At 41.4% G+C, this 72,089-nt stretch overlaps 2 protein-coding genes and 1 long non-coding RNA gene across 4 annotated transcripts; 1 reads left to right on the forward strand and 2 right to left on the reverse strand.

Moving 5' to 3' along the window:
- Positions 1–20,693: 20,693 nt before the first annotated feature.
- Positions 20,694–22,204, reverse strand: pou4f1 (POU class 4 homeobox 1). 2 transcript variants are annotated; one of them, XM_061814261.1, is made up of 3 exons: positions 22,073–22,204; positions 21,446–21,710; positions 20,694–21,382 (listed from the first exon to the last, which is right to left on the reverse strand). In XM_061814261.1, exons 1-3 carry the CDS (start codon positions 22,193–22,195, stop codon positions 20,694–20,696), a joined length of 1,077 nt encoding a protein of 358 aa, XP_061670245.1. In that variant the 5' UTR covers positions 22,196–22,204. The 2 variants fall into 2 exon arrangements, with proteins under 2 accessions (XP_061670245.1, XP_061670244.1); XM_061814260.1 differs by having other exon boundaries at positions 20,694–21,710.
- Positions 22,205–23,452: 1,248 nt separating this feature from the next.
- obi1 (ORC ubiquitin ligase 1) lies at positions 23,453–35,696 on the reverse strand. The gene is made up of 6 exons (XM_061815107.1): positions 35,228–35,696; positions 34,943–35,078; positions 32,285–32,376; positions 31,727–31,948; positions 31,531–31,619; positions 23,453–25,465 (listed from the first exon to the last, which is right to left on the reverse strand). The coding sequence occupies exons 1-6, from the start codon at positions 35,297–35,299 to the stop codon at positions 24,160–24,162; spliced, it is 1,917 nt and encodes a 638-aa protein (XP_061671091.1). The 5' UTR covers positions 35,300–35,696; the 3' UTR covers positions 23,453–24,159.
- LOC133498373 (uncharacterized) lies at positions 33,945–57,357 on the forward strand. The gene is made up of 4 exons (XR_009794292.1): positions 33,945–34,352; positions 40,886–41,011; positions 41,668–41,840; positions 57,123–57,357. It is a non-coding gene; the product is annotated as an uncharacterized LOC133498373 (long non-coding RNA).
- Positions 57,358–72,089: the final 14,732 nt, after the last annotated feature.

The raw sequence follows: 72,089 nt of genomic DNA on the forward strand, positions 1-72,089 counted from the left end.
CCTCTGGACATTGACTACCACGCAAAAACTACGGCAACCCCGCGAGGCCAAACTGTCTCTATATCATTTGCATTCCCTGCCATACCTAACTACAGCAACCCTACTGGGACAAAATTTCTCTGCACGACAGAAATCACATGTACAGTATGTCGTTATCAGGGTTCCGTGAGCCATATGCAACCACTAAACAAGCGACCTATGGCTTGCAAACCATAGGTTCCTGACCCCTGGTATACAGCATGGATTTTGTCATGTACTCTGGTTTCCTCCCACATTTCAAAAACATGCAAGGTAGGTTAATTCATCAATCATTGCCAACTATGGGCCTGTGAAGCCATTTGAGACTCCTTTGTGATTAAGGTCTATAAAAATGAACTTGACTTGGCGAATTGATGGCCTTGAATTGATTGCCCCTAGGTGTGAATGTGGATGGGTGTTTGTCTATATCTTATCCCTGTATATACAAGGGACAGAAAGTTGGTCAAAAAGAAACAAATGGCACCAAAAAGTAGAACTTCCAACTTAGTGAGGATAAAATGTGAGTCTATCGAACCATTCTCTTCAGTCATCTCTGCGAGACTTGCTCTTTTTATAGCAGGTCACTGGGAAACAAATCATTGTTGATCAATGACATCATTACAACGTTTGGTCTGGACTTTTTGTTATTAAATGAAATCTGGTTAAGAGAAAGTAGCTTTAATACCATTTTAAATGAGGCAACACCAGCAGAATTTAATTTTATGAACAAGTGTCGAACAGGGAAAAAAGGTGGTGCTATTGCTGTTATTTTTAAATCCTAATTTCAATTATTTCAAGAAACTATACTGGGTGATTTTAGCTCTTTTAAATATCTGTGTTTTTTAGTTAAGGGTGACCCAAAGGTTATCATTTTAATAATTTATAGACCTCCAAGATACAATGGAAAATTTATGGAGGATTTTTCAAAACTGTTGTCAGTTATTTGTACTGAGTACAATTATTTTATCATAACGGGGGACTATAACAATCATGTTGACAATAACATGGAAAAAACATCCAAAGAACTTTCTGCAATACTAGACACATTTGACCTCTCCCAACATATTAAGAGTCCAACTCACACTCAAGGTGACATCTTAGATCTGGTCTCTAAGGATGTTGAAATTATATTAATTGACATTAAGGATATGGCTATTTCTGACAATTTTTGTGTATTTTTTTTTAATTACAGATGCTTCCAGAATTTCAGACAACCTCTATCTCGATGAGAAAAAGGTACATAAATGAGAGTACTGCCACTAAATTTATGGAGAGTGTGGCTGTGCCACAGTCTGTGAATGCTGAGACAGTTCATGAACCTTTGGTCAATTTCACCTTAAAAATCGCAAATGCCATGAATGCTGTCGCTCCTGTTAAAACAAAGACCATTCTGAGGCGACCTAGAACACCATGGAGGAGCACAATGGTCAAGAGATCTAAATCGGAGTGTAGGAAAGCGGAATGCTCATCCATACTTTTATCTCAAGAAGACTTGACTACTGTAATGGTCTTCTGACTGGACTCCCAAAAAAAGAGTATTAAACAGCTCATTCGGAATGCTGCAGCTCGCGTTCTGACCAAAACAAAGCGGTCAGAGCATATAACTCCAATCCTAAAGTCCTTGCACTGGCTTCCAGTCAGTTTCAGAATAGATTATAAAGTTCTGATAGTGGTCTATAAATCATTAATGATTTAGGTCCTGAATACATGAAAGAAATGTTTACGGAATACAAACAAAAATACAAACTCAGTAGAGCTCTGAGATCGACTGACTCAGGTCAAATAGTGGTGCGCAGAGTCCAAAGCAAACATGGCGAAGCAGCATTTAGCTATTATGCTGCACACAAATGGAATAAGTTGCCAACAGAGGTGAGGTCAGCCCCAAGTGTGAATGTTCTTTTTTCTCATGCTTTTTAGAATATATCCACTTTTTGATCATATTACTTGTACTGTATGCGGTTTAACTCATATATATATATATATATATATATATATATATATATATATATATATATAATTTGTCATTTTAATTGTTTTTATCCCATTTTAAATGTTTTAGCTCTTTGTTTTCAAATGTCTTTAATCATGTAAAGCACATTGTGTTACCCCGTGTATGAAATGAGCTATACAAATAAATTTGCTTTGCTTTGCTTATATGTGCCCTGTGATTGGCTGGCGACCAGTTCAGGCTGCATCTCACCTCTCACCCAAAATCAACTGGAATAGGCACCACGGAAAATGGATGGCTGGATAATTTCACATATGAAAAACATAGATATTTTAACAATCAGATGAAACTGAAATTCTGGCAACCTGCTGACAAGCAAATTACAAATCTTTTAAGACAAAATATTCTCAAGTTGAAAAAAAAAATAGATATGATATCAAGTCCCTTTTAGCTATAATAAGCAAACATCAAGTGCATTAAGTAAATCTTCAAAATGGCGTTATAGCTGCAGCATCATATTTCATCTCTTAATCTTAAACTGAATCGAGCCCACGCAGTCCCCTGATGTTAATGTTTGTGCTTGTCTCTATTTCCCAGGCGCCCATCAATCAATAGAAAGTTGGAGAAGACCATTAATATGGCCTCATGATGACAAAATGCATTAGAGTTGGAAGATGCCACGTTTCATTACACACTACAGGGACCTCTAATTTCATTCCGGTCCACTTTGTGGGAAACGACAAAATGTTATTACGTTCAGCGGGTGTATCAAACATTACATAGCCACTATTTATTTTCTCCTTATTTGCTTGAGCCGTGCGGCGCATCTGCAGGTAATTCTTTTAAGGTTGGGAGAGACTCTGCATGTCATAAATCATCGTTTTCTCTTCCAATCTCCTGGGAATGCTGAAATCACCCAAGTTTAAATGGTTTCTCTTGCACCACCTCAACTTTATTCCACTAACGCAGCTAAACTTTCTCATCACAAATGTTTATTTAGTTTGTTTTGTTTGTTTTATTTGTCAAAGTTCAGACACATGACTTTGAACTTTTACTTCACACACTTTCTTCAAAGGTGGAAGCAGATGACTGTACAGCCCGACAAGGTCAAGTCTATTTACTGGTCGTCTTATTCATATTAGCTTTATTAAAATCGGGCAACAGATATTGCTGCTTTCAAAACCTATTTTGTGAAAATCCTTTAGTCTTTGGTTTCCCATCACACTGTGGTTTAAAAAGAGAAAAGGCTTATTCGAACGTGAATCATGATGGTCATAACAGATGTGTTTTGAGTTCTGTCTTATCCAGGAAGCACTGACTTAGTTGAATTTTGACAAATACCCAGGAAAGGCAGCCGTCAATTAAGCCCCAATTAAAAACAAGATAGCAATTTTATGGCCTTTCTTGAACTTTAAGGAGCATGTTAAAGTTGACAGGAGGATTGAGGAGGAGAATTGTCAAGCAGTGGCAGTGGGGAAAGTGGAAATTCTAATCAGAAATGTATTATATCTGGGTCTAGAGCCTCCTCAATGTCTATCAGATTGCTTTCCTAATCATTGCACAGCGGATGTTTGATCTCCATGATGAACAGATGATTAGTTTTTCATGAAACCATTCAAGCAAAACGCAGAGGCGAGACACTGTTGATTTAGCTGTTTGAGAGGCAGCCGCCCCCTCCCTCGTCTGCTACATGAAGCCTGAACGGGGGCCCACATGGGACTAGGGGTGGGTCATGAGGGTCAAGTCTATGGGTAATGGTATATCACCTGCCATATATTTAGGGTTTTGCAAATTCTTGCATCAATTATGAGCGCCGCTTTGCCCTGAAGCATTGAGGTCTGTTTGGAAAAAGGTCCACATTTTTTGCAGGGAAATGTCACCCTGCACGTGTCCCACAAGCAAGGCGCAAGTCTGGCAGGTGGTGAACCAACAAGATGAAAAAGCCATCAAAGTAAGAAACATCTCTTCAAGTAAAATCAATTATATTTGAGTACAATACAGGATTGGTATATCTACAATATTTGTCACTTGAGCTGATTTGACTGAAACATTTCATGTCTTTTGATAATTTGAGGAAATGACTGTCAACAAATTGCCCATACAGTTTCTGTTCTAGATATTTAACTTGTACCAACACGTTGAAGAGGCTTTGTCACTGTAATATCAATCATGAATGATAAGTTGAGTCACACTGTATGTTACGTCAGAAAGTGAAAATAAAAAATGATGAGCGGCGCTGAGAATTTCTAAATCAGCTCAGATCGTTCAAACTGTTCTGTTGTTCACAATGACAGAAAGCTCCATATGCCGCCATAATGGGACGCGCGGCCACAAAAAGAAGGTGAAACGGTTTGCTAGATCAGAACATGAAGAACCAAAGGCGGTGCGGGGGGGCTCTGCTCTTCAACATTAACTTTGTTCTGCTTGGTTAAAGTTAAGAGGGGGGGGTACCACAGTATCCTATTGTGTGAGCGCTATGTGAAACAAATTGAAAAATACATTTACAACTACTTACTGATCTAAACTGTTATATTGCTCCATTTAAGGGTACTTTGAAACCATCAACTACTACAATTTAGATGAAGAAATATAACAGCAACACCCAATGCTTTACTTATAAGTGGCGTTAGGGGTAAATGACGCATTTTTTACTTTTATTTTTTTCAACATTAGCCTTTCTTCTTATGTTACAGAGACATTATACAGTATAGTTTTACCCTGTGTTAACTCTTCCCACCATATGAGTCACTTTGAAATTTACTATAAATGGGAAATGAACCAAGTAGAAAACAAACTTCAGAAAACTCCATTTAATAATAATAATAATAATAATAATGGGCAGCACAATGGATCAGCTGGCAAAGCCTTAGCCTCAGAGTTCTGAGGTCTCGGTTGAATGGGAATGGGGAGAACATGCAAACTCCACACAGGCGCCACCGTGCTGCCACTTTCATACATTACTTTTATTCTTTATTTCATATTGTTTCATTTTTATTATTTTATTGTCTTATTTGCTGTTATATTGTCAACTTCAATTGAAACAATATCTGAATGTAGGTACAGTATAAATAGTTTTGAGTTGTGGTATTTTATCTTTACATTCACAACAGCTGGTGGTTTTCATCCCAACTGTTGTCGAGATGAGTAAAAAAAAAACTAACAAGCGCCTGTCAGTTCTCAGCCATCAGCCTCTTGACAGGCCACTGTTGTGGACTTTTCCTCTCATCTTTCCTCTTTCTCACCTCGCAGTCATTTGAGAGAGCGTTTCTGAATGTGTGTGCATTGTGCGTGTATGTGTGCATGCGCATGTGCAAGAAACTCAACATGAACTTGTCTCAGGTGAAGGCCTTGGATCACCCCGGCCTCCTCAGTCCAGACCTGACAGCGTAGCTGAACTAATCAATATCTTCTCGCAGTCAAAGGTGGGTTCTGCCAGGAGGCCGCAGGGGTGCACTAATTGATGGAAACTCACTGCCGGCTATCTTCGTGCCCCGCGGCGTTGGAAGACAGCAAGCTTGGGCCTTCCTCTGCAGTGGAAGGGGAAATAAAGGACAGCGAGGGCCGATGAAGATGAGCATTTTAATGTTTGACACTCTGCTTTGTTTACGTTAATGGCACGACAGAGATTTACATATTTGGGCCAGCTGTGTGGCACATCTTTGACTGTATTTGGTTTTGGAGTTTGCCGTTTTGTCATACATTTCCAGTAGTATTTTATTTGACAGACGGGAGTTGGATGGTAAACAAGCCAAATTCAATCCAAATAGCTGCAAAACAAATAGTTACAAAAAAATACTGTGCATCACCATATTGATTTCCGTTGGACTAGGCAGATTAAAACTCAAGCAAAAACTTTACATCATCATGTCATCCATGAACTCCACCCCATCAAGTTGTGCATGGGAGCTGGTGATTGTTTTGATATCCTGTGATATATTTGCAAGTCCTATTTTAGCTTGGTGAAAATGCAGTTCAACATTCACAAGACAATTATAGTTTCTTTTTTTTTTATCAAGAACATGTAATAATGGTTTCGCGCACAACCCAACCCTTTTAGGTATCTTGTGGATAAGTAAAAAAATGCATATATTTGCAGCAATGTATGTACGTGTAGGTACATCTGAATGAATTGGAATACTGTAATGTCAAAAGCTTACTTTACTCAGGTAGTTTACACTCATACCATAGGTTACACATTAAGAGTGACACATTAACACACCTGTAATGGGAAACCCAGCAGATGCTTTTATAAGAGGATGAAAACAGTAATAATGCTTTTGGTCAATTGGGATCCTTTTTAAAGTTGCATTGCAAATTTTGAAGTCCATAGGCAATCATATTATAGTTGCCTGTTTTAGTTCCTACAGCTCTCTCTAGCTTGTGATGGTGACTTAGTCGCCATGGTAGTCATGTGGTATGTGATTCATATGATTTTCCCTTTCTTATTGTCTTGAAAATTATAATTCAAGGAAGGCTGGAATAAACCATGTGCCACGTGAAATAAAATATGATTGGACACCGGGCCCAGTGACGTGCTTCTTGTTAAGAATATATTGTTATCGTGGAGTCTAAGTGTGCCATGATAATTGCCATCAATAATTGAGTGAGGGGAAATGGCAGAGAGCTGCGTTCAGGGTTTGGAAAATGTTCCTGAGAGAGGCTCAGATGGACAGTCTGGCCAGATCGCTAATTCGCCTCCATTTTAATGCAGCACTGAAAATTAGCTTTACGATTCCACTCGACTTGGATGGTAGCGCAAACAAACAGACCATGTGGCACTTTTTTATGTTTTAGAGTACATTGCATTGTTTGTACAATGCTTTAAAACTCTGAAAACCATGGTAACTGATTATATTGATGGAAAATGTTATGTGCATAATTCCAAGGATTTTTTTGTTGTTGTTGTTGTTTTTTGTTATCGACAGCTAAAAACATTGCAACATCTTGTCAAGGAACAGTGGGGTGTTTCTCTCTCTCCCGTTTGTGGTCTGTATACAGTATGCATTATGCTGACAGTCATCTTTTGAGAAATCTTGAGTCTGAGGTAACATTGATGCAGAAATAGCTGGGGGGCTTGAGCTTTTAGAACAGTGAGCTTGTCTCCAAAATAGGCCACAGATCTGTTGAAATTAAGACACAAAATCAGCGAAAGGCATGCTGCATTCAGTATTGGAGCAGAATTTTTTAAAGAGAAGCTTAGTAGGAGACTATACAGCAATTGACCCCATCCGCATCGCTGACCAATCAGAGGCCAGAGATCTGCATAAACCACGCCCCTTGTTGGCGTCCGCCGTTACATCAGACAAAGTTGCATGGTCCAGTATAGCTTTTGTTAGCGTTTTATCACGTATTTGGGTTCCTTAACAATAGATATGGTTAAGAGGTGTAGTCACGAACTTTGTAATACTGACGACAGGTATCCTGATAGGCTAGTTGGTGGAGTTCAATTCGTACCCTTTCCAAAACCAAAGACCGAGTACGAAAAATGTCTTCGATGAATCCAACCTTGTGGAAGATCGCATGATCAACTGAATCCATCTAAAATCAACCGGAACAGAAGACCAAGTACGAAAAATGTCTTCGATGGATGAAACTTTGTGGAAGACTGCATGATCAACTGAATCCATCTAAAATTTACCGGAACAGATATGTTTGTATGGAGGTAAGCCCTATTTTTGATTTTCAATACATGTCTCATATAATTGAATTAGCAGTTCTTCGCTTGCATAACATAGCTACGTGTGAATGATTGACACACTTGATCTGTGTTGAGCGATATTTAGCGATGATCGGACTGCACAAACATATTGATTTCTTGCTGGCTCGCGGCCGAAAGTTAACCAGACTGTGTTTGCATGAAGGTAAGCCCTATATTTGATTTTCAATACATGTTTCATATCAATGAATTAGCAGTTCTTCGCTTGCATAACATAGCTGCGTGTGAATGATTGACACACTTGATCTGTGTTGAGCGATATTTTGCGATGATCTGACTGCACAAACGTGTCTCTTTGTTGCCGGCTAGCGAGCTAAGCTAAACCGGACTATTTTTGCACGAAGGTATGCCCTATATTTGATTTTCAATACATGTCTCATATAAATGAATTAGCAGTTCTTTGCTTGCATAACATAGCTACGTGTGAATTATTGACACACTTGATCTGTGTTGAGCAATATTTTGCAAGGACCTGATTGCACAAACGTGTCTCTTTGTTGGCGGCTAGCGAGCTAAGCTAAACCGGACTAGCGAGTCCTAAAAGCCTTCGACGTGCACCGAGACACCAAGACTGAAGGAAGGATGTTTGAGGACACTAAAGTAGTGATTGTCGTACTCGGTCGGGACTTACTTAGGTTCGACACTAATTCAAGAATAATTATTGAGGGGGAGCGCATGACGTTACACAAAGAAAACGAGAGAAACAACTCGTAAATCAAGCCTCGCCTTCTTCTTTTCCTTCATACGGCGGTTCACAAACGGCTATACAGATACACATACAGATTCTGCACACAAGTGTGATAGGTAACACGAACATAGGAAACTGTCAATTCGTCTTTGGGTTATAATATATTATATTATGAGGCTTCTCGGTCTTCCTCTGACTCCGGAAAGTTCTCGCGCTAATATCAATGGTTCCTCCGTCGATATGCATGGAAATACCATTGAAATACCCCTCGTTGAAATACTTGAAGGCCTGCTGTCTGCTCTTCAACGATATTTTACAATATTCGGTAAGAATGCAAGTGAAAAATCAGCTGGTAAATCAGACAATTTCGTTCTCGTCTTTTCTTCCTGCGACGCCAATTTTGCTAATTGTTTGTCTGAGGTTAGCAAGCGTGGGGTGACGTAACTTCAGGAGGCGTGGTTAAGTGCCCTGTACGGAGGGGTCAATTGGTAGCGTAGTGGTTCACATGCCTGACTTTCCGGCAGTTGCCATGCCACATTTCAAGATCTTTGTGTCACTTGCTGTTTGATGGTGGATGATGTAATGAACGGATGGTCCTCAGTGGGTATCAAAATGTCTTCTTCAGTGGTGTGAGGTGTCCCACTACAACGTTCTGGGGGAAATGACTATGGAATTCACGTAGTCGTGAAATCATGACAGCGTACACAGACCCGAGATCATTTATTTATTTATTCGCTGTTCCAAGGCAGGGGCATGGTGGTTGACTGCTTTGCATACCGGCCTCACAGTTCTGTAGACCCGGGTTCAAATACCGGCGCCGCCAGTGTGGAGTTTGCATGTTTTTCCCGTGCCTGTGTGGGTTTCCTGCGGGTGCTCTTGTTTGCTCTCATATCCCAAAAATATGCATTAGTTGAGGACTCTAAATATTCTCTAGGTGCAAATGGTTGTTTGTTTCTATGTGCCCTGAGATTAGCTGGCAACCAGTACAGGGTGTAGATAGCTGGGATTGCCTCCAACCTGCCCGGAACCCTTGTGACGATACGCAGTACAGAAAATGGATGCATCGATGTACCAAGGCAAGCATAGTTTGTCTTCACCCCAGATGTATTTGGCCACCAGTGTCAACAATGTCACACTATCGACACAGAAACTCATGTATGTTTGCTTCAATCTTTAATAGGACCTGTTTCCTTGTCGTGTTGCACGTGAGGCCCTTCTTCATCCCTCAAAGATCCAGGTGTAAATATTTCATCAACCATGTGTCTGTTTCTTGTTCATGAACCGTCTCTATCCACCAAGGCCTGTTCTTACCACAGAGGGTTTCGCACTATTCATTGGACATTAGAAGAGAGCAAGCTGAGCAGCAGCGCTTGGCGCAAGGAGGAAGGGGAAGTGATCACCCTCCTTCATTAAAGGAGGCAGATACTGTATAAATCAAACTAATTATTGAGCCACTAAAGTATTGAACCCTTGGTGTGGAAATGAAATGATCAGAGGCAGGTCACAGCTCAATGAAGAGGAAGTTAATGAAAATATTAATTAGGTGATGATATACCGAGTATCTGTTCCTACCTCCCTCGCAGACGCTTCTTCCACCGCAGAGAGCATTTGTTTTAATTGCGTAATAATAAGATGGGTAGATCAGGCTGAGTCACTTGATTTGAGTGGGTAATTGACCAATAAAAGTCTATGATCGCCAATTATAATTACTTAACATCTGCTTGACTAACATAAAACATGACTCATACTCTTCTCATCATTACATTAGAAACCCTAACTTAAAAGTCAAATAACTTACTGAAGTGACTTAAATCCACATGACAGATTCAAGAAACAAGTTTCCTTACTGCCTCATAAATGCATCCGCAGTGTTGCATTACAATGCAAGTTGGAATTAAGGTCAATTCTTTACCTCTTTGATCGATACTCCGTTTTCATTCTTAATTCTTCGCTGCTTTTATCAGCTCCCGGTCGCCTCTCGCCCTCCCCTGCCTCTTCCCTCTTCGTCTTATTGGTCAATATACGATAACCATGTATGGATGGTGACTGTGTGAGGGTCTTGCTGGGTGAAAGACCCAAACAGATAAAATTGATAACAGTATGGATCACATGTCTGCTAAAATTTGCAGTTGCAAAATGTAATGATTACCTCTTTTTTGTTCTTAAACCCCGACAGAGCACGTTTTTTAGTGTTTGTTGATTCATTTAAATAAACCCCAATTACATTACAAACAATAGCACTCACCAGAATGGAGACTTCCAGCAGTCTCGATAAAAGCATTACTCATACTGCTACTATTGTTAATATTATTACAAATTAATTATTAATAGTAGTCGTATTAGTAGTAGTAGTAGTAGCATATTACCGTATCAATATTCCAATTCGGTGTGCTCTTCTTTGGCCCACCCCTCCACAAAGTATTGTAGACAATGGCTGACGGTTATTCTGCTCACATTCAAACAAACCACAATAGTCAGGAAGCAGACATGAGCCAAAGCCAAACATTAATGCCAAATAGTGTAAAATGTGTTCTTCCAACTTGGAGGCTAGTGTAAACAAGTACACAAGTACAAACAATACTTTTCTAAACTTTTGGTTGCTGCTAATATATTGAAGAAGGAGAAGAAGGAGAAGAAGAAGAAGAAGAAGAAGAAGAAGAAGAAGAAGTAGGAGAAGGAGAAGAAGTAGTAGAAGGAGAAGAAGTAGGAGAAGGAGAAGGAGAAGGAGAAGGAGAAGGAGAAGAAGAGGTGTACCTCTTTCTGACTCAATCTAATGTACTCACTTGGAGTACGTTAATCATTGATAAAAGTACCAGGGGACCTGGCACCTGGGACCTCCGTGTTGCATTTTGTGTGAACTGCAGTGTTCCTTTCTTTTCTTCTCTGTGCTGGCGCTGATGTCACTGAAACTATCCCGTGTGCATTTTTCCTTTTATCCTCGAGCTCTTTTGAAAAGGGGCTACAGCTCTCCTCGAAGTCGGGGGTGTCGCTATAGGTGTTATTGGCTAGGACACCACAGGGTGGAGTTTCCTTTGCGTTTTATGGCCAATTCCAGGAGCCATTTTTACTTTCCTGAACAAGAAAAAAATCATCAACAATGCCCACTGTGGAATAGTGCCTCCTCGAAAAAAAATTGAGCTAGCTGGGCAGATGATGCATTTAATTATTTTGCAAAATCGATCAAGAAAGCGATGGCAGAGGTGGTATGTGTGACCGAGTAGCTGAGTGTATCATTACACCAAGTGACTAAGACGGCCCAATCATGAGAGACAACATTTCTGCATCCGGTGACAATTCGTGCTATGTGGCCGCCAAGTGTCGCACAGCCTAATGCGTCGGTCACATGATGTAAAGCGAGTGCAGGAGTATAAAGGGCCCTTAATGTTCTGTGTTGTTGACATTCTTTAGCCAATTATTGCCCACTAAAAGTCTTGGTGGTAGCAAATTAGAAGCAGAGGAGGGAAGGTTATCATTCCAAAAATACAGCTCACTTTTTTCCAAACTAGATTAATTTCATTGTTTTGCTACACTCCACACGTCACTCACAGCATAAATGACTTTGGATCCGTAGATGGACACAACTGGGACATTTCAGAGAAAGTTAACTCTTCATTATGTTCACTAGACCGGGAAATAACTAGCTAGAGAGCTCAGGAGCTCACCCGATCACTGCAAAAGCTTTTAAAACAAGCAGTCCCATACGGACCCACACAAAAGCCAAAAAAAGAAAGTGAGCTAAAGACAGCAACCTCATAAAATGACAAACGAAGCAAGAGAATATTTTGAAAAAAAACGCGCTTAAAATGGGACGGCCAGTGATTTTTATTTTTTTTATTTCTCTGTGGGAAGTTCGCATTAGCAGCACTTATTAAAAGTACATATGTGAAAGACCATTATGAACAAAAACAAAAGATTATTCAAGCAAACATACCCTCTAAAATGGTTCAGTTGTCAAGACTTGTTAATTTTGTTACACTTTTTTTCTAAATTTAAGCACTTTATTTGAACATTTTCACATAAAACTTTCTCATTGTACTTACTTGCTCTTATTGTGAAATACAGCCCTACTTTTATTCAGTTAGTGAGAGAAGATTACACAATTGTGCTCATATATTTAATTACCAGGGCAGACTTTGTAACTTGCGTATAATTCTTCATTATGCTCTAATACCCTTCATCAGTGATATACAAAAAAAAAAAAAAAAACATCAACAATATAATCGTTATTTGTGAAAGTTTTGGAGAGAATATTGTTTTAACGAAAATGTCTTATGTGGCAGGCAGGCTTAAGGACAAAACCATATTGAAAGCGAGCATGAGCAACGAAAAACAAAACTATTCTTTTGTACAAACAGTGTAAAAGAGAGCTATAAAAATCAGCACTATAGCGGTACCACAAAGCAACGACTGTCATATAGCGGAGGACTACTGTACTGTATCTCTATTTCGTGGTGAAGGGTTGCAGGGACGCATTGTTCCAGTACTCTGTCCCAATTGTTTCCATGACATGTGCATCGTCTCACATCACATCGCATCGTCTCGAGTGTAAAATGATCCATGGCAATGAATATTAAGCACGCACAGATTTTTTTCCCCCATTTAAACTCAACAAATCAAATACAAAGTGCCACTATTCTTTACCTTCTGTTTAAAAAGATAAACTTTCATCAACACAAGTGGAACTAATGTGAGGTTGAAGTTGTCACTTGCCGATGTTAAGGGTAATGTTGTTAATTTTCCGTCCGGGTAAATGTATAATTTTTAAGACATTCATTAGTCCAATTGTAGCTCAAGCGTAATTAGTGATTTGTGACAATGTAGCCTGACAACACCACATGCATGTATTTGCTGCTGCTTTGCTCCATTCGGAGTGACAGGTTAATCAGTAGCGTGTCGGCGTCAGCTCTAGCTCTGCCTGTCATAGCTGTCAGTCTTCTGAGGGGCTGATGGGATCCCCCGAGTAATAAACTGGAGAGCTGAGAGCTCACCGTACGACCTGCATTCTGAGAAGCCAGGACACCGAGGAACATAACAATCAATGTCAGAACACGCGCTATTGATGAAAGATGTCAGAAATGGCTAGAACTTACATGAGATCCCGCAGGCACGCACTTGGGTGTCTATTGGGCGAGAGCATGATTATCAACAGAACACAATATCGTATAACAACAAAATATCTGCGAGTTGGAGAAGAGTTTGTCTTCATGTCGGAGGAACCTGAGTGTTTTTCTACATTGAACTGCCTCACATGTTCTCGTGTCATACACTTTGAAACGTATAGTATTGGGACACCTTGCTACCACTCATGCAGGAGGTCAAACTATCGCTACGGTACAAGATTTCCAAGATTTGGAAGTGTTTGTGGGAATTAGTATCCATTCATCCAGAAAAACACAAGTTGCTTGACTGCTTTGCTTTGATAACACTAAAGAGCTTTCCTCAAACTGTTCATACAAAGTTGGTAGTGTACAAATAGAAATATGTTTTTGACTGCACCCTGATTCATTGATTTATGAATTGATGAAAAGTTTGTATTTCATAAATACGAGGCCCTATTTTTGGGGCCCCACTGGAGCATGCGTTGTCATTTGCTGGCTGAAACTCAGTTTAAGAAGCCAATCTGACTGCTGCGTCATGTGTGGAATATTCCAGTAACGGGAGCCAGAGGATGATATTCCAGTGTGAGTAACAAAAGAGGCCAGTAGGATCACAGACACGCGATCGATGGCCGGTAAGGTGAGCTCTCCCTTTGTCTGTGACTCACGGAGAAACTTGTTTTCCGATGACTGCTTTGCAGTGTTCCTAAACTCCTGCATCGGAAGCAACAATGTAATGTACAGTCGCACGTGTATATATGGTGTGTGTGTGCGTATGCTTGCGTGCGTGTGTGTGTGTGTGTGTGTGTGTGTGGTGTGTGTGTGTGTGTGCGTGTGCGTGTTTGTGTCTGCGTGTGTGTGCGTGGGCGCATTTGTGTGTGGGGGGGGTGAGTGTGTGTGTGTGTGTGTGTGTGTCTGTGTGTTCTTCTGCAATGCTCCTCAAGTAGAGTTCAAGACGTGAAGTGAACCAACCTTGCTGGGCATTCTTTCCTCTCTCATGAAATATTTAATGTGCCTCAGTAACCTCTCTTTCTCTCTCTTTTTCTCTGTCCCTCCCTCTCTCTCTCTTACATACATTTTTTTATATGAATATGGAAACGTCGATGTAGAGATGGTGTTAAAGTGCAAGTGCTGCCCTCCATTCCACCAACACCTACGCACATACACACAGATGCAGAGGTTGGACTTCATGGCTATATCATCTCAAGTGTTATTCCAGTCCCATTTGATGTATTCCGTCTAGCTGTCTGTGTGTGTTGAGGTAGCGGGATACAAATTTGACACCCGGCCGATTGGCAGCTGCCGGCTGTTTAATCAACAGTGATGAATATTTGATGGCGTGGTGGCGGATGACCAGTGGCCGACACTCTCCTCATTATAGAAGTCCATGTGTACCAAGGAACATATTGAATATCAACGGATAGAGAGCCGCTCTATGCCAGACAGACAATGCAAGACCTGGACTGCATTGGTGCAAAGATTATGGCCAATGTGAGGCTGTGGACAGAATTCTTGAAAGAAAGGAACAGCAGAGTACAATACGTATATGTATATTCTGGTTAACTTCAGGATAGTCAAGGCAAGAAAAATGACACTCACTGGCAATAAAGTTCCAAACGAGCACCAAACTATTTTGGATTTTTTTTTCTAAATGTGTCGGGCAAAAAATATATGTATAAAAGGAGGCTTCAAAATCATGGAAAATCAAGTCATTAACTCTGCTCTCAAACACACAGTGGGTGTGTCTGCTAAATGTGCTGCACCCCCCCCACCCCCAACCCAAGCTGTCAATTAAAGAGCACTATACCTCAACCTGAAAAAGTCACACTAACTTGTCTAGCAATTTTTTTTATTTTTATTTTTTGCCTCCACATCCCAACATGTTCCAGCTATCATGCAGAGCCAGAATCAGGTTCATTTGAGATATTTAAAAGATATGAGTCCATAAGCTAACATTAGCCACTTCAGTTTGGGTTTTTTATTACAATTACAATACATTACTCAATTACATATAGCCACGGGTGCATATAACAATTTTGGCCTGCTTCTCAATGAGCACCAAGCAATACGCCACCGTCCTCAACGGATGGACTTACTGGATGTCCATTTGCAGAGATATGTCCAATTCCTTACTTATTTTCTGTACAAAAATTAAATGCTTTATTTGTTTAATGACGTTAAAACTGTTTGTTTTACTTATAGGCCTTTTTGCGTGTGCTTTAAATTTTGATGTACAGTGGAATTTCAATTGATTCCATCCCGAGTTAATAGAGTTCAGTTTTAACGGACATAAAATAGTTTGGATCTGGAACTTAACAAACCCCCCTCCCCATGCACCAGAGAGCACAACTGGATAAACTTGAACAAGTTTCAAGCATTTGAAAGGTTTCTTAAATGTAACCCTGTAGCAATGGATCGCACCGTCACTGACTGATGGAAATAGTGCCTCTTGCTTCCGGTGGGGCGCCCTTCCATTTACACCGCGTGCAAAGTGTGATGACGACATCGAAGTGGCTTCAATACTTGGGTTCAAAGAGCAATTCGCCCAGGGCAGTCACACCCCTTGAGAGGCAGAGACTGCCAAATAAATGGCATTTGGCACGAAGTGACATTTAGCTATACAGTAGCATATCTGAAATGGGGAGAAGAAGAAAAAGTGTGTGATGCAAGGGATATCGTCAGGATCATCGACTAATCCCCAGATAATGATGGGGATGATTTTACATATATTGGTCCATTAAAACAACTTTCTTGGCAATGCAGAGTTGGACTATTGTCATTTAATTCCACTGAAATACTGTAGGTTACTGTAATTACTTTTGGCTACCAGAAGACTGCACTCCAATTAAAGTGCTTGCGCTCTGCTTCGCTTTTAGTGTTCACAAACTCAAAGTGACAAAAGGAAAACAGTTATTGTAAATTATTTCGGGCTTGTTGACACATAAACCACATCCCCAAAAATGTGAAAATGATTTGCTGTTACCAAGTAAAATCGTGTGACAAATTCCTTGATTATTTTGATCTGGGGAGAAAACCCAAAGATACACTTCATTGGGGAAACCATGTACAATCAAACAAAGTACTCAATGGCCGTCACTGTATTCTTTGAACAAATTGATTCTTGTTTCCGATGAGCCCTGGTAGTCAACAGTTGGTATTTTAATGAAATGACTTTTTTATTGTAACGAATGTCAGGTCTGCACTACATGTAACTATTGCAATGTCAAAGTGACTTGAACAAGCAACTTGCGTGCCCTCCAACTGAGTTTTCCCTCCGACCGCTAAAATACATTTTATCTGTGTGCACTCACTGTTCCCGAACGTGAATCCAATTTACAATATTTTGCCATGCAGGCAAGCTGCATATCCTTGAAGCGTCGGTGGCTACACGACGAGGGGTCAGCCCCCCCAACATCAAATATTTTTCTTGCTAAATGGCGGATTTATTAGACAAATAAGTTGTTCGTCTGACTTTGAACCCTCTGTGATTGAAATATACCCGTGTGTCAACAGCATCGCTTCTCAAACCAGTCCCGGGCGATGCATGGCTGCCACCGCGGATTACTGAGCAAATATAATGGGAAATGAGTGTAGATCTGTGGGATCTCCCCCCTCGCCAACCCCCACTCCTCCCGGTCCTGACATTTACGTCCAAAGGCCAGCCTCCCTGCGTATTGCTGGATCAACCGGGCCCTCAACGGGCGCTCTTATTATTTTCTTCTCGGACCGCGTTGAAGTTGAACAATGTCAGGAAAATGTAAAAAAAAAAAAAAAAAACAAGGACACGTAGCAACAACGTGTGTGAGCGCTCCCATTTCTTTAAGCTTTTAGCTCCGTTCTAATGATGTCATCCATCTTGACGTGGCGAATGCCTCACAGCTGCGATTAGCTCACAGTCTTCCAAAAAATCGTGTGCTCGTAAATCTGAGCTGCACTTCGTTGCCATAACGTGTGCTCAAATCATTATTCGGCGACGTGGTGTCACAGAAGCTCACATTTCATCTGTCGGGAATCCAATTTCCTCTTATTTACATGCATGGTATAGATTAATTACTGGCCTGACTAATGGCCTGAAGGTGTTCAATTTAGTTATGATGGTTTCGTGGGCACCAATCAGAGGGAGGAGCTGAGTTCCAATAATGAGAATACGAACGATTGAATAATGATGATGATGATGATGATGATTATTATTATTATTATTATTATTATTATTATTATTACATTTAATGCCCACTTGTCAAAAAACAACAACAGAACCGAACACTGATGAAATTAACAGTCTTTGATTTTGCAAGTAGGCCTATGTTTGGTTAGAACGAATTTTTTTTTCATTTTGTAAACTAATGGAAATATAATGTCTACATTCCAAATGCAATTACTGCCATTTAGAGCATTTTTTATTTTTTTTTATTTTTTATTATTTTTTTTTTTTTTTTATTTTTTATTATTTTTTTTTTTTTTTTTTTTTTTTTTTTTTTTGCAGAAAAGGGTCCCAATGTGCCCCTCAAAAAGATCCAGAATGTGTTTTGTGAGTCCGTGTGTTATTTTGTCTTTGTCTTTTCTAAGATGTTGTCATTTACTGGCAGAAAATGATTCTAAAAAACGCTTCCTTATGGCAATATATATATATATATATTTAAAAAGGGTTAAAAATAAGTTCTGTGAGCTGCTGGTTTACTACCTGCTATTCGGTCATGACTATAAACGAGGATTAAAACAGAAGTAGAAGTAATCCTAAAAGCATCATGAGGCGTATCACGTAAATCGGGTCTCCTAAACGTTCCAGTCCGAATGCAGGCCCTTCACGGGCCTGTGCAGTAACGACACCTCGGCCCATGATTAATGGTGCGTTAAGGGTTATGATATCGGTGAAGTTACTGATGAAATATGTCTCTGATTAATTGAGGCCTCTGTCGTAACAGGCTGACATATGGTAGGTGAGCCAGCTGGGGACGGAACCTCAGGCATCCCCTACGGCCATTAACATATTAGAGGCTATTGTGCGGGCAGGCCGTCCGACTTCATCCAAAGCCCCTGTGCAGCGAGACAGCAGCCCAGAGCTGTTTGATATAGCTTTTCAATAATGCATCAGTGGAGCTGTTCGTGGTGCTGAAATTATTGCCGTGGACTGCAGCGTTCCCAACAACATGCAAATCACAGATGGATTTAGAGAATGGAACGTAAATTGGGAATTAAAATAATTTAATTGAAACCAGATCCGCGCGCGGCTGTCTTTTCAAACATTATTTATAACCTCATATATGTTTTTGTAACTAATTGCAAAAAAAATAATAAAAATCAATTGCGAGCAAAAATGCAAAAATAAGAGTAGTTACTCACGTTTTTGTATAGGTAAAGATGCGGATTTGTGTTGCTATTTCGTTTCTGCATCCACTGCAAACAAGACCCGTTTCCTACAAATCTGCACTTTTTGAAATTGCATGATAGAATATCCACCCGAATGAAATGCACAAGATAAATACAGTCAGAGGCAGAGAGGAAAGGAAAAATATTTTGGCAGTCCGGCAATTATTTGTTCCCGTTAAAATGTTCTGTCTGTGACACACTTGAGTTGTTCAGCCAGCATTAAAAGGAATTCGTCTGCAGATGCAAAATTATTTTGAATTCAGGAACTGCAGTAATGTATTGACTCATTTACTCTGATAGTATAACAAGCTCTCTCCATCGTTAATACCACTGCATATGCTACTTATTCTTCCCTCCGTGCAATATCTTGGGTGGCTGTCATCGTCATAATTGCGTGAGTTGGTGAACATGTACTACATGTTTTATTTGGAATAATAAGTTAGATGCACAACCAGGGCATTGGCAATGAAAGGCGTCGTTCCTGATGTTCGCTTGATTGGAATTGTGAAAGTTGAAAGGAAAATTAAAGAAAATACCTCCAGCTAGGGACATTTAATTGTGGGCCATTCACAACCAAAAAGGCAACCTTTCGTTTTGGATTTATTAGAAGATTGCTGGAACACACACCTCCCTGTTGAATTTGGCGTACGGGATGAAAAATACAATCGAAAGTAAGAAGAAAAAAAAGAGACAACAAATGCGTGTGGACAAGTTGTGAGGAGAGCGGAGTAAAAGACACATTTCCATGACGCACACGTCGCCGCAGCTTTGTAAACATACTTGTGCACAAAGTTTTTTTTTTAAAAAAAATCGTACTTACAACGTTTTCCTTCACATTTAACACGACAAACAACGTTGTGATCTGAATGTGAAAACAGGCAGTTAGCAGTGACTTACACCACCACAAGGCAAGTTCTACAGCAGTAGAAACTGTAACCAAAGAATATTATTAATTCCTCTTCCAATGCATAGAGTGCTTGCACTGCAAACTAAAAACAGAAAATACATTTCAGGTTTGTTTTCATCAGCAGACAAGGCTTTTCGTGCTCTCTGGTTGATATATATATATATATTTTATTTTTTTTACCTTTATTTGTAACGTCAAAGGTGTCCACGGACCCTATCGTTTTAATTCTAACACAACTCGAATCTTGGTGGGGTGGAAAAAGTGATGTATTTACAAAACCATGTGGACGTTTCTTATAAATAAAGGGTATTTTGTGCAAATTTAAATACATATGTCGACAGAGGTGAGCTCTAAAATGCTGCCTGTGAATTAAGTTCCCATGCAGGCCCACAATTTCGTTTAGCCAGAAGATTTTGCAACGGCGTTTTAATTAATAGCAGCGTCTAGCCCAATACAATTCATTAAATAAATAAATAGATAAATAAATGAATACCTAAATAAATAATTTATGCATAAAATAAAGAGTCACGTGAATTGTTCTTTAACGATAACGACAGAAGCCGAACCAAAGACAGTTTACGACAATTAATGAGGTAAGTTGTGAATGGCTATTAGTTGAAATGATAGGCCTGTTAGGAGAAATTAACTGGCTATATAGTATAATTTTCCCTTTCTCGTGTGTTAAAGGCAACGTTGACGTCGCTCAACTTTTTCCTTGTTATAGGAACGGCGCAAGGTGGGTGTAATCTGATATTTGCATACTTGACATTCACCGAAAACGTGAAAAAATAATGACTATATATGAAGCCTCTTATTGAATGACTGAAGCCCATTGCGCGCCAGCGTATAAACTCGCCGGAGACAAAAGACCGAAAATTGTGTTTGTTTTTTTTTTTGTGTCCATTGGTCCCCCAAATTCAGTCACAACAACTTTTTTCCCCCCGCCACTAGCATCAGTGGGCGGCGGAAAATTTCAACCTTTTCTGCTTTTGTCTCTGGTTGCAAAACCACACTCGCACCACGTTCTTTTTCAAGTCCAATTTCTCTGCTATGGCCGCAATTTTCTCCGAGGAGGGCCGCGGTTGTACGGCAAAGTAGGCCTCCAAGGACCTTTTCTCAGGGGCCGCTATCGAGGTCCTCTTGCGTTTCTTTTCACCGCCGTTGAAAATGTCCGGCTTGCTCATTTTCTCCCTCTGGGCCCCCTCGGCCTCCTCCAGCCACGCCTGGAGGATGGGTTTGAGAGCGATCATGTTGTTGTGGGACAGAGTCAACGACTCGAACCGGCAAATTGTACTTTGGCTCAGCGATCCCACGCCGGGGATTTTCAGATTAGCGAGCGCGCCGCCTACGTCCGCCTGGGTCACCCCCAGTTTGATCCTGCGCTGCTTGAAGCGCTCCGCGAAGGCCTCCAGCTCCCTGGGGTCCGTGTCGGAGTCATTGATGGACGGCAGCCCGCTGCCCGTGAGCCCGGGGCCGACTTGACTCCCCCCGTGATGGCCCGGTAAGAGCCCGTGGTGGCTGAGAGGCGAGTTCATGCTCATGGCCGCCTGGTGCGAGAGGTGGCTCAAGCCGTGCATGTGAGGGTGTGCGTGCGCGTGTGCGTGTGCAGGTGCGGAGGAGCTGGAAATGAGCCCGCCGCCGCCGCCGCCTCCTCCGCCACCGCCGCCACCGCCCCCGCCTCCGGGACCGTCGTGAGCGCTGGACATGAGGGCGAGCGACGGCGAGCTAATGTGGTCCATTAAGTCCGGGGGTTCCAGGTTCTGGTGGTGGTGGTGGTGATGGTGGTGGTGGTGGTGGGCCAGGGGCACCGTGGACGTCGACGAGCACGGCACGGTGCTCATGGTGTGGTAGGTAGCGTCGGGTTTGAACGGGTGCGTTTTGCCCTGGGACACGGCGATATCCACTGCCGCCAGAGCTTCGGCCCGGGCCAAGAGCGTCTCATCCAAACTGGCGAATATGTTGCTTTGCAGCTGCGGGGGGCAGAAATGGAGGAGAGAGAAAAAGAGAAGACAATTGTCAGGGGTTCGTTTGGTAAGGGACAGGGCAGGAAAAGGGTAAACATTAATAAATGCATCGCTCAGTTGGGACTTTTAACGACAATCCACAGCTGAGGTGGACGCTTCCTTTTGACACAGCAAGTCACAAAAAGTCATCGGTAGGCGCCTGCTCTTAAAAGGATCAGAAATTGCATTGAAACAAACAAAACACAAACATTAAGCGCGCCCAAATGCGCCTCGAAATTACGCGCAGTTGCCGGTCAGCACCGCGTGCAGCCACAGCCCAAATACTTGAAGCCCGTGCAAGTTTTTAGGACATGTTTTTTTTTTATTACCTGTGGTGTCTGTAGACAGGCTCTCCGTATCGCTTCGGAGCTGGAATGCAGGGTGGTGTACTTATGCTCCGGTAGCGACGGATGCATGGCGAAGTGCGCCTGTTTGCTGTTCATGGACATCATCTTGGCGACGCCGAGAAGAGGGCTGAAACGGCCAAAAGAGCCCGAAAAGGCAGTCCTTGACACCGCCAGCGATCCTTTGTCTACCCGCCTGTGATGCAGCCGAGCGCGCAGCCTTGCGTGCGCCGAGTGGAGCCTTGAGCTTGGAGATCACAGAGATGCCTGCAGTCTCTCACGCGCACTTATCTGTCTACTGTTTCCCACTGCTGGGATGAGAGAGCCTCTTACACCTGAGCGCCTCAGATCTCGTCAAGCCCAGCCCGGCTGCTCTCGCGAGACATAAAGTGCCGGAGCGGTGAACAGGCTGACAGATAAAAACTGCTCTCAGGGCAGAGGCACGAACGTCAGGAGACGAGACGTCTGTGCGTTTGCAGGGCTGATGCCACCCCATCCCGCCATGAAACCAGCCCCCCTGATTCTTTGTGAAGCATCACTGGAGTTTATGTCGGACGCCAACCGATTTCAGCCGTGTCTTGATCCCCGATGAATTTGTTCCCTGTGAGATATCCAACTTGTCCAATAAGAGGCGAAACGTCAACAACGCAAATTTAGTTCAAAGACAAAATCTTCACACTTGCACTTTAGGAGAGTTGAGACGAAATTGTCATTATCTTCAAATCTCAAGTCTGCGTTTCAATTGGGCAAATATATGAACGACACCATATTTTATTTTTAAATAAAGCAATACTTTGAAAGAAGACCCAAGAACGATGCTGTCGAACAGCGTCAATGGTCATCTTAAATCTGATGAAAATGATTCCATGTACAGTTCTATGCGCTATTTTATATGCTTGATCTTAAATGTATAGTGGTCAATTTCGTGAAGAAAAATAGAGGCAAGAGAGAAGCTCTTATAAAATAAACCATTATGAGCTATTTTTGCTGTAATTTGTCCAAACAAACACATTCATTTAGTTGGCATTAAAAGTGAACAAACTCTTGAAACTAGGGTGGGCCAATATTTAAATCTGTGCATGAACGACACCGTTCCAATATGACTGTGTAGTTCTTAAGTATTCTTAAAACGGTAATTTACAAACAAACGTGTACAATGCAATTTTCCAATTGATACAACTGAGAAAAACTCAACTACTTCTTGAAACATGTTTATGGACTACTGTAGATACAAACTAGATTGTTTACAAAGTCAGAAGAGAAAGAACCTTTATCCTCAAAGCTCATCTCAGGTTGAGCACTAAAAAAATTGATTTAATACTCCTGTGTAACCTTGTACAGTCTACCTAAATTAATGAAACTCACTGAATTAACTCTTCATTTATTCAAACTGCAACGGTTGTCCAATTAAAATTTCATGCAAGCGATTAGCGGTATGTGAAATATGCCCAATATCAATACATTTGCATAATAAAGTGATTTCTGCTACAATTGAATTGCCGCATGTGTGTGTGTGAAAGGTGTGGCGCAATTTACATAAAAATCTGAACAGTCAAGAGGCGTCAAATAACAGAAAAATTGCGTGGGGGATTACTGTAATGCATACAATTAGGAGGACCTGCCACAGAATGAAAATAACTTTCTGAACACCAATTAATGCTAGTACAAAGTTCCCAACTTTACAGATCAAAAGTTCAGCATTTCCAGCTAGTTGAGGTGTTCAGAAAACAACACGTTTTTTTGCAAGGTCATTTGAATTTATTACATTCTTTTTTTCAGTTTGTTGCCAACCTGTGTAATTAACAGCTTGTAGGACAAAAACAAGTCAGAAACGTGTGGACAGCAGACAGGGCAGTGCTACGCAAAACATCTGAAATTTGTCTTACAATTTCAAGACTTTAAAACTCTGTTAAGTGTCTACTTTTATCAGATACATAAACAAGGGCCTTCACAAAACAAGCACTGTGACTTTTAAGGTTTTACATCACAGACAGCAAAGATGCAAGTTTTAATTAGTGCAATGACCGGAACATGTTTCAGTGCAGAGGACACAAAAAACGTGTTTGAGAACTTCACATGAGCTTCGAAAGTTTGGTAGGACTGCTCACGTTAAAGGGGCTGTGGGACTTTCTCTTTGTCGGCTGGGCGATGTTGAGTGCGTGTCCGTCTCTTGATGTGTTTGCAGGTTTTCCGCAAGGGGAGGAGGCGACGGGATTGGGGTGCCGACCCGCTGGACTGACAGAGTCAGAGGGACTGGCCTTAGTCTCTTCCAGAGCGTCAAAGAGCAAGTCAAAAGAGAGTTCTTCAGCGTGAGCCGTCTCTCGGTTATGCACACAGCCAGGTGCTACGCTCTCATCCACATCAGCCACTGGGAGGGACGGAGGACACGCTTCTCCAGCGTAGCCTCCGGAAGCCTCAGTTTGACTCGACGGGCCGCATTGTGCTACGACGCCAGAGCAGGTTTGCGGTTCAGTGATGAGAGTGCCGTCTAAGTCGGAGGGAAAGGAGGACACCGGAGAGAGCTGAGACCCGCGGCTACTGGAGCTCTCTACATCCAGCATCATGGAGTCCAGCTCAGAGATTTTGCTGAGATAAGCCGCGTCCATGGAGGCCTCACTGGACTTCTGGAAACTGTCGGGCTCGTCAGCACCAAAATTGGCAGCTGTTGAATCAGTAGATGAGCTTTCTTTACTTGGACCAGGAGATAATTGGTCATTTGACTTTGAGAGCTTCCAAGATCCCCAAAAAACAGGCTTTAGTGGCTCCGTGGGATCTGGATTTGGAGGCAAACATTTGGGGAACAGGTCCCTGCTGCTCAACTGGTTTTCTGTGGTGGTCTTCACAGGACTGTGAGTCTCATCAAAATCAAGCCTCCTGAAATGAGTCACTGGTTTAAATGCAACTCTTTTTTCACGTACACGTGGGCTCCTCAGCGTCAAGGAGCGGAAGGCAGAGGAGGGGGTGGAGGGAAAGAAGTCTGAGGAGGTGCCATCTAAGTCCTCGTCGTTTTTGGGGAGTCCGCAAGGATTTTTGGGAGAGTCCTTGCGATCCGCAGACGATAAGTACATCACACTGTGACTCTTAGAAAATGTCTGAGCGCCCGCCTCAGGATTGCTACAGATGGAGCCCCTCTCATTATCACTCAAACTTCTCATCATCATGTGGATCCTTTGCTGCTGGTTGAGAGATTCCAGCCCAGGTGTGCACCTTTTGCTTGACTCCTGCATCTCTGTACACCGCTTTTCAGACGTCCTGAGCCGACTCTCCAGATCTTCAATGTACTGGTCGCTGCGCTCGAGAGCCCTCTTCAAGTGGTCAACGTCTCTCTGGTACTGCTGGATTTTTGCTTCCAAGGCAGCAACCGTGTAACGACCAAACCTGAGGATAGATCATGTCTTTGAGTTTATACAGTTCAACATGGACCCTTTTTGCAGGATTAAATTTGAAATCATCAACTTAATCATATTTTTGCACTCTGAACGAAGGGCAGGCCACCAAAATGACAATAAGCACAAAATGGAGACATCATTTAGCTTCTGTATGAGACATAACGCCAAGACAACATTTGGTAAGAGACATTTGCAAGAACCTTACATATAGCCAAATGCTTATGAAATAATTCCTTTTCAATTTTATTGTTGTACTTCACAAATTAAATTGGAATGTCAAAATAAATCCACAAAGTCAAATCACTCCGGGTCTAACTTTTGGGATTTCCATGTCATTGGAACATGGTTGGGCAGGTTGGTAAAGCCATGACCATTCATAAAAACACACAAACACAGTTACACAGCACATCATCTGTCTCCAATTTTCACTGCGCCATAGGATTGACTGTTGTCATGACAACTTACCAGATGGGGAGTTACTAGAACAAGAAGAAAATACAATTTGACAAAAGTTCCTGAACTAGCTATCCGGTGTGTGAGGCAAAGCCGTTTTTGAAGGAATCTTTGATAGCTACTTGCCATCTAAAGTAGAAAGAGCATGCTTAGAGAATGTCTTCATTAGTTATAGCTCTTCAAAATTCAGCTTTACATTTCTTGGTATTAGTTTTACATTTCCCTACTTTCAAAAAGCTAAATTTACTTGGCATAGGGTAAGTTGGTGAACTCAAGTTATGTGTCTCCAAAATTCACAAGAGAAACATTTCAACCAACCACTATTCAAAATTACAAATGCTTACAGTTGATTGTTAAACTGACGCAAACTCAATTCATTTTTTTTCCTACTCTCTGTGTTGCATGAGTTCAGATATAAGGTTTGGTACCAGGCCGTGGATTTAAACCATGCAGACCACTGTAGGGACAAAAATATGGAGCTGGTCCAAGCACCTTTTGGTAAGACTATGGGGTCGACGTCAGACCTTTCGATCTTTCAGACAAAACTCATTCAAACCCAATTCCAGAGAAGTTGGAATGTTGTGTTAAAACCGGATGCAATGATTTGGAAATCATGTTCAATTTATATTTAATTGAATACACTATAAAGACAAGATACTTCATGTTCAAACTGAAAACTTTTATGGCTGCAACAGGTTCCAAAAAAAAAGTAGCAAAAAGTGTCAAGAAACAAAGTAAAGAAAAAAAAAAGTTGAGGAATGCACATGAAAAAAAAACCATTTGGAACATCCCCCTTGTGAACAGGCTAATTGGGAAAAAGTGGGTGCCAGGTTTGGGGATAAAAAGAGCTTCCTTGATTTGTTCAATCATTCAGAAGCAAAGATGGGGTGAGGTTCGCCTCTGAGTGAACAAGTGTGTGAGAAAATAGTCAAATAGTTGAAGGACAACGTTCCTCAACATACAGATGGGAGGAAATTAGGGATTCCTTCATCTATGGTTCACAATATCAAAAGGTTCAGCGAATCTGGAGAAATCACTTCACGTAAGCGGCCAGGCCCTAAAAAAAAAAAAAAAAAAAAAAACACTGAATGCCGCGATCCTTGATCCCTTGAGCGCTAGTGCCCTAAAAAAATGACACCAATGTGTAAAGGATATCACCACATGGGCACAGGAACACTTCAGAAAAACAATGTTCAAACCAGTTTAGTGCAACTTAAAACTACTATACAATGCATAGCATTTTTTTTTTTTTTTTTTTTAAATCAACAATACCCACAAACGCCGCAAATTTTATTGTGCCCAAGCTCATCTTAGATGGATTGTTGCACAGTAGAAAATTGTTCTGTGGTCTGAGGAGTCCACAATTCAAATTGTTTTGGGAAATTGTGGACATTGGTTCCTCTAGGTCAAAGAGTAAAAGAACCTTCCAGATTGAAAAGGTGATGTAAGGCAGTGGTAAACATAACCCCGTCACAGCTTTTTTGAAACATCTTGGTCCAATAAAATTCAAAGTTAATGATTGCTTGCTAAAACAACAAAGTTAATCAGTTGTAACATGAAATACCTTGTCTTTGTAGTGTATTCAACTAAATATAAGTTCAACGTTTTTTTTGTAAAATCACCATATTCGGATTTGTTGAATACAAGATCCTTACTTCTATGGAATTGGGTTTATACAACAAAGCAATTCTGGAATAAGGCCAACGCCAACCTGTTCACATAACGCCAAAAAACGCAAATTTGTCAAGGAAGAAGCTGCACAACAAGAAAACAAAGACAGAATACAGAGAAACCAGGTGAGAAATAAAACGAGAGCATATTTCTCAGGCTTGTGAATTTCCGCAAAAAACATTTCACATTCTCATCCACGTCTCCATATGAAAATGATAAAAATAACGATATGTACACAGCAGTGTGCCAGCTCAATCACTCATATAAACGGAAATGTATATTTTGTTTGTGAAAGTTTTTGATTAATTTAAAACTCTCAGCAAAACTAGTAGCTCACGGTCTGCCACTCAGGAAAATGAATTGCCACGTCGGGCACGTTGCTTAAGTGTCTGGCGGGCCTATATGTTTACACAAGATATTGAATTAAGGGGTGGGAGCTTGAACAAAAGGTGGGCTTCTATACTTAAATTCATGTGTGCCTCAAGAGGAAAATAATATTATACAAATTAAAACCCAATAAATAATAGGTCTTGGTTTACGGAAATGAAGTTGGAACTTTGCAAACATTTTTCCATTACGGACCTCTTGGGGTAACAACATATTCATCTATTCGCAGCTATTTAGGATTCCTTTAAAATAGCTTTCCCTGTTTTTTTTTTTTTTTAGCCAATGGTGGCGCAATTCCAAAACACTGATAGTTTATCCGCGCTCATTCAAGAATTTTTTGTTTAAATAAATTAATAAATGAGTCACTGCAATTCTAATGTCCTCCCGTGACATGAGGAAAAGGAACATAGAATGGAAGATGAATTCCAATGGCCATCAATGATACATGGATTTTTACTCCAACCTTCCATTATCTACCACTTTTCCGAGTCAGGTCGCAGGGCAAGTAGCTTACACAGGGATACCCAGACTTCCCTTTACCCAGCCACTGCTTCCAGCTCTTCCGGAGGGATCCCGAGGCATTCCCAAGCTAGCCCAGCGTGTCCTGGGTTATCCTAGGGGTCTCTTTCTGGTGGGACATGCCCGGAACACCTCACCAGGGAGGCGTCCAGGAGGCAACCGAATCAGATGCCCCAACTACCTCATCTGGCCCCTCCCAATGGGGAGGCGTAGCGGCTTGACACTGAGCCCCTACCGGACGACTGAGCTTCTCACCCTATCTCTAAGGGAGAGGCCGGGCACCCTGCGGAGGAAACTCATTTCGGCCACTTGTATCCGGGATCTTGTTCTTTCGGTCATGACCCACAGCTCATGCCCATAGGTAAGGGTAGGAACGTAGATCGACTGGTAAATTGAGAGCTTCACCTTTCGAATTAGCTCCCTCTTTACCACAATGGACCGATACAAAGTCCCAACACTGCAGACGCTGCACCGATTTATCTGCCGATCTCCCGCGCCAGTCTTCCCTCATTTGTGAACAAGACCCCAAAATAGGATCTCATCCCCGACCTGGAGAGGGCATGCATCCCTTTTCCGAATGAGGACCATAGTCTCAGATTTGGCGGTGCTGATTGTCATCCCAGCCGCTTAACACTCGGCTGCGAATCGCTCCAGTGAGAGCTGGAGATCACGGCGAGATGAAGCCAACAGAATCACATCATCTGCAAAGAGCAGAGATGCAATGCTGAGGCCACCAGACCAGACACCCTCTACGCCTCGGCTGCGCCTAGAAATTCTGTCCATAAAAATTCTGAACAAAATCGGTGAAAAAGGGCAGCCTTGGCGGAGTCCAACTCTCACCGGAAACGAGTCCGACTTATTGCCGGCAATGGAGACCAAATTCTGACAGCGTGTGTACAGGGACGGAACAGCTCGGATCAGGGGGTTCAGTACCGAACACCCATGGACGCTCGAGGATCCTGCCAAGGGGCCACTGTTCCACGGCCACGACAAAAACCACAATGCTCCTCCTGAATCTGAGACTTGACTTCCCGACCCTCCTCTCCAGCAACCCTGAGAAGACCTTACCAGGGAGGCTGAGGAGTGTGATCCCTCCATAGTTGGAACACAACCTCCGGTCACCCTTCTTGAAAAGGGGGACGGGACCGCCACCCCAGTCTGCAAATCCAGAGGCACTGTCCCCGATGTCCATGCGATGTTGTAGAGGCGTGTCAACCAGGACAGCCCCACAACATCAAGAGCCTTAAGGAACTCCGGGCGAATCTCATCCACCCCTGGGGCCCTGCTACAAAGGACCTTTTTAACCACCTTGGTGACCTCAACGTCAGAGACAGAAGAGCCCGCCTGAGAGCACCTACACTCAGCTTCCTCGTGGGAAGGCTTGTTGGTAGAATTAAGGAGGTCTTCGAAGTATTCTCCCCACCAACTCACAACATTCTGAGTTGCGGTCAGCAGCGCCCCGTCCCCACAATATAAAGTGTTGACGGTGGACTGCTTCCCAATCCTGAGATGCCGGATGATAGACCAGAATTTCCTTGAAGCCGTCCTGATGTCGTTCTTTTATGGCCTCACCGAACTCCTCCCACACCCGGGTTTTTGCCTCGGTGACCACCCAAGCTGCATTGCGCTTGGCCAGCCAGTGCCTATCAGGTGCCTCGGGAGTCCCACAGGCCAGAAATGCCCGATAGGACTCCTTCAGCTTGACAGCATCCCTCACTGTTGGTGTCCACCGTGTTTGTGGGTTGTCGCCACGACAGGTACCAACCACCTTATGGTCAGAGCTCTGGTCGGCCGCCTCAGCAATGGAGGCGCGGAACATCGTTCACTCGGACTCAATGTCCCCCGCCTCCTCTGGGACGTGAGCAAAGTTCTTTCAAAGGTGGGAGTTGAAATTCCTTCTGACAGGGAATCAGCCAGCCGCTCCCAGCAAACGCTCACAATACGTTTTAGGCCTGCCACGTCGAACTGGCATCTTCCCCCACCATCGGAGCCAACTCACCACCAGGTGGTGATCAGTTGACAGCGCTGCCCCTCTCTTCAAACAAGTGTCTAAGACATGAGGTCGTAAGTCCGATGATGCGACCACAAAGTCGATCATCAAACTGCGACCTAGGATGTCCTGGTGCCAAGTGGACATGTGCACACCCTTATGCCTGAACATTGAGCACATAAGTCAGTAACGGAACACCACTCGAGTTCGGTTGGGGGGGGGGGGGGTGTTCTTCCCAATCACGCCCTTTCAGGTCTCACTGTCATTGCCCACGTGAGCATTGAAGTACTCCAGCAGAATGATGGAGTCCCCAGAGGGAGTGCTCTCCAGCACTCCCTCTAAGGACTCCAAAATGGGTGGGGACACTGCACTGCTGCAAGCGGAGGGAGGCTACCACCGGGGTAAACCCCAATGTACAGGCCCCGAGTTGGGATGTAATAAGTATACCCATAACTGGTTGGCGTCTCTCCCCATGGGTAACTCCAGATTGGAACAGAGTCCAAACCCCTCTCAAGGAGTGGTGCCAGAGCCCAAGCGCCACGTAGAGGCGAGTCCTACTATATCTAGTCGGAAATTCTCCACCTCATGCACCAAGTCGGGCTCCTTCCCTGCCAAAGAGGTGACATTCCATGTCCCTAGAGCTAGTTTCTGTAGCCAGAGATCGGATTGCCAAGATCCCCACCTTTGCCCCTCGCCCAGCTCACATTGTACCCGACGCCTATGGCCCCTCTCACAGGGGGTGAGCCCATGGGAAGGAGGACCCATGTTACCCTTTTGGGCTGTGCCCGGCCAAGCCCCATGGGTGCAGGCCCAGCAACCAGGCGCTTGCCTTCGAGTCCCACCTCCAGGCCTGGCTCCAGAAGGGGGCCCTGGTGACCCACATCCAGGCAAGGGAAACCAAAACCCAATTATTGTAGTCATCGTAAGAGCTTTTACTGTTTGTGGAAATAGTGGGGGGTGGGTCCACGGTAAATATTTACCACAAGTGACTCTTGTGACATAACAGTAATTTCCCTAAAATATGAAATACTTACTTTTGTGGGGATCTACTAACCACCTCAGCTTTCAGTCTCATATTTTCTTGTACCAGATCAACATTTTGAGATCTCAGTGCTTTATTAGCCTGAGGATGACAAGAAACATGTTAGGTCTAGTTTTTGGGTCTCTTTTCATAAAATAGATTATTAGAGGTTTAAAAAAAAAGAAAAAAGTTGTACGAGGATGACTTGCCTCTTTCAGCTTGTCCAAGTCCTGCTTGACTTTATCACAAACATCTCTGGCAGTTTGAAGCCTACTTCCCCATTCCTCCATGATGCACGAATCCACTCTTTTGTCATCTGCTTGCACAGAGTTAGTACTGCAAGGATCCAAATGTGTCCTCAGTTGCAACTCCAGACTTTGATTTTTGGTTTTCAGCTCTTCATTTTCTTTGATGAGGCCTTCAATTTCTTCCTATCAAAGACAAAATTGCATAAAACATACATTCTCACACAAGCACATCATTAATTACTCAAAAGCCAATTTAGAACACTGTCCATCAAATTAAATGAACAAGGAAAATGTCTTTTTTTTCTTTTTTTTTACATGGAAACTAAGGAAATTCACCCAGTTTGATTCCCAAATCTAGCAAATGTGGTTTATTTAGTAAGGTAACAACACAGAATGCTTAGGCATGAATGACCCTTACACTGTTTTTTAAAACATTGAATTTCTCCTCTCAGTAGTACACATGAAGGGGCATTGGAGTTTAAAAAAAAAAAAAAAATGCTGATTAAATGAGGCCAATACCTCATACTCGCGTAGAAGGAGCTCTCCCCTAGTTTTCCTGAGACATTTTCTCACAGAGGGGCTCTCAGTGTGATCACTCTCATTTGTACCTCCTGCAACAGTGCACACAAAGTACAAGAACACACATTAGTAGGCAAAGTTGCACATGAGTCACACAAAGACTGTAACACTAGACCGTATACTACCGTTAAGGGAAAGGTTATCTCCTAAAAAACTGTAAGAGTGTAATTCAAGTATGAAGTTAACCAACACCTTACAATTGATATAGTTCTCCCATATTTCATAATTAGGATAATCATTAATAGAACGTAACAAAGCTGAAATTGATCAAGCTCGCAAAGCCCATTAAAACAAATTTGATTAGATGAGGGATTTGAGTTTGTTATTGTAGCCCTAGTTTTAATTGGCTGGATGTGCATACTAATCCGTTTTGCTATATAGTAGATATCCTGTAAATAGGGGAGGCAAAAGTACTCACACAATGTACAGATGCTTCAAAGTAAATACTATAATAAACACTAAAAAAGAAGACTTGTAAAGTTGAAGTACTGAATCATTCAACATCTGCACTTACTGTGCAATGGCAGATTTTAATTCTAATTTTACAAATAGAAAAGTACTGACTGAAATGTGAAGTAAAAATGTGAATTACTGTGTATAGAATACCATTTTAATAACTTGTACATCGTCATAAATACCTAGGTTAACATTTAGTCAATTTCATGTGTTTTTCTATTCCATTGGTCATGTGGGTGGGTCATTATTAAACAATGTTGACAAATCTAAAGTATCAAAAATGACTTCTTGTCTTTAGTGATGCAATGTTACTGGGTCAACAAACATGCTGTTTGTTTTTTCTGAAAAGTCATAGTTTGGGAGAGTCAAGGATTTTGCTCTTACTACAATTACATGTTGTGAATTGAGTAATATGAAAAAGTAATAAATCAAACAAGCATTGATAACAACTGGAAAAGATAACCCCCCCCCAAACAGATTAGATAAGACTTTTGTGATTTTTAGGCTGGCACCAGACAACACATTCCCCGTAAATCAATCCTGCAGCTGACAACATGTAGACAATTCTTAAAAGGGTTTTGGAAGGGGCATAAATCACTTCTCCAGATTTGTTACTGTGGTCATGTTCCTACATTTCCTTCACGTTTTTAGCTATGTGTGACCCAAACAGCACTTCCATTTTCTATATTACATATCTAAGATATCAGGGGTCCCCAACCTTTTTGAGGCTGAGGGCTACTTCGGGAGCACTGATTGTATTAAGGGCCACGTGACCTACTGGCAGCAAAACTTCACAATCAGTTTATGATTCATAAAATATTTTTTCTATATTATATGACATTTAAAAAAAATCATTAATGTAAGCAAGTCAGATTCAGACTTTAAACCACAATCATTTGCGACCAGTGCTATTTTTAGAACATGCCTCTCAGCCGCCTGAAGTGGTCATAGCGGGCAACCATGTGGCCGCGGGTAAGCGTGTTGGTGACCCCAGCAATATATACAGTACAACACAGTTTTAAGTACGCCAATGGAGACCATCTCAAGTCAACAATTTCAGCATGGGTTGTTTTCACTGACATCACATTTTTTTGCTGAATTACCCATACACCACTGCGCGCCACCATTTAATCTCCCTACCTAACGGGTACTAGTGTTGTAGCCTGTGGAATGCTCTCCGTTACTGTGTTTCACGGGCATCTCAGGAATCAAGTACACAAGAGAGGACTTGCTAACCATCAGAGCCTTCTTCTGACTTTTTTTTTTGACAACTCCCGCCAATTTGCTGAAACTTTTTTGAGAGTTGCTAGTCACTAGCTCTTCAAAGGATCGCGATCCGGTACACAAGTCCGGCTGTGTAAGCGGGGACATCGCCTAACGCTTTAGACGAAAGACTTTGGATGTTCTGCAGCTCTGTGCTTCACGGAGACTTGGCTTTGTGGACGATTGCCCGACGCTGCTATCACGCTGCCCGGTCTCAACCTCCATCGTGCTGATGTGTCGCCGAGCGAACAAGCTTGATCGATACTATTTTCAGAAGGCCAACATTACAGTTAAGATCCTTTTTTGTTAGTCACTTGAAAGATTCGAGAATTTTGTGAAATACTGGATTTGGTTATTCTTTTGTCTTTCCGTCATTGTCAATCTTTAAACAAACATTTGGCTTTGCTTGTGGTGAACTAATTTCCAAGTTTTACTTAAAAAAATGGACTTTGCCTCAATATTAAAGAAATGATATTCCAGCGCCTTTCGTTTTGCGTGTTAGCATACAGGTAAGTGCTCCTCCTTCGTGATTTCTGTCACATAGAGTAAAAGTTCAAGGGCAGAATACTGGCGCCTCTGTGACACAGTCCTGAGTCCCATGATGTGTGTATGCCTGGTAGCCTAGTAGAGTCTGGCCTTGATGTGCTGTCGGTTGCGTCATCAATAAATGCAGTTAGAAACTTAATGTCGCCCACCTTGCCCATTTATGAGTAACGGACCTCAGGGATCGAAAATGGCCGCCGTTCGAGCGAGCACAACGGGTGACGTCACGTGAAAACAACCCATTGCATCTGTGAGGACGTGTAAGGGAGCACGAGCACAGTTAATCAGTCGTATTGATGTGCTGCTGAGCGTCCATTGCTGCAATGTCGTACTCACCTAGAATTTCTCTGCAGGGGTTCTCCGCCGTAATGGGAACTCTGCAGGAGGGACACTGGCTGGCTTTTTTTAACCACATTTCCATGCAGCACGAACAGAACACGTGGTGGTTGGCGCATATGACCGGCTGTCTGACCTGCAACCCAACACAGAAAATGTCTCTGAGCAGCCGTTTGGATTGCACCAGCGGAACGGATTCGAGCCTGCGTTGGCTTCTTTTCTTGCTGAACACGTTTTACTTCGTCAGCTGTTGCAGTAGCTCGCTGAAGGGAGTGCGGTTCTTACCTTTCCGAGGCATATCTGACACGATATCGGCAGCGTCAGACATAGCGTTGAAGTTTGTAAGTTGAGGGCCATGTTTCCAAACGAAGGTGACGACAGGCGCGCTCCTTGGTGACGCAGGTTCAAATGAGCCAACAGGAAGCGAGGGACGCGCGCGCAAAGTCGCGGGCGGAAATGCAAATCAGGCTACGGAAAGCCGGAAAGACCGAAAGGCCTTTTGTCGCAATACGACAATCGTTTTTCTTGATGGAGGGAGTGTGGTATTGTTCCTTTCTATATTCTAAAGTGTTCTTTTTCTTTGACTGCAGAGAACCACAATTTCGCCGCAACAAGATTTATCAGACCGAGGCTAATACAATTGAACTGTTAAGCCCGACCCGCTATCGAACAACAGAGCATCAAAGCATAAAAAGGAATTCAGCTTCACACAGAGAAAAAAAAGCAAATACCGTATGAAACAGGCATGCGTCCTCCTGCCTCTTTGTGGTACAAACATCTTTTCCTGTTGCCGTGTACCATTAAGTGGTTCAATCACACCCATTTTTCATACGTGACCCCCCCCCCTCTCCCAGCCATTTTAGTTTTTGACCAATCCCCAAGGCACACATAATATCATAATATTGCGTTCTATTGTTGTGTAGACATGGCACACACCATATAAAAAAATTGATTTCCTTATAATAAACAAAAAAAGTTTGTTTCACGGTGGCTCGGTGGGTCAGCTGGAAAATATTGTGCTCAGATGTAAAGTGTTGGCCTCAGTTCTGAGGTCCAGGGTTCAATCCTGGCCTGTCTGTGTGGAGTTTGCATGTTCTCTGCATGGGTTTTCTCCCACATCCCAAAAACATGCCACATTTATTGGACACTCTAAATTGCCCCTAGGTGTAATTGTGACTGCGACTGGTTGTCTTTCTCCATGTGCCCTGCGATTTGCTGGCAACCAGGTCAGGGTGTACCCCGCCTCCTGAGGATAGGCTCCAGCACTCCTGGACCCTTGTGAGGATAAGCGACTCAGATATGGGATGGATGGAATTGCTTTTACACACAAAGAAAGATAGCTTTGAACTTTTGTTTCATAATCTTAAACATTAGAGTGGGGAAACTGCAACAACAACAAAAAATAATTTGAGAAGGGGTACACATTTTCCACTGTACAGTATACAATATGTACTTTCAGTCTGCATGCATTACAATCTTAAAGGAACTTGTATTATTTTTCAGTCCACGGTGCAAGACTGGAGTCATGAGAACCCACGAATGAATGTTGATTGAAAATCCTTATAAGGAAACAATGGCCAGATTTTTTTGTGTTTTCCCAACTATAGTGGATTCATCATAAAAGTGACTTATTTTGTTCATTTTTGTTTATGTGTATTTCACCTTAATTTCAGTTTATTCGTGTTTATCACAGACATACAGTCTAATTTCACTTCATGCTTAAAATTTCCCTGGAAAAAAAAAAGGTGTATGTGTTCCAAGGGAAAATATATAACAGCATCCCAGCAGCCTACTGCTCTTCCCTACTGGATCTCTTGAAATAGGATGTTATTTGCATAATACAACACACCTTTGAAAATAAAGGTTAAAATTGAAATGATGTCAACACAAGGGGGTTCTACTGGTATAATATTGCTCGAGAAGATAAGGTAGCATGTACAGTGCTAGAGATGCCTTCTATTTGGGTTAAATTTAACTTGTAAACAAATGAAAATCTTGCTCAAGTAAACTTCCATGTCCTTCATCTGCGTTATATGAAAATGTAGGGAGAGGAAGGACTTTGTGTCCTAAAAATCAAGAGAAACTGAGATTAATATTGGTTACCATGCTTATATTTTTTATAACTAAAAACAACAATTCCAAGAGTGGGATGGTGCATGATTTATTTAAGTTTTCACGTTTGCTACACTTCTGCATGGTTTATTCATAAACAAAAATGTGTTATTGTCTTATTTTTTCAGTAATTCAAAATGTTCTGACTCTCACCACAAAAGGATTGACTAGCACACTTTGCCCACAAGGGCTATCAGTCATATCTCAACCTACATGTCCTGTACTTCATTTATCTCAACCCAGGACATCTCTCCAATACAATTAGAATTGACGGCTTCCAAAGTAGTCCCTTGTACGGATTCCAGCTTGTTAACATAACAGTCCTAGTGTTGGCGCAATGATGAAGTGTGTCCATTGGGTACACTCGGAATTTAACGCGATAAAAAGATACAAATAAATTGAACAAGATTGAGGGATTCTAACATTTTATGGGACTTTTTGTCTTATTTTAATTTTTTTTTTTTTTTTTTATCGGTATACGGTGTATGCTGCCACTTTTGACCCATCTCAGACGTTATCTATGAACTGCAAATCATACATGCTCGTCTATTACGGACTTGCATTAATATTTATTATGTATTAATTGTGTGCTGTATGATATTATGGAAAACAACAAACAATTTGTCTACAAGTGGCCCATAACTGCTTTTGTGAGTTTCATGAAACCAACCAAAACGTATGACATTGTTGTAGGCTAGCCAATAGCCAACTGAAATGATGTATATTTTGCAACAAGATGGTCATTAATTGGTGACAGTCAATGAATCACTGCCGCGACAGATGACTGCATCTATTGATCTCGACCAGCGCTTATTATTCATCCCTAAATGACAGCAATTGCCAGATTTGACCAGCATGTGTAATGGACAGCAGAGAACCAATGACCCAGGTGTCAGTCTCGCCACTGGTGAGCACAGCCTTCCCTTCCCTCCAGTGCTGTCAAATAGCATCTTTACCATTTAGCTCGGAAAGGTTTAGACTGCCCTAAGAGCACGGCAGCGAAACAGTGAGCGCTGGTGCTCAAATGACCTTTTCTGTTTAAGGCTTAATCTCTGGCAAATGCTTGCTTTAATTAGTTTGATACCCCCTGCTTGGACCGCCATCCCAGCCCACCCCGCTCCCTTTGCTCTCTCTACGTTTCTCTGTCTCCTTCTCGAAATCTCACATCAATGTGATTTAGCTACACTGTAGCCGGGGGTGGAACAAAATATGGAAATTCTAGGAAACATATGGCTTATTAGACAATAGAGTAAACATAACGCTGGAAAAGAATGAATATGATGATCCAATTTTTAGATGTTTTGAGAATCATTGGGCAGTTGTTGAGGTAATTATTTGTTTATGAAGAGTCATGTCTGAAATTAAATAAATATGATAAGAAATAATAAATAAAAACAAAATGCAATGATTTGCAAATCCATTTCCTTCTATATGCTACACTTGAATACACAAAAAAGAAAACATATATAACATTCAAATTAAAGCACTTTTGTCTCTTTTGCAAATATTAATGTTGAATTTGATGCCTGCAATACGTTTAAAAAAACAAAATGGGCATGTCTACCTTTGTGCTACATCACCTATTAATAACACTCAATTAGCAGTTGTGAACTGAGGAGACTAATTTTAAAGTTAAAAGTTTTTGAATATAGTATAGACATGTTTTCTGGTCACGCGTTCCTGACAGGGTTTGATTTGACAAGATAAAGCCCACTGATCATAAAAGACGAGACACGGCGGAATTGGAATATTGCACTTTCCGTTAATTGTTGCCACTGTGATGAAGATGCATTTTATAGCAGTTAAGCATGAGGGATCAAAGGTCACGGGCGTTTAATGTTGGTTTTCAGCCCATGCAGGCATTTTTCCCGATTCTCTATTGTCCTTAATTTAGTCTTCTGGTGCCCCTATCAAGGCTTTTTTGGAGCATGTTGCAGACAACAAATTCAAAAAGTGAAACTTTGTGCTTGAAAAAAAATCATTACTTTTTGTCATCATGGTGAATGGTCTACGTTGAAAAGGATTTAAAACTCATTGTACTGTACTGTATTGTAAAATTCAGTCTGTCATGGAATCTTTCCAAATTTACCATATTAAAACTTTGTCAGTCCTGTGCTTAATCCAAACACTGAATCCTATCACAAATCCCTCTGAAGCTGCAAGCAGACGTAAAAAAGATGCATGGCCACAACCCCCTGTTTTATTGGAAAGGCCCCTAATTATTAGGGTGTAAGTCAGGCTGTGACTGGAGGGCCGTCTCTTTGATGCAGGCCTAGTTTATATTTATCCCCTCCTTTGCAGCAGTGCCACCGTCACCACCAGCAGTGTGGCAGTTTTATTACATTGCCTTCAGCCAGGTTTTCTCTCTCTCTCTCTTCTCTCTCTCTCTCTCTCTCTCTCTCTCTCTCTCTCTCACTCACGCACAGGCGCGCACACACGCAGCCTCCAGGACTAGTAGCCAGTCAAGTCCCCTCCACAGCCAAGATACCCCACATCCCCACGCAGACCCACTTGGTCCCTTGGGACAGTGCAGAGTGGGGTGAGGATGTTATGGTAATGCTATAGCCTGCTGCTCCCTCCTCTCAGCTGGGAAGGACCATCATTACAAGTATTGTAGCAATCCGTTTAAGAAGGACACGTCACAAGGATGAGTACTGCATGCATAGATCACATAAAAAATGATGAAAATGTGCATGAGGGGCACTAGGGATAAAATGCAAAACTTGTTATGAACCCCTTATATCAAGTCTACTGTTGAAATGGGCAGTTGTAAATCTGTATTTTTCCCTCTTTTGTATTTTATTTAATATTTCCCACGCTGCGCTGGTCATATCTCAAGACAAGGGCCCGTGGCACATGAGCGAGAAATAGGACATAAAGTATTTGAATCACCAATCCTCCATAGAATATTATCGGTCAATATTGTAATCGATTCAAAATCCATTAGAAAACTGGCAGAACTCTAACAGCACCTATCACCAAATGAGTCTAATTTCATGCAAAACGTCATCCTCCCATTACATTTAGGCACAAATGAAATCCAGACAACAGTTATCTATTATCTAGTTATAAATTGATGGTTACACTCACAACATACCGTTGGGAATTCCTCCTAAAGGAATCATTTAGTGGGTTTGAAAGTTGTTAGGTTTCAATACAACCTTGTATCTCAGGAGGTAACAGTGCGAGATTTGCACTAGAAAGATTTGTTTTCAGAAATAAATGTTCTGGTGGCCATCACATCTGATTCTTTTCAAGTCATTACACATTAGTTGCATCCTTGTTTTAATGTGTGAATTTTGGAGGTTTGCTGTAGAACTTTTGATACACTCTGATTGCCTTGGAGTGAATAAATGATCCAATGCTATGGAATTGGCTGCAAAGACACCATTAGTTTGCAGGGTTGCAATCAATTGATGATTCAGAATTTAAAAAAAATTATCATGTTTTCCTCATATTTTGTTCAACACAGCAAGATGCAGAAGATTCAACACAATCCTTCAATTTGATCGTGGACATTTTAGGAAATGAGGGTATCCATTACATCATTTCCATTTTCAGTGCAGGTCTGAACAGCAAAATGTTTGATTAATTACGCGCGCACAGTCCATAACTGAGGTAAAGGGCTACGGAATATTCTGAAAATGAACCATTAAAAATGTATATTAGCTCATTAGTCCTGGTGCCAAATAAGTGGAAAATATATATGATAGAAAGAAAGAAAGAGAGAGAGAGAGAGAGAGGAGAGAGAGAGAGAGAGAGAGAGAGAGGAGAGAGAGAGAGGCATGTGCTTTACTTTTTTTGTTTTTGTTTCATTTTCTGACCCGACAGAGGGCAAATAAGTGAGGTGGGAAGAGTCGAGTGGTTTCCTTCGTTTCACTAATCTCCCTGAAACCTGAGCCTTTATTGGCTCTGAAGGGCAATATAAGGCTAAGCGCCCTCCAGCCCTGTGCGAAGGTGAGTGAGTCTCATTTGCCACAAACAAGCTAACAGGTAACGTCGAGAATGTTGATGAAAACATTGTGGTATTTTATATCATAGATCTATTTGATCGAATATATCTGCTAAAAGTGGGTAGGTGGAACAACACCCAACCAAGCAAGACATTCTCAGCGCAAAGTCTTTGGAACAACACCCCCCCACACACACACACACATAAACACGCACACAACTCCAGGCATACACAATCACACACACCAGGAGGAGGCCTTATTAATTATTTGTAGCCACTTGCCTTCATATTGTGCAGCCAGTGGCTTGGTCAAAGATTATAATTACCACTTCCCTGTTTGTATCATTTTCCATCTCTTGTGCTTTTAGTGCAGTATTACCTCTCTTGTCGCTCTCTCTCCCTTGCTTCCTGCCTCTCTCCCGTATACACAAGACCAAAAGTGCAGGCACATCATTTATTGATAAGACAAAAAGAATGTAATGAAATTATCAATGTTCTTGAATTAATTATGAACATGATTAAGAAAGCTAAAATCTCAGGAGCCGGTCTCTCATTACCCATTCACTCTTAGGGATTGCTTTCATTCAGTAAAGGAGAGGCGAAAAGCCTCGCAGCAGAGACCAGTCTGGCTCAGTCTGTCTCCCCGTGTGCCTGTCCCAAGGTCTCTACCGCTGGGCTCCACACAAACCTCCGACATGCCCGGACCCCGCTCCCACTCATGTGGCAAGTCTCCTCATGGCCCTCATACGTCTGCCTGGAAATATGACGACGTGCTCAACGTCTTCATCATCCAGCGCTGAAAACTTTCGAGCCACCTAAAAAGTTTCATTCAAGGTAGGCGACCTTTCTCAATCTTCAGACTCTTTGTTGTAAATGCTTTCTTATTGTAGTTGCCAGCTCCAAAAAAAAAAAAAAAAATATATATATATATATATATATATATATATATTATTTTTTTTAACATTTGTCTAAATGTGGGTGGAAAAAAGTGTAACTATTTTGGACAGTCAAATAATCTGTTATATTTCTTGATCCAAACACTATCAAATGCATATAATTTACAGCATAAGCATTCAAAATATAACTGTATCTTTACTGACGATACAGTTATTGTTTTTCCCATCTTAGATAAAACTCTACTCCATCTTGTATGCTGTTGAGTCACTTGCACTTGAGTTTTGATATTCAGCATACCGAAATTTGTGTCATAGACAAAGCACACTGCTATTACGTCTCAATTTTGGGGGGTTTGTTTGATGAGTGCTGAAAAAAAATGTTACTTTTGAACAATCTGTGTAACTCAGTGTTGTAGAATGCACTACTACTTAGTGTGACTAGTGTGACACTAGCAAAGAAAGCACATGGCACCAAATTCAGTGACAACCCATTTATATTCCGTGGGAGGACTACAGATGCTGTGCAGAGCTGCATGTTTTTGGTTCAGCCTGCCTTTCTTCTGCTCCGTCATATGGGACGATATATGGGGCAAGATTCCCTAAAGTATTGGGAGGTTTGAGGAAAGTCTCACTCCTATCCACAACAACTCTTTTGTACATATTTCTAGCTTTCCTGCCTGCGCATACACGCGACTGCAAGTATGCATGTGCACCTTCCACACTCCAGCAAGCCGTTGCGTTGTTTTGTAGCTCCCTTCAGAAACTGAGCACACACATAAAAAAGCATGTGCTCCCTGGATGCACCTTTACCTATATGCCCACAAAATGAATTTGAAGCAATGAAAATAATAATTAGAACAACCAGTTTTGACACTGTCACTTGTTTTATTGTAACAATTCGCAGTTCAAGAAAGTATGGTTTCTGAGTTTTCTGATATAGCTATAGCCAGTGACTGTCAGAGGTTATATGTTTACATTAGGCACACCATTTTGCTTCAAAAATTTAGACTGCATGAGATATTAGATGATTAAGATGAAGTCCAAGATGTTTGAAAAGGTGATATAAAGTAAGTATTTTTTTGCGACCTTCTGCAAAATAGAATCACAATTTTAGCTTCACTCTCGAACAAAATATTCAGGACACAGAAAACAAAGGAGAGATGGGAAAAAGATCTCAAGAGCTAATGGCAATCCTCCTGTCCCAGGGATTGATCCAAGTATTGGATCGCACATAAAGGTGCAGTTACTGGATATTACCCTGCTGCTATCGGGCCTGCAGTGATGGCCTGGATAAGAAGTGCTTACCAAAGAGGATGCTCCTGCAGGGCAGATACGGTTTCCCAGCCCTCTGGGAACAACAACCACATGCCGGCTGCTTGCTCAGGAACTTTCTACCTCATCAAGTAAATCCAGCAGTCTTATCAAGTTACTGGCCAACTCAACTGCTCCAGAAAGTCCTCCACTTTTGATCTGCATGGCAGCAATTAAATGGCACCTGGTTTTCCTCGATAAGCGTGGTGATTACTTGGTTTGTTATATCTTGGAAAAAGAGCTTAGTGGCATAGTGGGATTTTTTTTAAAAGAATTCCATAAAAGTAGGAAAAGACAAATATCTGCTTATTTACGAAGTTTATCAGATTCTTTTCATTGTTTAAAGCGGTCAAAATGCTCAGACTCCCTTTGTTGTTAGACTTAACTGAGTTCAGATCTGTGCCAGGGTGGGCATGCAGCTTTTACCTACGCGCATCTGCTGTATGCCCCTCTTTGGTATTACCCATGAAGCACCTGTCTCATGCCACCCGCCAACAACCACAGCCCAGATGGCAGCTAAGCAGGCTAATTATGTCAACACAAAACTCTGATGGCCCACGCCGAGCACTGTGGGGCCACTTTGGCATGCTGTGTTTCCCTCTTCAGTTATGTTGAAGAGGACGTCTGCCATGGAGCTATAAAGATGTCAAGTGGGTAATCATGGCGTAGACGAGGCCTAGCGTTGTGCTTGGTGCCCCCTGGCAAGGTGCTGCATTGTCTTTGCCCAATGCTCACTGATGCCGCTTCATGCTCATGTATGTTGTCAAAAGACGACATACACTCATAAGGAACTGGGAGAGATACTCGGGCCAAAATTAGATGTTATTTTAATTATTTTAACGCCTTCATGATCATAAACAACTGAAATTCCACTGAGTAGGTGTACAGACCCCCACTGAGATTGCATTACACAGCTTGTTTTTGTTTGGTATCTGTTTTTTTTAATGTATATAACACGCTACTTCCTGGTGCATGGGGCATGGATTGGACTTTTTCTGATAGTGACATGAATTGTCAAAAGCATACACATACATATTTCTGTATCTACACCCTTATCCACATTCTCTTTTTTGTCTCATGGTCCACCCTTCAACAATTTTTGTTTTTGTAGTTTCTGCCTAAAAACAAAGTTTGTGGTGGCCCAAAACATAGATCCCTATTGTGTGATTGTGCTGGAGGCCATTTAATGTCACTCAAATGCTTGTAAGGGGAACAATTAAATACTAAAACTGTACATTCACTCGTACAGTCACAACATTTGACACACATTGACAATCCAGTGTGTTTCAGTCCCCATAAATGATCAAACATAATAATTTTTTTTTTGAAAAGTATAGATTGAACAATGTGGTACGTTTATCCTTTGGAGTGTTATAAACAATAATATTTTAGTTTTTTTTTCCTCTGTTTCACTATATGGGTGGGAGAAAATATGACAAACTGCTCTAAATTGGTGTTGTACAGTCTTCTGTCTTTCCCAATAGATATTCTTCTATTTGTGTAACTAATTCTGTGGTCAGTGAGTGTATATTTCAAGCCAGCTGTCCACTTCCCCACTTGGCTACATTGTGTGACTAATTATGGTCTCTAAACTTGACCAACGGCTCATGGGTGACTTTGATACCTATGTGCATTGCAGTCCAATACATGATGCATCATAAGCGCCCATAAAAGTTTGCTTTTCTTCATGGGGGATTTTGTGTGAGTTTGAGGAAGTATTGCCATTAAGATCTATCCACTCATTCCCTGCTAATTTAAATACAGAATTATATTGTGGCTGATAAAGATGGAACGTAGAGCAAGGGCTTTTCTGCCCATGACAAATGTACGGAAATCTTGAATAACAGTAAAGGGCAGTGGATCTTGGTCTCCTAACCACCAAAGAACATGTGCTGAACTTTAATGTAAACCACACGTGCACAAAAATACAAACGTGCTTGGAAATGTCGAACTACTCAGGCATGAGTGGTTTCAAATGGAATGGGAAAATACAGTGCAACCTCTTTTCAACGGACCCCAATTTCACGGCTGTTGGGGGACAGTACGTGTCAAAAAATTGTTCCCAGTTGTCACAAAAACCGGCGTGAACAAAGTCTGTTAGCTCCACAATTGGCCACTGGTACTGTAGCACAATATAGGCAGAGACCTGCAAACATTTTCAAGCTTTTCTATAATTACATGGGCATTAAAGGCCTCAAGAAAAGAATCAAACAATAATTTTGGACTGTACAGTACTATGTATAGGTGCATTTGCTCATGAAAAGTACTTTAATATAATGGAGAGTCGGCTGCAACAGACAACCCCCGCTTTTATTTGTCTTTTAAATCGAGTCATCACTGTATTAGTAGCATCTCTCATGACGCAAACGCAATAAAAAGTATAGTGTTAATTAACACCAATCTAACAGTGTCATCAAAAGTGATCGTTAAGTTCTTTTTAAAGACAATTTCTGATTTTGCCTCTGTATTGGTTTTCATTGGAGTGTAGACCTAATGCAATGTTATGGAAGTGGAGTGTTATGCACGCACAAATTATTCTAATTATTAGTCAAAACGATGGGTAAGACTGCATGAATGTCCGACAAACAGATACTTCATCCCATCCCATCCTATATATAGGTACTGTGTTCACAGTATTTGGTTTGAGATGGATATTGTGCTTTTGGATTCAAATGCACAGACAAATTAGCTGAAATAAAGCAATAAAGGCTCTAATTTGTCCCAGTACAATTCTACTGCATCTCTTCCCCCTCCTTCTCCTTTCCCCAAAGTACGTCCCATCTGCTTTGGGGAGCCCTCGCCAGCATGCAGTAGCAGGATAAGCACACCATTTCCCTGTCAATACTTTGCTATTAGCCCCTGCAGATCCATATATCACTGCGCTGGAGGCTATAAGAGGGTGGAGGGTGTTGTTCTTATCTGAATCGCTGCGTCTGAGGTTCTCCTCTCTTCCCTGAACTTTGATTCAGCCAGGTGAGAGGTTAATGAGTGATGGAGGAAAATAACGAGATGTGAGAGGGGACTGATAGGATGTGTCTGAATGTATGTCATTAGGAACAGCAGAGATGTTTCGGAAAGTAGACGGATGCCACAGTGGAGTCATTGCCTCTGTCTGGGTTACTATCCTGACCCTTTCAGAGGTGAACGGGACTGCCCGAGTTTGTAATAAAAGTCATGCGAGCATAAGGTTAGATGCAGACATTTCAGGCCTTTGCTGTTGGGCTCTTTCTAAACTGCACCAAAATGTGGCTAAATACCCCTGACCATTTTGTATCCCACTCAGATCAATGATAACGTCTGAAGAGGGGATCGGTTGAAAACCGACCGGTTACAGTTTCAACATGGATCTCACAATACTATTAGAGCCTTGGGCTTCTACCACAGTCCACAGGGATCAGATTTTAATGGATGCTCTCCTTGCGTAAAAGATAAAGTTGAAAATGAGGATTAGTAAAGTATAGCTCAGGATAGAGGAAAGCACACTGACCTCATCAACTTTACCCATAATGTCAATCGACCTCATCAACTTTACCCATAATGTCAATCTGTCATGTAGATCCTCAAGACATAAAACTAGAGGAGCACTTTACAGTAATATTGAGCTCAGCTACCTTGGCTATCTTGATTTTATTTGATAATAATATTTAAGAGTGTGAAGTAACTCATACACACACTGTCACTTCCTCGATGACCGACCCCCCCAGCCGTCTTGGATTATATTTTAAACTATAGTAATCTGATTGAGAAAAATAATCTCTGAAAAATTCAAATAATTTCAGTTGAAAATTGTAACAGATGGTGAAAACCGGCGTTCGGTGCATTTGCCCCCTAGTACCTCAACTACTCTACCTACCCTATCTACAACTTCTACTACTACCTAAAACGATCGCCTGGTAACAGTGGATGCCTCTGGTTTTGTTTCCCAAACTGAATGACAAAAGGTGACATGTCTGATTTAAGAGTATGTTCTGGCTGGAAGGATTATGCGCATGTTCTGAACACTTTGCAGGATCAGCGATTTACAGTTCCTGCTTGCTATTGGTGAGTTTATGACCTGCAGAAATGTGAACTTAATCCAAAAGAAAGTAATTAATGAGCAATCTGTGTTTGTGGCTTTAGCAGCCTCTTCCCTGTAGTGTTTGTGTTTTATTGTGCGTTTGAAAGGGACAGATATTCCTCTTCATTGAAGGCATTTGTGATTGTGAAGAAAAATGCATACAAACAGGAAAGCAAAGCCCAACCAGAGAAGTGTCCTACTTAGCAATTACATTTTAATACATTTCAAAAAGATCCCCCACCCGCCTCCTGCTTGTTCCTACACACACCTTCCATGAAAATATCTAGCATATGGTTGCATGCTTCTAGCTCATATCCCAAGGCCAGTTTCCCAGCTGGTACTCTGGGAGAACACAGAAAAGGAGGGGAGAGAAACAGAGCAGGGAGAGGAAAACAAGACAGGAAGAAGATGAGATGAAGGTGGTGGTCATGTGCCTACTATCGCTCACAGGTCTATGGCAGCTGTGTTGTAGGTTCAGACTGTTAAGCACCTGATAATTAGTTTGCCTGTGAGGCACGAGTCATTATGTATCAGGAGTGACTAACAAGGCTCTGCCGGCGACAGAAGCTTTTCTCTGTGATTTAACACTTGAAAGGGATGCGGCTTCGACCCCGTTGTTTTACATACGCAACCCAAACTGGCTCGTCCATCAAGCTTGACGGATACCATTTCAAGGTTTTCTGGGATGGACATTAAATGAAAGTGGCGATGTTCTTCATGCAAGTTTGAAGGGTGGATGCTGAATGCCTCTTAAAACTGCTACACCCCAGGAATTTTATTTTTAAAGCACATATTATAAACTAAAGTTGGAAAACAATATCCTCCTAGTTGGCATTGTTGCTGTCTTTGCCTCCCTTATTTAATGCTGAGTCACTTCTCAGTGACACTAGTGCAGATTTTTTGAATACACAATTCAATTCAACTAGTTCAGTAAACGTGTCACAGCAGTGCATTTTGCTGACTCCACCCATGATGACACAAGCTACACAGAATCCACTCGCTAGTATAATCCACCGTAAATATTTTGAACCTAGCTGTTCTTCCCCGTTCACGCTTACATTGCATTGTCAACAAAGAAATGACAATTCCCTGTCAACCAATTAAGAGAAAGCACTGAGTTTGTCTCAGCTAATGCATTACTGCAATTGGGAAGAAAGCAGTAGGGTGCTGTAAAGTGAAAGATTGGAAACGCAGAAAATAACTATCACACCCAAATTACTGAACCTTACTGTCTGGTGTAAACAAGACTCCAGGTACTAAAATAATTCAGTAGGATAAGGAGTCTCCTCGTAGCGTTCTGGGGGCTAAGCGCCACAACGGCTGTGGCGTGCAATTTTTCCACTCAGGCCACTCAGGTACTCTGGTGCTGCATATTGAATCAGGCTTTTAATAGACTTTCTTCTTTTCTTTTGACACTTGTCTCTGCATGGGAATAGTTTCTCAAGCAGTCGCCAGTCCTGAGAAGACCACACATGAAGTATTTCATCATTCTCACGCTTACTTTGTTGTGGTTCCAACCATTGTGATCTGAATAATATTTGATTGTTGATCACTTTGGATCATTTTCATGTAGCTTTCCAACTGTTGCAAACCTTCTTAGAATATTAATTTCTATGAAGCATCAGAGATTTCTTTTGTAACTATAATCTGAAGGTATTAGATATTGATATTTTTCTTGCACCCATATATTATTTTAATTTGTGCATTCTCATCAGGTATAAAATTGGGCAAATAGTTTGCATCTCAGAGAAAAAAAAAGTCTATTTCTTATTAAAGTGGAGAATTACAGAACAATGTTGGTAGCTTTTCAATAGTATTTAAAAATAAAGTCATTATTGGGAACTGCAAATGAAAAGGATTGGACAAACTTGGTTCTAATTACATGCAAAGAAATATTCATCATAATCATTAATTATGCGTCTAGTTCTACACGTGTGTTATCATGATTGCAGCACCCCATTTACTGCCCCTAACCTGCAAAGCAATCTTGTCTTAAAAGGGGGTAAGGCGACACTCCCGCACCAGTGGTTCAACATCCATCATGTTTCTCGCTAACCAGATCATAGCTTCAATCATGGTAAGATTACATATTTCTCGATTAGTCTCCAATATTAAGAAGATCCATTTGTGATAGCAAACTGCCCGGCGAGGCCATCCCTTCTCTTGGTGTCTCCAAATCTAATTAGCGAGCTTAAAGACATGTTACTGAGGGTCACAGGAGATATAGATTGGTCTACACCCCCCTCACCCCCAACCCCCCTTTTGGCTGGATTGTTGCAAGAATGAACAGTTTGATGCTCTCAGGCTCCTGAGGATTTTCTTTCCACCTTGTAGACTGGAACAGGCACAATTTGGAATATGTACTGTGTATAGATGGAAATGACATGGAGGCCCCGTAGCTCAGTGGTTAGAGCACTGGTTTGGTAAACCAGGGGTTGTGGGTTCGTATCCCACTCCCTGAGAAGGGTTGCGTCAGGAAGGGCATCCGGCGTAAAAATTGTGCCAAACATATATATGCGTTCATCTGAGATGATGTGCTGTGGCGACCCCGAAAGGGACAAGCCGAAAGAAACACACACGCATAGATAGAAATGACATATTAACATAACACTACTCAACATGTGCCAAAGTTTCAAAGCAGATGAATCAAAGGGAAGCATGTGAACATTTCATTAAGAATCAAACAGGACAGATTCGCTCCTGCGTCTGAGCAGATTGGCTTTCCAGATGGAATCTTAAATAAAAGAGTGATTCAGTGTACAATATCTGTGGTGATGGACGGAGCTGTCCTTTCTCATACAGCTGCCACAAACAGTGCTGTTGAAATCTTTAACATGAGAAGAAGCTGCCAAAACACTTTGCTCATGTCATGTCACAGTAAAAGTCGAGGTGATTCTCCAAAGGATAGAGTTTATCCATCAGACTATGTGGTGGAAAGTTGCCAAGATTTTTGATGGGGCCAAGAGAAGCTGGCAGCGTTTCTGGGTGTTGTTGATGAATGGCATTGGCTTTGCATGGTAGAGTTTTAAATTGCACTTACAGATGTTGCACCGAACTGTATTTACTGACATTGGTGTTCCGGAGGCCAGGTAGTGTTATCCTTTTCGCATTACATTCCTTTTATACCCAATCATGGCACCCACCTGTTCCTGATTAACCAAAGATCACCTGTGGGATGTTCCAAACAGGAACATGTGATGAGCATTCTTTTTTGGCAACTGGCCCATCATTTTTTTGGAATGTGTTGTAGCCATAAAAGTCTAAGTTAATGATTATTTCCTGACACAAATAAAACGTTTAACTTGCTGCCTTCTTGGCCAGGTCACCATTGCAAAAAAGCTCTGTTTTAACTCATCTCAAAATAGAATCAGAGTGCAAGAACAATAGAATGAGATGGAAAGACAGAGAGAGAGAGAGGGTGAGAGAGGGGAGAGGAGAGCGGGAGAGAGAAAGTACAGAATATATCAGAGAAGCTACATAACATAAATATGTGCGTAAAAGTATTCTTCATTAATATTACTTTGACAATGACAATTTAGCCAAAATTTTAATAAATTAGTAAATGTAATGGAGGAAAAGTAGCACGTTCTCACACATCTCTGCCCGTGACCCTAATTGAGGACAGAATCATAGAAAATGGATGGGTGGATAGCTACCTTCTATTATTCAGGATGAACGCTATCGGGTAATTTTATACAGATGGTTGTTTGACCCAGGAAGACGATAGGCTTTGGCATTTTTTTGGCACATTTGTATGACATCATCAATGTGGTATTGGTGCTGCCATGGGGGGTGTTGGGGACTGTATTGGGTCTTTATTTGGCTTTCTCACTTTAACAGACAGTTGAGGAGGAGAGCAATAACATTGAGAGGAACTATCTGGTTTCTCTCTGTGACTTGGCCTGGACAAGGAGGAACGGGAGGAGGACGAGAAGGATCTTCTTACAGTGAGGAGCAGCGAGCTTTGGGGCGGATCTATTTACCCAGGGAAGATCATCGATTGGGGGTAAAGGTGGTGATGTGGTTGAGGCTGCGCGTGGAGGGGAGCGAGTCGTCACAGCGGCCATTGATCATGTGTCGTGCTCCTGCCCTAACCTCCTGTGCTGCGTCTCTGCTTGTATTGCATTGCAACGCCATAGCCGATTGTTTCTTGCGGAAACAGCAGGGGGGAAATACTGTGTGCTCAATGAGGGAGCGTGACAGGGGACCTTTTTTTAGTCCACTTTGGCCTCAGCAAAGGTGATGCCACTGAATTGTGCTGGCATGTCAATAATGTCTACATTCACATGCACCCAAACATTTCTCGAGAGCTATGACCCCCCCCCCCCCCAAAAAAAAAAAAAAGTCTAAAAACCTGGAACCGTTTTGGTTGTAAAGGAGCCATCATCACTGTAATCAATAATTGATGTGCCCATTAAGGGTGCCGTGTAAAGGATCATATTGCAAAATTTTGACTCAAACAGACAAACAACAACAACAGCCACTGCTCAATAATGTGAATCTCCTTTTATTTGCTCAAAGGGAAAGAGAATTTCATTCTAGTTTGATAAAAAGTGTTTTCATCATCTTTAATGAAAAGTTATATTGTTTCATCTAATGAACATGTGCTACGGTAAAAGTGCAATTATCATGTACCAATCGGCGGAAAAAAAAGGCACTGGAGAGCAGTGTATTTAGTATTAGACAGACCGCATTAATTATTCAACTGCGGTGCTGCAGACTAGAGAAAAGCCATTGGGCGGCACCATTTGCATGTTCCTATGTCAAATAAAGCTCCACGGCACTTGGATGTCCTCAGTTATAGCAAAGAAAGTGCCAAGAGGTGATGGGAAAATGGTTGCTCAGGATTGTTTGCGGTGTCATTTTCAGTTGTTCACTGTTGGTCCTCTGCTGCCTAGATGGGCATTTCTCTGTTATCCCCGCTGAGGTTATGGTTTTTAGATTGAGGGCAAAGCCTGAAGGCGTCTGTTTGTTTTGAGGGAATGCGCTGTCGATAGAAAGGCAGCAGAGCTAGAATTATTTGCAGAGTTAATAGTGGTTTGATGATGTCATTCTCAGTGACCTGAAGATAAATTGACCCCTTTTGTGTGAGTATTTCTTAAATGCCACCCGCACAATTATGGTTGGAGTGTCCCTGCACTGCTCCACGTTGTTTGTTTTGCAGACACAACAGGCCAACGCACCAAATGTGTAGCCAAAGTTTAAATTGCTGACCCATACTTCCACGCATTCTAAAAACCTGTTCATTGAATGTCAGTAGGAATTAGATTCCTAACTGTGATGATGAAATCATTTATTTATTATGAGAGCGTCATGAGACCGATTTGTCGTGAACCTCCCCACTGATTGGCCCAGCACAGACAAGCGGTAGCAAAATAAAACATTTGCATGAGCTCCCCAGATGCAGTATGGTTTAACAACAATCCAACTTTGTTGGTATTTACAAATTAAGACAATAAGTAGGAGATGTTTTTCATTTCTTTGTTTCCTCTTATTTTTTAGGGAGGGGGCTAAATGGGAGGTAAGCAAAACCAAAGATACACAAAATAATAGAAAAGAGGGAAAAGAGCAACAGTACATAATTCATGCACATCTTGTGTACCAGGTAGTGTTTGTGTGTATGTGTGTGTGTTAAGAGTCTAACCTAGTGCCAGATTTGTGGGCATTCAATCAAAACAATTGTCATTTATATTGTTAGTTGTTAATTGACAAAAAATACGATATTGCAACCCTCAATTTAATGGTTAGTATGGCATTGATTTTACTGTATTTACGATATAGTCCTTTGCAGTCCTTTGTGCCTTTATGCGATAATGAGACCTTTACTTTTTTAAATATTTAGTGCCTGGTGAGATTTCTTTTTTGGCCAACCATGTGGCATCATTGGAACAAGGTGGCCAAAACATTCCTCAGAAATACTGATAAATATTATCATGAAAACTTTCTATTGTAAATGTGGAAAACAAACAATAAATTCCTCCAATTTCTTCGCTGACACCTTTAGTGACATCTACTCATTTGCATTTTATTTGTTGCAAGAATCCTTTAGGATGTTAAAATACATCCTCAAAAAAGAGACAGAGGCCCTAAGGGGCTACGGGTACCCGCTGTGTATTGCTTTTCTTATGACATCAAAGTTCTGTTTCATATTTACTAAGGTAAATGTTTTCAAGACGTTTTGTTTTAAAACATAATTCCAGCTCAGCTCAGTGATGTTGAGAGCAAACAGTGGACTATCGCTGCAGCTCTTGATCATGAATTATACAAAGAGAGAGGGCTTTCCGTGCGTGTGAAATGGCATTGTTCACAGTTTGTGTCACATCATTGAATGTTTAACTAGGCACAACAAAAGCTTTTCAATATTTTAGAATGTAGGGACCCACCGATTGAAGAGATGTGGTTGCACTTCAGGTCTCAGCCACCCACCCGCCCTCTCTGTCTCCCTTGTCTTGTGTCACATTTCTGAGGTGCCTTCGCTCCCCTCTTTGGCTTCATAAAGCTCATAAAGCAATGCCTCAAAAAGCGCTTTCTCAGCTCGCCATCGTCATGCAGCCAGCCCGATGAAGCCGACAAGGGTTAGCGCAAACTCATCCCAACTCCACATTTATCTCACTCTTTCTGGCTTGTACTGATGGATACATTGGTAATGAGCTTTTTAAGTGTGTCTCTTCACCAACAAGCCACAACATCATGACTGCCTGCACAATCAATGAGTATCTTATACAGTACTGTGCAGTATATTGTTGTGCGCTTGTAGATCGCAAGGTGCACGGTCTCATATTGAATGCTGTATCGAATATTTTGACTCTCATGGGGCTCAATGTGGTAACCAAAATATCATCAACAACTTTCAAAATGATGGAGAGGAATTCTACACTAATCCAAAAAACTGCTCTAATTAACACATTGTTACTCAATCATTATGTTCAGGAGAGAGATTGTTTGGTCCATTAGATTTGTATCTTCACCATATTCGTGTGGCCGATTTATGAATGTACATGTGTTAGTGAAGCGTTAATCACACAGTAAACAGGTACTTTTGAGGTTTGTGTCTCAGAAGTCCAGTAAAAGGCCAGCAATGATTAACTCAGGCTCCACTGAACAGATGTGCTGCAAGTAGAGTGCCTACATTTTATATGTGATTTGGGGGGAGGTTGTTTATCCTGTGTTTACATTTTAAATCTCATTTTGTTCAGGTTGTTTACACAAAGGACCCCTCATCTGCTCTGACCTCTTTTGTGCTCGTCTCCTAAATCGAGCTCAGCGTTTCACTGTCGTACGTCCACGTGTGCAGCGGCTTGTCTGATTAGTCATCCGCTAATGAGATGTGACCAGGCATGCTTTTAAGTCACACACCATCATGCAAAAAGACTGCTTAAATGTTGATGGATGCATGAGACATTAACTGTGGAGCATACTGATGACATGTGCACTTCCTTGGAGGGGTCAACCAACAGAGGACATCTGGCCACATTTGTCTGCCAAAACGTGCTGGATGGTGTTCAAGTTGTTTTGAGTTTGGAAGTTTTGGATTTTCCCTGCAAATGGCACTGTGTTTGCTTCAATCACATGGAGAGTTACTTGTACACATGACGGATGTCAAATGAAGTTGGTGACATATGTTGCCTAAGGAGGTCAACTGAACAGACTGCACTCGCGTAATTGTCAATAAGCAAAAAAAAAAAGAAAAAAACTTTGATAGGTGACAAATGAGTTTGTCAAAATCCAAATCACACACGAATATGAAAGAAAACATGATAAAATATGTGAGCCAGCACAGGGAGCATTTGCCCGGTACATCTGCCAGGATTGCTGGGTTCAAGTTTTGGTTCTCATGTTTGTGTGTTGGGTGTTTTTTTTTTTAGGCCCTTCAAAAATAGTCATGCTAGGTTACTTGTCCAACTTCCTTCACATGCCTTGCAGCCAAACCCCTGAAGGGCCACAACCTGCATAATATTTTCTGGAATGAAATGAGTAGAAAATCATATGAAGAGTTAATAAACATTACAATTGATCAGGACTACTTTCTGCAATTTAAATGTCGCCAGAGTGATGCTGTACAAAAAAGGGCAGGTTTTGCCACCGAGCAATCACAACATGCTCCACTTCTAGTAAAACGACATAAGGCTTATTGCATTATGATTCCACATTCATGCGAGTAACAGTCGAGTACAGTTTTCAAAAGGCCAAACAAACATTTTAATAGTAATGAAAGTACTTGATCAAAATTGAAAGAGTACATGATGTCCTTAGATTATCCATCATTCTCTACAAATAAAAGATGCCTAACCTGCACTGATCCCCCAATGAATAAATACATAAATACAGTGTTAAAATGATTTGTACTTTTCCTGATCTGCACTAAAAGTAAGGGTGTGCATCATTTGTCAATGCTCCACCATTCTGCCACATTTTTGGATGCCTATTACGTCGTGCTTGGGTCGTCCTGCTTTAAAAAAAAAAAAAAAGAAAAGAAAGAAAGAAAGCAAAAAGCAGTAATGACAACATACATAACTTTCCAAGAGATTACATTTTTGATTTTTTGTACAAAATCCTAATCACACTCTCCATTTTGTTATGGGCCATAATAATTGTTATTGCAGAGAGCCCCACTATAACATTTGAAATAGTTTCCCTTATGCTAATAGAAACAATGTTGGCTGTAATGTAGGTTCACTATTCTGACAAGCTGACTTTACAAGGAACAAGGCTTTGCACAACCGTGACAAAACAAAAGTGTGGGATCAAACAACACGAGCTCACTTTTTCCTACAAAAACTCGCAAGATGGATAAGCAGCTAAAGCCAAGTGACAAGTGACAATAAAGCAGACATGAATGGAGACGTTTACGTTTTGTCATAAGAAGAGCTGCAAGGCACAGTGCTGATGTTTTAGCCCGAGGCTGTGGCAGACAGAACGGGATGTTATACTATCGTAATGTTTGATCGCCGCCGTCATTGCGCGTGCACGGAGGCTGTCACGTGGCCCGCTCTTTTTCGCGCACGTTTCGATGTAAACATATGTCACTTTGATGATGCAAGCCGCTCAATATTTCAAAGTCCAGTCGAGGAAGCAGCAACAAAGCTGAACTCGCCCAAACTCCACTTCTTTGCGTCACAGCACACAACGGACGTTTAATCAATCGACGGATCCTGCCGCCTATTGTCGATAATGAAAATTACATCTATAATCAATTTGGTGATGCTGAGTGTTAAGGGTCGTCACAGTGCCCACTAGCAATACATTTCTAACTGTTCTATTGACTTTTGTGTGGGGACTTTCATTGACTTGAGCAAAACAAAAACGAAAATCTGCCTTAACAAAAACAATACTTGTGAGTGAGACTCGAAAAGTTTCAACGTAACAGCGTGCATTATGACTCACTGCAAGTCGCGACAGGTGATTGCACGGACATAGAAAGATAAAATAGCTGATCTCGTCACATTGTGCATGTTTGGAGCTAAACGCGTTCCTAAATCAAGACAGGTTCACCTTTGCAAACAGTGTATTGCTTATGTACACGATATGTAAATGCCAAATAAATGTGACATCTGTGATTTGTCTCTAGCAGGAGCCCTGTCTGAGTCTCACTCTCATTGACATGTTATCTGTATACCAATTATCTACTAATAATGTAATTCCCTGGTGTGGAGTTGTTTAAAGATGGCAAAACCCTTTGTGCACAGCAGGACTAAATCAAACTTTGAAACTGCTTCTAGCAGATCTTATGGCACCGAGAGCATTTCAAACCAACTCTTTCATGTGTTTCTCTCCTAATTACATCAAGGCTTTTTTGGCCTATACTGAACTGTTTTTTTTTTTTTCTGACCAACGGCATCGTGTTCTTTGCAGGGAACAGCCTCCTCTTCTGGACAAAAGTGAAAACAGCAAAGCGTGTGATGGAGCCCTCATAGCTTGTGTGGGGCGTGTAACACCCTTGTTGCTATGAGTCCCACAAATCAAGTTTACAGCAATCGAGGTAGTTCTTCAGGTAATGAAATAGCATTTTATCACCACGACTGGAGTGATGCTAAATGCTTTAAAAATCAGGCTCCCGACTCCTTCGGTGTCCCTTAGGAAATCTTAAAATCTCAAATTTCTGGCACCACTTTCTCAACAGATAACCAGTTATTTGACTTGAGAAAAATCATATTATTGCCGGGGGAAGCATTAAAAAGTGTTCCATGATCGATGTATCTGATTACTTTGCTTTGACGGGGAGCTAATCAGGCCAAAGGGATCAATGGTGCGGTTGTCACATCACCTCGTGTTCCCATCTTCAGTCAACTGCAATGTAAATGATTGGTCACTAGTGGAAAACCCACTGGGATGCATACTAAACTCTTTCTGTGTTGTATGGAGCAGGTGGAAATCAGTGCACCCACTTGACTTTTCTTAATCAGTGGTGGCGAGAAATAACTATCTATTATGCAGCGCCCTGAGTCGCTTATTATCATATTTGTCAGTGCAGCTTTATTCATTTCCTGATCAGTTTCCTCACAGTGTGACCTTCACAGCCACTAGGCTCCATGCGCTACAACTTGACTTGCAAAATATTCCAAGTTGGAAACTTTCCAATGGAATTGACCAAACCCAAATGGAGCACTGGCATTAACAGAATAGCCTATAATCTGATTTAGAAACGCTATATTAAAACAACCAGAGTTAATGAGGTGAGCTAAATTTGTACTAAGCAATGTGGAGTGAGGGTTTAAGGGTTAGGGTGAGGGTCAAGCCCATGTATAAGCACAAGGGTATTGATGCCATACACCATGCATACTCGTTGCATTCCACAATCACATACACACATCCTCAGCCAGTGTTGATGCTATTACCTTGATAACTGTGTCATCCATCCATCCATTTTCTTAGCTGCTTATCCTCACAAGGGTCACGGCGAGTGCTGGAGCCTATCCCAGCTGTCAACGGGCAGGAGGCGGGGTACACCCTGAACTGGTTGCCTGCCAATCGCGGGGCACATCGAGACAAACAACCACACTCACAACCGCACCTAAGGGCAATTTACAGTGTCCAATTAATGTTGCATGTCTACGGGATGTGGAAGGAAACCGGAGTGCCCGGAGAAACCCACGCAGGCACGGGGAGAACATGCAAACCCCACAAAGGGGGGTCCGGTATTGAACCCGGGACCTCAGAACTGTGAGGCCCACGCATTCCAGCTGACCCACCGCCCTGCCCTAACTGTATCATGGGTACATAAATATGCATCATAGTAAAGTTTAAATACGAAGTCCAAGTAACTTTATTGTCAGATGTGCCATGACATACGACACCTAAAATAGCAACCCTCTCGTACTATCCGGTGCTATCATAGATTATAACAAAATTAGCCAATAAATTAACTTTAAAAGCAAAGACAAGTCAGGTTTGGAGGAAAGGGCAATGTTGCTGAGGTCCAGGAGAAATGCCACTGACACCACAAAGTATTGATGGGTGTGCTTTAACATTCATATTTTTGTTGTTTCAGTTGTATTGTTTCATTAAAATAATATTCGCATCTGACCCAAATGTCTCAAGATCCCTTGAATCATCCATTTTCCACCACTGATCTTGTCATGCGTTACACAACAACGACATGTAAACATCAAATGAAAAATGCATGCAGGACCTGTAATCGTTAGAAACGTGTATTCTGATTCCATTCATGAAAAGCACAAAAAATAATCAGATAGTATGTTCATCAATGAAGAAAATTACTTTACACACCAATAACACATTGAAGCAGATATGTAATTGATGAAACAGTCAACAATCAAAAACTGGAGAAAGGCATTTGACTGCATTTGGATCGACAATCTGTGTATTATGATAATTATTAATATTAAAAGGGTGAGAGAATCTCTAACTCCTCTGAAGTTTTGTTTCATGAGTGGATTATTGCCTGGAGGAATTGCCATTGGGTATCCAGCTGAGACTTGATCAACTGCATCTGCTGATTGTCACCACGTACGTAGTACACAGCATTTTGCCTCAATTTCTTCAAGTCCCAATATGTCAGTAATAAAACTGAGGTCTTAACAATCAATTGTCTTTCCAATGCTCCAAACCGAACTGCAAAACATAGTTAGTTTGCCTCTGAAAGACTTCCCAATAACAAGAACATACCCCCCCCACACACACACACACACACACACACACAAATGTCTCATATTGGATGCAATATGTTGTGCAGGTGTATCATGTTGTTGCCTGACAATGTTTTATTTTGGAAAACCGAGAACAACAGAAACCCAATAGAAGAGTGACAGCATTTGATGTGTCTCATGTGCGAACATGTTATAATCTGCTTCTGCAAGTGTGAAATGGGTCTCTTCACCTGACGATAGATATGTGTGTGTGTGTCTGAATGTGTGTGTGCGTGCGTGTGCATGCCTGCCAAGAGAACAGAGAGCCCTGGCTCCAGATCTTGACAAAGTTGGGTAATTAACGACACAGCCTATTAAAGGGGGAATATTCAGCCGGTGATGAATGGCTTTAATAACAGGGCCGTGTTCTCTCTAACAGAGACAGATCCTCCCGCCACAGTCTCTCTGCCCACCAGATAAAACTAGCCAGACTCCCAGCTCACCACCCTCTTTATCTTGTCTTCTCCCAACGGACTTCCTCTCTCCATTTTCTGTCTTTGTGTTTCTACGGTCCCGATATTTGGAGAAGAAAAGGTCAATCTCTCGGTCTGTCAATGCGATTTTTCTTGTAAACTTAAATTTGGTGGCATATTGTTTTCATCTGCATGCACCCATGGTTATGCTATCGGACTCGTTGTGGAGGGGGCATGCAAATTGGACAGTTAAGACCTGCAAGGACCGATTTATGTTGTCATGCCGTGCGTTAACAGGAGCTGTGCTTCTGCTGTCCCGGTGGGTTTAGGGGGCAAGGGCTGACCACGGGGGTCACATCCATCACAGCACCTCAGTGTGAGATTGCTCCAGATGTTTGTTCTCATTAGGATACAAGACAACATTCAAATGGCTGAACGTTCACCTTTTATTCACAATCACAAGAGCAGACAACCTTATTGTATGTCATTGCAGAAAATCTTGCTAGACAGAGGCAGGATGTTGGAAATGGAGAGAAGGTACTTAGGGTCTTTCGGGCAATTTGGATGATGACTTCATTGTTTCATTTGCGAACCTCCTTGAGTGACAAACCTTCTCTAGATTTAAGTTTTTTTTTCGTGGAAATTTTAAACTCATCTTCATTTGGCCTTTTCCCCTCGCCAAATAAGATTTTCTCAGGCAGGTGTAACTTCTTTTGAAAAAAAAAACATCTTAAGACTTATGCTCAATCAAACATAGTTTGTTCAATCTTTATGTTGCTCAATACCAAATATCCCATACCTCTGAGATGGATGATGAAAATAAGCAGGACAGAAGATGAGTGAATAAAATGATGAAACAAAGCAAACGTATTTAAACGGCACATTTCATACACAAGGTGACTCATTGTGATTTACATCATTAAAAGCATTCAAAAACAAAGAAAGAAAAAAAGAAACAAAAGTAAAATCAAAACAGCCTACGTTGCAAGAAATATCTGTCACGGCCCATCGGAACGGGAGTAGGAACCAAATGCAAGGCTCGGAAGATGCAAGGTAGTTCGGGGAGAAACGTTTATTATTCCGTGGTCGGGGATCGGGCAGGCAGTCAGGCGCAGCAGCGGGACGTCGGGCGAAGAGAGCAGGTGAGCGGGCAGGCAGGAGTCGGTACACGGGAGATCGATCAAGGAAGGCAGAAGTGTCAAGGAAGTCAGGCTTACGGGGTCGGTCGGAGAACAGGTGGAGGTCGGTACACACGGGTTGACGATCAGGGATACGGAAGTACTCGAACGGGGCATGAAGCTCAACGATCTGGCGGAGGACCGGTGGTCATCGGGGTCCTAAATATACACGGGATAATCAGCCCGCATGAGGCGCAGGTGTGTGTTTCCCAATTAGCGTGAGCGCGCGGGCACCCGCACAGCCCGGGCTGGAGCGGCAGGATCATGACAATATCATTTAAAAGTGAAAATGCTCTCAAAAGTATGTGAATAAAAAATATTTTCAACCGTGACTTTGTGTCAAATCTCGCTTCCCCAAGGCTCCGAGGCACGTTGAGGCACTGTGAAAGTCCTGAGAAGCTCTCCCTTTAAAGGGTTAAAGCTCCCCGTTGTCCTTGCGCATTATACAGTGGATCATAAATGGCGATGGGAGCTTGCTTAAGCCGCTATCGGAACAATTTGCCGAGGTTTTCATAGCCAAAGAGGAAGCATCGCTCCCTCTTATATTAGACCTCACTGCCACTGTCACCTTATTAGATGTTGGGTGAAACGTTAATAATGCTCCTTTAAAGCTGCTCCCTCCCGATTGACTTGCTGCACTTTGAATGACATAGGATATTGAAATGGTCTATGTATGACAGTCAGAACCCATTGTTATTTAAATTATAGCCAAAACAAACTTTCAATTGTTGGGGTAAAATATTTAATAGCTATGTGGATAAAATGCTATTATTCATGACAACATTAAAAACAATATCCTCAATACTCTTAAAACATTCACACTTTGGTTTCAAGTCATTTCTGTTGACAACGTCTTCCATTTGTATGCAGCATAATAGCTAAATGCTGCTGCACCATGTTTGCTTTGAACTCTGTGCGGCACTATTTGACCTGAGTCTGTCAATCTCAGAACCCAACTAGTATTATATTCCTTTAGTATTTCTTTCATCTATTCAAAACCCAACCCATTTAATGATATATAGACAAGTACCAGAACTTTCAAACATATACTAAAGCTTACTGGGACAAAATCAAAAGGCTTTAGAATGCACTCACCTCTTTGTTCCTATCAGAACCCAAGATGGAATATTCTGAATGAGTTTCATCTGTTTAATGCTCCTTTTGGAGAGTCCAGTCAGAAGACCATTATAGTAGTCAAGCCTATTTGAGATAAATGTTCTTCAGATGGTAGAAGTCAGTTTTCGCAATTGGTTTGATACACCTCAGTCGAGTTGTAGTCATCTGGAGACTGATAGATATAATTGTTGGTGACCTACATTGATATGATAGTCAAAACAAAAGTTTTGAAAATTTGTAGCATATAAAAGTTGAACAGGAGGGGTCTAAGAATTGACACTTGAGGGACCCTAAGGTCCTTAAGCAGCATTCATTTCTATGTATGATATATTTGTGGCAGTACAGTGGGCGACTGGTTAGAGCATCTGCCTCACAGTTCTAAAAATCAGGATTCAAATTCTCCCCCGCTCTGCCCTGCCTGTGTGGAGTTTGCATGTTCTCCCGATAACTCCGTGGGTTTTCTCCACACACTCTGGTTTCCTCTTACATATCAAAAACATGTATGGTAGGTTAACTGAAGACTCTAAATTGCCCCTTATTGTTTATTTCTATGTGCCCTGTGATTGGCTAGAAACCAGTTCAGGGTGTACCCCACCTTATGCCCGAAGATCGATTGGATTGGCTCCAGCACTCCCCTGATAAATGGCTCAGAAAATTGATAGATTGATGGATGGATTTTTTTTTTATCTCCGCTGCTTCCATAAAGGTACTAAAAAATATGACAATCCAAATTGTGACCCTTGTGAGGATAAGTGGTGCAGAAAATGGATGGATGGATGGATGGATGGATGGATGGATGGATATATTTGTACACCTTTGTACACCTTTACTACTGTCAAAATATTTAGTATAAATATATTTATTATTATATTGTATATTATATAATTTACCACATTAAAAATACATTGTACTTTCTCATTTTGACACAGCTAATCCTGAGTTTCCACAGTTAATCCTGGCTGTTGCTTTCGCATCACCAATCCCCTTGTAAAACTTGGTTTCCTTGGTTTGTTTGTTTTTTTTTCTACTGTGGTTGATTCATTCTAATTTGTGAAAATTGACCATTAAAATCAGCATATATATATTTTTTTAAATCCGCTATTTGAAGTCAAAATGTATCGTATTACTTTATGTAACCTGCAGATTCAACAATGCCCGGTTCTTCGGTCTTACTAAAATAAATGTCACGCATCAACCGTTCAACTTCTTCAGAGCATCCAGAGCTCTCTCATAGGACCAAAGTAAGTGAGTCCATTAAATACACATGAGAATCTAATTAGGGCCTCCCGTGTCCATGAGTCTGGGAGGTAAGAGTCATTGGGGACCCACGCTGCAAAGACTTGACACCAAGCGAGCACATGCTGCAAATTAATAGAGCGTGGCCAAGTACCACTGAGCCATTTTGTGACATGAATGTTAAGTGGCAAATGTTGTCCTTAAAATTCTTACACAATGTCCTACGTGTGTCCACAAAATATTATTTTTTATATTGCAAAATTCTAAATGATTGAAACATGTTTCATGGAACCTCTAAATGAATTCAGGTCTTGTTTAGTTTTAGTTCATGGCCTCATTCATCTTCAGATGAATGATCAATTATTCTGAACAAGATTAGCATCGCTGATCATTTTGTTAATCCATTCTTAATTGAAGCAAAAAGGGAAGTCTCGACGATATTTCCCATTATAATTAGCTTGATATTAACATTTGATGACTTATAGTACTCTTTCCTTTCTCTGCTTTGTGTCACGTGAGATATGAGTGTGGAGATAATTCGCATTCACTCAGAGGTACAGTGACTGATGTCATTTAAATTACACCTCCTCCAAGCAAAGTATTCAGAAATATTCTGAGGAATGATAATTCAACACTAACTGGAGTCAAGTAAATGTAGGCCATCAGAATTTGATTACAATGACAAAGTGGTCTTTAATAAAATAGTCATGACGTAAGCATCAGAGTGAATACAAAAGTCTGAACCACTGGATGTTTCTGCCACATTTGCTCATTTTATGACTGCCAGACAGTATATTTTGATACATCATTCGTTGCTATGCAGCTATGGAGGCATTCAAAAAATGCCAAAGGCATAGCCCAACACGCTTGTCACTTAAATGATGAAGATTTTGTGCTTTGTCTGTTGCCACGCTGGCTAAGGGCAGTGAACAGTAAGCTCCAGTCGCGTACCCATGATCCTCCTCCACATAGAGATATCAGTCGAAATCATCATTGTGCCACATTTAAAGGTAATGAGAGGAGCCGCTTTGATCGGTGGTCAATGAAGTCAGCCGTAAACACACCTTCGCAACCCGCCACAATCTAAGGGCCACCAGATGGTGTGACTTTTGGTCCTGTTTGTTTCACAAGGCCCACTTAATAGAAACGTGAAAGGCTCCCCTGTGAAAGCTATACAGTGTAATCTCGGAGTTATAACATAATTCATTCTTGTGAAGTGTTTAAAGTCCGATTTGTTCAACTTCTGAAAGGTTTTAGTAAATAATGTCGATGAGTGTAAAACGTTCCCAACCTCCAAATAGTAAATTGCCATTTTAATTCCCATTTAGGTAAAAAACATGTACACCCTGTATTTAAACAATGAAAAATGCTCAAACTTAAATCTACTTAAATGTGTATCATTTAGCTTTTCGGTCACGATGTGATGATCTCTGAGGGACTCGAGAGGGAAGGATGAAGTGTCACGCTGAAGTTACCCTCCTGATTTGACCGGGTAATTCTCCATTAGTTTATCCATTTCTTCTATTGTCTCTGGCCTGAGCATTGTAATGCTAGTCACTCTTTTGGCAACATTAGCTGCCTTTTATTAAATTTTTACTCTTTAGGATGGAAAAGTCGACTTAGCCATGCAAGGCTAGTTAGCAAGAGCCATAACACACACGCATTCCGGTTTTGTACTAAGCAATTATTTTCTTTCTGTCAATCCACTGTGGTCTGCACACCTTTCTTTTTTCCTTTGCTGTTGATAGCACTGCTGTCTTTCTTTGGGCCCATGCTGAAGAAAATACCAGCAATTCTTTTTTAAAACTCTTGAGAAGCATTCACGAATGTGCGTGCTCACCCTATGACTGCCTGACTTATTCGAAGTGGGCAGGTGTTTGTCTCGGGACCACCCCTGGGGATTCGGCATCTCTCGGGTTGACACGGCTATGCGTGAAACGTGGGTTCAGGCTTCTTCGGGTGTTATACTTTGTGAATAGTGTCAAAAACCAAGGGACTTTTTACACTGATATTTTGGTCAAAGTCAGATTTGTATGACCCCCGAGTCATTCGAACTCCAAGGTTCCACTGGATAGACATACACTCAGAGAAATGCATAGACGAAGACAATAGAGAGACACTCGTGATGAAATTACCTGTGTATATGAGGGGCCATCAAGGACATTATTCAGGATCAAATCTCTTACAGTGGTACCTAAACTTATGAATGACTCTCGTAATGAAAATTTCAGGTTATGCAAGGCCTCCTCAGAAAAATATTGGCTCTAGTTACGAAGGACAATTTAAGGTAAAATAGGCGCTGCTATTAGCAGCCTCCAAATTCCACCAAAGATAAACGTCCTGTATCTTGGTTTGAAACTGGCAAGATAGAGCTGCTCTCACATTGGCTTTCACCCAGGATCTTCCTGGCATCCCCTTGGCTAGGAGGGGCATCACTCTTTACCCGCGATGCTCTTCATTTCCCTTCGACACTCGAGCGTCACTGACACGCTAGCCGTTTCACACCCTTTGTCACAGGCTAGCGCACATTGGCAAAGTACAACTTTTTGTGAGTACTTCCTGTTAACTTTTATTGATAATAAAGCCTACAGTCAATGTATTTTTATTGCCCAGATTATTACATATACAAGCCGAAAGAAACACACACAATTACATATATATCATGGTGAGACAGTGCAGTCTCAAGTGTTTTGTTCGACATGAACTTATTCTATTCCATGACAAGAAGTACTTAAAGAAACTGAAAGTCACACACTAAATCACAATATTGTAAATGAATATGAATAGTTGCTACATTCTTGTAATTATGTTTTGGACTATTGTTTGACATTGTAGAAAATGAAAGTGTGTGAATGCTGCACTGACAAAGAAAGAATTGAAATGGAGAATACCTGTTGGTACATTGTACCAGATCAATCCACATATTGATACCTTGCAAATACGTTGTTTGTGGCTAAGCGCAGTAAATGGATTGCATTGATACAAACTCGGTTTTTTACTATACCATCACAGTGTCCAAAGCGCAAGACAGCTGCTCACACATTCACACCCACACTGATACTCCAATGGTCAGCGTCTGCCATGGAAGGCGCTGCCAGGACCACTGGGAGCAAATTAAGGTTCAGTCTCTCACCCAAAGACACTTTGATAGAGGACAGCCTGACGGCTTCGAACTTCCTCTGCCGACCGAACCACGGGTCGGGCCATAGAGGGATGACAGAGCAATCAGACTGGAATGCTAGACATTCACAATTCACACATTTATGGCTTTACAGTGCAGGCTTGTTTGAATGTCATTCACCAAATATCATAACTGGAATCACATTAAAACATGATGTATTTTATTGACTGTATTTTTAATTCAATTTGAGCAACATAGGTGGCACAGTGAATGACTAGTTAGCACATCTGCCTCACAATTCTGAGTACCTGGTTTCAAATCCCGGCCTTGCACTGCGTGGAGTTTGCATGCTCTCCTTGTGCCCGTGTGGGTTTTCCCCGGGCACTTCGGTTTCCTCCCACATCCGCCAAAAAGCGCATGGTTGTTTAATTCCCTGTAGATGTGAATTTGAGGGCAAGTGGTTGTTTGTTTCTGGCAGGCAACCAGTCCAGGGTGTACCTCGCCTCCTTCCCAAAGTTGGCTGGGATGGTCGCCAGCACTCCTGTGACCCTTGTGAGAATAAGCGGCTCAGAAGCTGGATTGATTAGCAACGTAGCATCCTTTTCTCACTAACATTATCCTTTAAAGTGTTTGAGAGATAGGGAGGGAGATGGTAAGAGTTCTGTTTTTTACTTTTATTTTTTGTTAAACGAGCTATTTTTAGACAACACAGGCACTAGTGAGCAGGAAGTTTCATGTTTTTCGCATGGCTGCGCTTGTTGCTTACCATCTGTTTTGTTTTCCTCTCCTCTTATGAACTGCGTGATTGTCTTTGGGGTTCGATAGTAGCATTCGATGAATCAAGTATCTTGCCAAGATACATATTATAGCCATAAAAATAACAGTTTTACCTACCTAACGCCAAAAAAAGAGAAAACTAACATTTTTCAGCAATGCAGACATCTTCATATATTCACTTGCATATTTACCGGGCCAGGAATCCAATTTGCAAAGCGAGCAAAATGAATTACATTATGGATTATTATGTAATTATGGCACACACCAAAGTCTGATCGGGCAGCAAAATTGAACTCTGAATATTTCATAATGCAAAGCACCATCTTTGTTGAGGAAATTATTTAGGGATTGCACGGTAATTTTCGGAGTAGGTAAAGGTCGATTGTGAGGCACCAGAGAGCAGTAATTGGAAAATTCGAGCAATCCTAAGGAGTCACTCAAGGATGAATGTACCAGTTGTGCACTGACGACATCATTACTCCTCAGTGAGACAAGTGCACACTCTCACCAGCCATCAAACCCCATTACAGGTTATTTATTTGACATATTTCACACTTATGTGACATTCTTTTTCTTCTGTTTTTGGGTTTTTTTGGGGGGTTTTCTTTTTTTTTTTTTTTTTGAAGATGAGCTGTGACTTTTCTTCTTGCTTCAGGCACAAGGTCCAAGGAATGTTTTGCCATTCAGGAGATTTGTCTCTGGACAATATTGCTAACGATTATGTTTCGCAACCTTTTTTTTTTTTTTTTTTGCGCATTGCATGAAACCATATTATTATCACCAAAGAAAAGAAAAGGGCCTAAGGTTGGACAAATGTTACACTTAATGGAAACAATGACTAGAATGTCAAAGAATAATTCTGTTGCCTATAGAAAACTGGAAAGAATGGCAGTTTTGAAAAATGCCATTCTTAAAAGGCAAATCTAAATGTCAGAGAGACAGATACTTTGCACAAAGAGAGTGTTGCCTTGTGGGCTTCGAACACAAAAAGGCGAGAGAATCCTATTTTTCCCAGTTGAAATCAACTGCAATTACCCAACATCAAGCATATAAAGTAGCTCGCTCGTATTTATGCGCACATAGCCTGGAGTTGAATGTGGTCGCCTCTGCAGCACTACTCTGGAAACACACACAGACAACGAAAAAAGCTCATCACTTTTTTAAATCAAATCAAATTGAACACGTATACCCTCCCTGTCCACAAAATTAGGCGCAGTCTGACGAGATTCAAAACAAAAGATGTATCAAAAACTTTGCCTTTACCAGTAAAACAATGCTTGACTGATACAGAGAGATCACGTTTATTTATGTACTTTTCATTCATATTGACTTGTGCCTATAGCGCACCGTACCAAGAAGTGCTTCTAGCATTTTGGTTTCCTTGTTTTCGAGCATCCCGTCTTAACTAAACTTCATGAAAGCAGCTTACGTCTTTATTTCCTCTGTTATCATGTTTATTTGTTTATATTTAAATGTTAGAGTAGTATGCTATTTTACTTAACTAAACACATTTGTTAAAATGTGTTTTTCGGTGGGTCTGCAAAAGATTGATGGCATTTCAATAAGTTCTGATGCGGAAAGTTGATTTGACGTTCAACTAAAATTGTGTCAAATGCTTGGTCATGTTAGTGGTGCTATGAATGGGTTTTTGTTCGGAATTAGTAAATCAGTAGCTCTCACCTCACAACTGGTTTTTTAAAACCAACAAATTGCCTTTAAACCTCCAATTTTTTTCCTTTGGTTGAGCACAAAAGGATACTACAGTATTTCCATGATGCTTGTGATAGTTGAACTGCATGACCTCCCTCTATTTTTTAAAAAAAATTTCACACAACTTAGTGAACATTTAAAACCAAGCAAAACTGGTTAATTCATTCTAGCCGTCTTGATTTAACCAAGAGTACATCGAAAACGGATACATACTCTCAGGCCAGACAAGACAAAGCAAATCAGACGGCCTCATTTACAATAGGTGAACATTTGTAATGTTGCTGAAATGTCAAAATCCTCATGAATACAAAAGCTCATTTGAAACTGAATGGCAACACAAGCAGGCACGAGCGGGTCAAGCGTGAAGATCTGGACCGTACAACGTACTCCAAAAGACGGAAACACCAGTGAACCTGGGTTCCCCGCTCAGGTGACAAGTGTCTCCCAAGTGACAGGCAGGGAGGACGAGGAGGGTGAAGCCTGTGTGGAGGAAGACAGAGGAGGAGAACAAGAAGGAGACGGCAGTAAAGCAGCCATGCACATCCAGTTCAGGCTTTTCTCTTCTAATGGCTGAGGTCGTTCATGTGTCAGGTCAGTGGGAGCCGATTTTAACGTTGAGCGGCGGGGCGTCAAGGTTTATCTTAAACCCGATGGAGACCCACTGGGCCCTTCTCTTAACATGCAAATGAGATGGGAACAAATGTCCTGTCACTTCGGGGCTCCTTGGCCCAAAGTGCTTAAGACGTTTCCCATCAGCCCCTTCTCCTCTCCCTCCTCAATCGCTTCAAAAGCTCTCGTCCCATCCGGCACCTCCCTCACTTTCTTTCCGCCCTCTTATGTTCTTTAAATGAGCTTTCCAACTCCACTTCTTTCTTGCAATTCAATTTTACAAGGCCATTATCCCTGGTGTAATGTGGAGGTTAAATATATCGGGGCAGACGTTATGTGAAAATAATTAGCGCTAATAAATAATGCATTCATTCAGCTGATGAAGGATGGTTGTCAGGGTAATGCAGGACATGGGAGGGGCCCCTCTGACAAATTAAAATATTTAAACACTTTTGTATGATATTACCGAGTCTTTCAGTGATACCTACTGCTCTACATGAAGAGGCACCACATTACTCAAGCGCAGCATCTGTCCCATTAACGGGAGCGCTCGTTCCCACAGCCCACTTTTCAAACATCTCCACACAGCTAATCATGGGCACGTCCTGGTAGGTAATCACTTGTAGGATATCGACAGCCTTTGTCTCCCTCCCAGATTCCACTTCGTCCTCTTTATTTATTGCTATTACACTCATTCGGCCTCAATCTCAATTTCATTCTGAGCCCATCACGTGACAATGAAGGGCGTATGTTTTAAATCATCCAGGTTCCAGCGGCGTCGCAGCCAAGTGGCCCTCTTAACCGATAATGTTGGACCAGAAGGTCTTGGCAAGTGATAAATAGTGGCGCGTCAACACCATTTCTTTAGACACGATTGTTGGAGAAGGTAAAATGAAACTCCCTGTGATGGCAAAAGTCGTACTCATAAAACCCCAACGTTGAGATGCAGATATGGTTAAGTAACACATTAGCAGCAATATACAATTTTTTTTTAACTTCTATTGTGTCTTTAGACTGTTATTGTGATTTCATTGAAATGAACTGTATAAGAAAAGGCGGACATTAGAGCTACAGGAAGTGAAAAGCATATGGAGTCGGTTCGTTGTCCACAGTCTTCTGGAAAGATTTTCGGCCCGTAGGATTTGTGTGAATTGGAATTGCATTCCAGCAAAGTATTGAAAGTAAAACATCAGGATAACATTCTGCTGAGAAATGGATTTAATGTTACAAATGAAAATATTTGATATATTCTATATATCTATATATATCAATTATATATTTTGATTTTATGACCGAACTGGAGAAGCGGTAAAAAATGGATTGATGGATGGTGGCACAGTGGAGCAGCTGGAAAGCATTGGCCTCACAGTTCCGAGGTCCAGAGTTCAATCCCGGATCCGCCTGTGTGGAGTTTGCATGTTCCCCCCATTTCTGTATAGGTTTTCTACGGGCACTCCAGTTTTCCCCCACATCCCAAAAACATGCAACATTAATTGGACACTCTAAATTGCCCCTGGGTATGATTATGAGTGTGGATGTTTATGCCCTGCGATTGGATCCTCTTGTTTCTACTTCTCTGCAGTAGACACTTTTACATTATTACAATTTACCTGGTGTAAGAGCCTAAATATAATTTCTGTTCTTCAAATATTTTCAGTCGGAAAAATTTGTGGCTAGTTTCAGTGAAATAATTTCAGCTAAATTTTATTTTTAAAATATCAGGTATTCACAAATTGTTTATTGTATGTATGCTGAAGATGATAATTATATTGCATTCTGTGATATTTAAAATGAGGATTTGAGGTTTGCTATATAGTTGATAGATTGTGATGACGTAATAATCCGGAAGAAGATCAAAGGTGAGATGGACAAAGGCGGACACTGGAAATAGGGACGGTTGGGCAAAATAGTTTTTTGACCATCATCATCATCATCATCATCATTAACATCATCATCAACATCTATCCTCATTTGGAATCCTTATCTTTTTCTTTGTATGTGTGTTCATTGACCTGGATTTGCTGTGCTCATGCGATGTGGAAATAATTTTATTTACTTTATTTTTGCTGTTTGAATTCAAGTAAACCATTTTCTTTGAACAAACCAACTGCGTCATGGATTACTTTTGTTTCCTCTTTTTTTGTGCAAGTAAAGAAGGAATGATGCGTCAAGATTAGCCCAATTAGGAAACTACAGTCAGAATTTGAACTTGTAACTTTTAAAATAAAACAAATTTAACTTGACACATTCTTATCAAACTGCCAATGTGTCCGCTTCACAGCAAACAACCAACAAAGATACTTAGCCTGTTGTTAATTCCACATATTAGCCCATCCGCTAGCCCTTTTGTAGGGCAAATCAATCAAAGAAAACAAAATACAACTCCAGACATGGGAATTTGTTTGACAATCTTGGTAAATAAACCCTGCAAAAAACCCAAGCACCGAAGTGACAAAAGGAGATATGGAAAAAATAAAAATCCTACAATGGGAAACTGTGTCTCTGAACGTTAA

Source organism: Syngnathoides biaculeatus, chromosome 3, assembly GCF_019802595.1.
Source record: "Syngnathoides biaculeatus isolate LvHL_M chromosome 3, ASM1980259v1, whole genome shotgun sequence".
In the NCBI taxonomy this organism is placed as follows: domain Eukaryota; kingdom Metazoa; phylum Chordata; class Actinopteri; order Syngnathiformes; family Syngnathidae; genus Syngnathoides; species Syngnathoides biaculeatus.

Bases quoted from the DNA above. Each gene is read 5' to 3' on its own strand.
- pou4f1 (XM_061814260.1), bottom strand. From the start codon at position 22,195: ATGATGTCCATGAACAGCAAACAGGCGCACTTCGCCATGCATCCGTCG. The intron at 21,711-22,072 runs GTAATAAAAAAA...TGCCCCCCGCAG, and splicing joins CCTGTCTACAGACACCACAG to CTGCAAAGCAACATATTCGC.
- obi1 (XM_061815107.1), bottom strand. From the start codon at position 35,299: ATGGCCCTCAACTTACAAACTTCAACGCTATGTCTGACGCTGCCGATA. The intron at 31,949-32,284 runs GTATTGGCCTCA...TGTCTTTGATAG, and splicing joins TCCTTCTACGCGAGTATGAG to GAAGAAATTGAAGGCCTCAT. The intron at 25,466-31,530 runs GTAAGTATTTCA...ATCTATCCTCAG, and splicing joins GTTAGTAGATCCCCACAAAA to GTTTGGTCGTTACACGGTTG.